General features: G+C 40.9%; 3 long non-coding RNA genes across 3 annotated transcripts; 1 reads left to right on the top strand and 2 right to left on the bottom strand.

The window, feature by feature from the left end:
* Positions 1–39801: 39801 nt before the first annotated feature.
* Positions 39802–54290, bottom strand: LOC112847807 (uncharacterized). Its single transcript, XR_003221594.1, has 3 exons — positions 53950–54290; positions 44282–44395; positions 39802–43356 (listed from the first exon to the last, which is right to left on the bottom strand). It is a non-coding gene; the product is annotated as an uncharacterized LOC112847807 (long non-coding RNA).
* Positions 54291–55785: 1495 nt separating this feature from the next.
* Positions 55786–57144, top strand: LOC112847808 (uncharacterized). The gene is made up of 3 exons (XR_003221595.1): positions 55786–55996; positions 56661–56743; positions 56897–57144. It is a non-coding gene; the product is annotated as an uncharacterized LOC112847808 (long non-coding RNA).
* Positions 57145–62323: 5179 nt separating this feature from the next.
* LOC102079617 (uncharacterized) lies at positions 62324–64728 on the bottom strand. The gene is made up of 3 exons (XR_266353.4): positions 64409–64728; positions 64124–64336; positions 62324–63115 (listed from the first exon to the last, which is right to left on the bottom strand). It is a non-coding gene; the product is annotated as an uncharacterized LOC102079617 (long non-coding RNA).
* Positions 64729–72089: the final 7361 nt, after the last annotated feature.

Raw genomic sequence — 72089 nt, 5'->3', positions numbered from 1 at the left:
GTGTTCAAGCTTAGAGTATGAACATCTGCAATAAATGTTTGCCTTTTTTTTATTTTTTGCACGCAACTCAATTCAGTGAAACCTTAATAGACTTAATAGCCTTGATTCCTCAGGCAGCTAGTAAAATGGCCTTTTTAGGCAGATATTTTTGTGTCCTCCAGCTGGACTGAAAGTTTCTCAAAGTTTCTTGGTGATCCATGTAAAAAGCAACTTGTTCCCTCAAACATCCGACCGTCAGAGCCAGACCTTAGCTGGATCCAGGTAAAAGATGTCAAAGGTGCAATGATCTTATGAGCCTACATCTGTAATCCCAGCTCGCTCAAAGTTTATTTCCCACACTCCTTTTTGTTTCCACTAAATCAGAAAATTGCAGAAAAAGCAGATTAGACTCATTACATATTGAAAAATAAAATCCTTTACATGTTAAACACAGCAGGAGATAATTAGCATCAGGCTCCAGAGAGGAGGCTGAGGAGGCCTAAATGACCACTCACTTACTGTGAATGTTATCAAGGAAAGAGGATATCAAGGATTTTGTACCAGGGTCCGACTGCTGTGGACATTTGTTGGTACAATTGGACCTTAACCTCCTCCTGGTGATATCTGTTCATTGTTTATCGGTGGTTATTGATTGATTGATACCTTTATCAATCCCACAAGGGGAAATTTCATGTTAAGGCTGCCGACCTATTGCACGCAATGGCGGCGCCATCTTACCCATCCGACCATACATACATTACACAAACATCACATGGGGAAGACAGGTCAGAGAGGTATAACATGGAAAAGCACCACATGAGGAAAGAGAAGGAGAAAAGAAATAACTCCTCCCAGACTGAGATCCAACAGGGAGATCAGTTTGAGAACAGAAAAAAAAACACCTCTGCACATAGCACATGAAAAAACTCTTAATACACAAAAGAACACATGACAAGCAACAGGGGTGGGTAAAGGGTGAGAGACATCCAATGTAGACAGTACATCTGGGCCTGCAGCCTATGCACTGGTCTCCATGATCCACCGTCAGCATCGGATGGGAATAAGCGTCGAAGGCGTTTGGAGGGGGAGGGGGGGATGAGTGTATGTCTGCATGTGTGTATATGTCTGTGTGCGTGTGTGTGTGTATGTCCAGAGTTCAGCTGAGACAGTGTCCTTCGCCCTGCCAGGCTAAGTAAACAGTCTTCCAGCCAACCCAGGTGGCCTTGCATAGAATGGGAAGGAACAGACTCAACACAGTCGTTACCAGGGAGTTTTTGTTCAGCTCCAGCCTTGCAACCGCAGCTGGCGCCGAAAGGGTAGCCGCATTATGATGGTGATTTTTCTTTTACAAACAACTCGTGAGAATTTCAAGCTGTTATGTTACTTTTCCAGTATTCTGACTTTTGCAGTGGTTCATTACAGTTCTCCAGGTTGTTCACCTTTAGTAATGCTTTGAACTGTATGAAAAATAAAAATGTTCCTTTCTCACCTTTCTTCAGTAAAAGCTCAACAAGGTCCGCTCACAAAGACCTGCTGGTTCGATACATATTGACCGATCTGCATGAGGAAATGAACTTACGCTTAAAAACTGAAACGAGTTAAAAGCTTTAGAAGATGTCGAGCCAAACTGGGCCCCGACTGGGATAACTACTTGCACAAACACAAACAAAAAGGAAAAAAAAATCTTCATCATTAGTCCGGAAACGAGGCTGAGGGGCTCTAATTTCAGTACGAATGCAGGGCACCCTGAGAGAATCATGTTTACCTCACTGCTTTGTATTTGACATCACAGTGGACAGCTTGTTGGGAGACTAACCATATCATGGCCGGAGCTCCGCCACTTTCTGCTGTGTCTGGCAGAAACAAATGTGGACCATAAATCTGGCATATGGCTCGCCTGGGGCCACCGGCAGGTTTACAGCTACTCTGGGGGCCGCGGGATGGTGGGGGTACCACTTTGTGGGCTGGTCCAGTCATTAAAATGGGCCGCATGCCATTAGAGTGGACACACTATGGCATAATGTTGTATAATTTCCCTCTACTTTACACCGATTAATTATTCATTTTTCCTCCCGCAGGAGAAGAGGAGGCAGAGTCCTGGCCACGTACGCCGGGGAGAACAGACAGGAAGAAGCCTAATCAGTGTGTGTGTGTGTGTGAGTGTGTGTGTGTGTGAGTGTGCACTAAACATACACTTATGCTTGAAAGTTGAAACAATATTTAAAACAGAATAATCAAAACACTGCACTTTCATAGGTCAGGAAACTTAAGACAAGAGCACCTGTGAGTTAAATCACAGTTTTTTTGCTGCTTAACTCAAACGTATGCTTTTACAAAATACAGTAAAAGTCATTTCACCACTTAAATAATTTTTTTTCCCAATATACACTTAACAACTTAGGAAATCGGTGTTATGTTCTGCAGGAAAACCAAGAACCAGACATGGAAATGGTTTTAGAGCAGAACTCACAATAATTCAGCACATGAAAGATGAAGGTGTTTTTAAGGATGCTAAAAATGGCTCGCTGTGTAATCAGACACCTTCAGTACTGCTGATCACACCAGTGAAGACCGTCAGTGTGCGCTGCTCTATGAATGCATGTATATTTCTTTATGTTTAGCTTCATTTTTTAAATAACAAATTGTCTTTTCGCCTTGTATGACTTTGTTTGTTTAGATGAGAAGCAGAACCAGAGCAGTCATATAAAACCACTGAAACTCATGGAGCTTAAAATGCTGTTTTAAAAATATGCAGATAAGTCTGTTACTGTTAGTTTGCTCTAGGACAATGAGGCGAGCTGTGGCCCGGTCCTCAGTGGTTTTATTAAATAGCGTGATGAGGCCCATCTTCAATGAAACATATCTAACAGAAAAGATATGTGTGGCAGAGGCGTGGTCTCTGGCCTTCTGCAGAGGAGGGGTGATGCAGTGAGCTCACAGGGCGGCACGGAGGCGGGGAAGAGCAGGTGTGCTGAACTGTCCTAATGAGGGAAACCTTTTTATGTCTTGCAGTGAGGGGGAGTGGGAGTGTGTGTCCTGGTGACAGCTGATGAGGAGTCCCTGCATCCTCGACATAAAAATCGCAAGCCTGTCTGTGTTGATCCTTGGGTCCTGTGCTACAATATGATCACTGATTTTATAAAATAAATGTACTCATACACAAAAGGCCACACCCATTATAAGGAACAATTTTTGATTTGAAACTGAGATTTGAGACAGAAAAAGGGCATCACTGTCATGTTTGAGTAAACTTTCTTATTTCCACACTGATAAAACCACGATGAGGCTCCTCGGCCCTTTGCCACTGCGGTGGTCCTCCTTGGCACCTAGGGGCCCTCTGGATGTCTGTGGCCCGGGTCTCCTCCATGCCTGCCTCATGACCTGGGGTCAGGGCTATGGCTTCCCCTACCCAATATTACACACTTACATGGAGAAATCTTATGAACATATGCGCGCTCACACACACACAGGTGTGAACACAGGTACTCACAAACACACACTATCTTGGTTGGCTGCTGCCTCTAAACATATAATGCATTATTAGCACTGTATGCTGCTCAGTAACATTCAATATTTATTACTGACTGTCACTGATGCTCATGTTGGTTGTTGCTGTGGTTTCCCTGCTGTGTTGTCTTCTTTTTTTTAATCTCTCAGCAGGTGATCAAGCAGATTTTCAGTGTTCCCTCTATCCCTCTTCTCCTCTATTTTTCTTCCCCTCTTCTTCTGTTAATTGTCTTCCCAGCCTCTCTTTCTTTCTCTTTCCTGGCCCCCGGTCCTGTCCGTTCTGACTGTAATAACTCGAAATGAAAAAAAAATTATAAATAAATAATAATAATAAAGGTTGAATAAAATATGACAGTTAAGTGGACCAGTATAGCAAAAGCTTTAATGGTCTACTTGGGAAAATAAATCTGATTGCTACAGTGCCGGACGGGACATCTGAACATTTGAGAGAAAAAAACAAAAAAACATGATGATTTTATTTTACAGAGTCTCTTTTATGCTTTTCTTCGTTGCTATGGCTCTAATATTTATAAGGAAATAACAGAAAGTCAATCAAATCCAGGCTGATCAGTGAGCAACAACAACAACCTTTGAGAGACTAGTCAATAGTTGGTTGCCAGATCTACTTACAAACCAGTGTAATCACCAAACAACTACTGATGACTTTTTGTCCTGTTCAGGAGGAGGTTGGGAAGCTATTTATATTGTAATGTGACTGAAAGGAGGAAATTAAAGTTAAACTGAAAGTGTAACTAAAACAATCAAAACTGATGCTGGTTTCTAGATCTGTGAGCTTAGTAACTCAAAAAAAGCACAAAGGTGTTGCTAATCGGAAAATTAAGGAGCACAGGCAGATTATCAAAAAGCACATGAAGGAAACACAAATCAATCTAACAAAGAAAAGCATCAACCGAAGCATCGAGAGTTTCTGATTTAAAATACATGCACATACTGCGAACAAGTTCAAACTAAAGCAAACATGCAACTCGTAATAAAGGTAAAACAGAGCAACATTTTCATCCTCATTCAGTGAGTCCTCTTACACAAAGGATGCAGATATTGTCATCCTCTAAGACAGCGGTCCCCAACTTTTTTGCGCCATGGACCAGTTTATTGTCAGACAATATTTTCACGGACCGGCCTTTAAGGTGTCACGGATAAATACAACAAAATAAAATGATACAACCAAGACAAAAACTGTGGTATTTTGTAAATATAATAATAAACACGAATTCCCTGTGTAATTGTGTAACTTTATTAGCAGCGTCCTCCTGAAATGCACCAACAACATTGAGAGTAACCTCCTCCTCTCTGCCCCTTAATGCTTTCTGGTCACTATAGTATATTTCTTTCAAAATAAGACACAGAACCACAACACAGGAAAAGACCCCCGGTACCAAACGACTCACGGACCAGTACCGGTCCCTGGCCCGGGGGTTGGGGTCCGCTGGTCTAAGAGACCACTGCCATTAGGACAGGTATTATTTATGTCAGGATATTTCTATGTTTCTGAAATATTTCACCTACAACACCTGAACTGACCCAAGGATCATATCTGTGGGATAATATTTGACAAAATATATATATTTTACCCATACTCTAGTCAGACATAGCAGGTTGTCTTTAATTGGGACAGATGATATGCTGCTTCTGCTAAATGTTATGCAGACATAAGTGCTGTATTGAGGTGTGTTTGAAACACCTGAGATTGCTGTTATTTGCTGTTAAACTGTGTGTATACAAATCAGTGTGTACCTCACTGCCACGTCAAGCCTTTGGTGAAAACTGTCATTTTCTTATCATCTAAAATACCAGTTTAGGGCTGTTTTATGTTTAAAGATTTGGATGTCCACTCAGCAAGCTCCAGCTTGTACAGAATGCAGCTGCTACACTTTCAGTGAAAACCGAGGAAAAGGAGCCAATTATGCAACTTTTAGTATCACTGCACTGCCAACCAAAGAATTTATTGATTACTTTTTAGGCCCTTCATGACCAAGCTCCAGACTGCATTTCAGAGTTGCTCTGCAACTGTCAAGCTGGGTGCAGCCTGATGTCCTCAGGCAAGAACTTGCTCACTGTTCCTGGGTCTGAATTAAAGGTGAGACTGGACCGGTTCTTTGCAGTCAGGGTACTGAAGCTCTGGAATAAGCTACATGGGGAGCACTGAATCAGCAAATCACAATTCTCCATTTAAACCACTTGTTAAAAATCAGTTTAGTTGTTTGACAAAGTCCTGTTGCAGTGTTATAATAGTTAAAACTTTTACCCAAAGAACGCCAAAGAATAAAATACTGAAGCCCAGAAGCGAACCAGAGACTAAGAGTTTGGTCTCCAAGGTTCCCTTTTAGTCCTTTTTTAACCGACGAGAATTAGCAAAGTCCACCAATAAAATTTAAATGAAGCCATGCAAAACTTTACTTTTATGCTGTGAAAACAGGCCAGATTTCAGCCTCTTTCCCTCATGTACATCGGTGTGAGATAGTATTTTTTGGCCAGTACGTTTCAACTCTCAAAAATTAATAAGTTCTGGTGATAGCACAGGAAAAATTCAGGAATGAAAAATGCATTTAAACTTTATTCAAAACTGCAGCTGCACCAGATTTACATCCATTTCATCACAAAGTCAAAATCTTTTTTTTTTTCTGTTCTTATTTTTAAGAATGGAACTTTTATTTAAATTTTTTACATTGTTCTTTTTGGTTAATGTATAAAGTATATATTATCCAGCATATTTAATGAACAGAGTCCATCCTGCAGCAACATGTGTCTGTGAGCCTACAAGAGGGCCTGTGATCAAATCCTATGTGTGGAATCTGTAGGTGTGGAAAGGCTCCCTCAACCTGACAGTCATGATAAATGATTCCTCTTGGCTGAAACCACTGTATTCATTTATGTGTTTGAAAGATACTACTGAAAGATGCAAATACACCTGTATTCTCCTTTTATTTGCTATTTTACATACTTTAATGTCAAGTACACTGAGTTTGTGTTAAATGGAAAAGGTTGCATACAATTGCCTACACACAGATACATAAAGACACACAACAGTACACAATATATCAAGAGACACTTGACAGTATCTCTGATACTTTCGAGTATTTCACTGGCATTGTACCAGTCTAACAGTCTTGGCATTGCAGCTATGATATCACTATTAAAGCTGAAGCAGCTAATAGGTATTAGTTGAAGTTGTGTGTGTGTGTGTGTGTGTGTGTGTGTGTGTGTGTGTGTGTGTGTGTGTGTGTGTGCGTGTGTGTGTGTGTGGCTAGAACCGTCTGGTGCTAAAGGATGAACAATATTTCAAAAAAGTGTAGAATGACATAATTAGGATGAAGTTAGGAAGAAAAGTAAAATGTTGACCTTTTTTGTGAATCTAAGGGCTAAGTGTGTTCCTTCACTTCCTTTCTAAATGCTTTCCTTTTCACTTGGGAGGTAAAATGAGAAAAAATAAGTCCTGAGAGGAGCGATTGTCTGTGGCCTCGCTATCCAATCTCCAGTACCGTCACGAGCAATCTGCCGCTATTTTAAACCTGTAAGACGTTAAACCTTTCTCCTTTTAATCCTCCTGAGAAACTGGCCAGAGAGGGGAGGAATGCACCTGATCAAACTACCCTCCAAACCCCCCAAAGTGGAAGAAAGAGAGCTCTGTTTTCAAGGGGAATTCACAGGTAACCGAAGCCTCCGCCCCCTCCACGGCTGCCCAGACACTTTCCCCCACGCTGGATCACTTCTCCCACTTGAAGCAGCACCTTGTCCCAAACTGAACGACCGCGATGTAATTAGCCTCAGGAACACAAAGACTTCAACAGCCCCTTTTCGGCACTGCACAAAGGGGACAGTCGTCTCTGTGGCTCATTAGGAGACAGAAGATAAGATAACGAGGTCTAGAATGTCCTCTGACCCGCCATCCACCTGTCGAAAGGTGAGCTGGACGCAAACTCCAATTCCCTCCCCGACTTCTCTACATTACCTGCTCAAAGCAGAGGTCGCAATCCCTCCCACAGGACCTGCTAATGGATGTAACGAGAGGGGCGGGTGGGTGTTCGGTGAAGTGTCAGGTTTCTGAGGTGAAGAAGTAGAGGAGGCTGGCGACCCCGGGAGTCATGCAAAGTATGAAGGACGGAAAGAGGAAATAAAGGGGAATAAACAAGCTCAGGATGAAAGAGGAGATGAGACGGGTAATTGGAAGGTGATGGATATAAACTTTCAACTTCCTTTGGAAATACATATGAAAGCCGATCCAGGTTCTGACATTCTGAATACGATTCCACTTTTAACTTTGTGGTGGGTGGTAATCCCGTGGGAGTGAGTGCTGAGTTCCATTTAGATCCTAAAAATCCCCGTTTTCACACCCGCAAACAGCCAATCATTTGCTGAATGAGCATATAAACGTGATGTCATACAGTGGTTATATTTCAATATGTAGGACAAAGTAAGAAGTGCTGTTAGATCAGACTCGTCTCTCACGGACAGACTTGACCCCACTTGTGTATTCCAGCACTCGAGTACTCCTCTGCTCCTGTTATGTTTACGTAACGTTTATATTCTAATGCTGGAGTATTTGCTTCAAATTGATTTGCTGCAAATGTAAATATGCTTTTGTCGTTTACATGCTGTTGTGCAGTGGGCATGTCTAGGGGTACGTATGTGTTCTTGTTTGTGCAAAAATAAATGAATATTAAGAATGATTTACGCTGAGCAGAGAGGAATGCATTTTCATTCACTTTCTCCTTTCCATCTAACTGGATGCTTTGGTCCAGTGTAAGGACAGTCTGAGTTGTTGGATATTCCCCAAAACCCACAGGGTTCATGTGATTTGGTCCAGGCCCACCATCAGGAGCTGTTTGGTTGGAGGACTATGCTATGAGGATCGGTGAAGCCTTTACCTGGAAGTTAAATTTGGATTGTTAGGAGTATGATGTGCCTGAAATCAGTGTCATTGTGTTTAACTTGCTCTCAGCTTTGTGTGTCCTTTCCCTTCAAAGGCCGCGCAAATAGCATCATTACAACCTGTGGTCACGATATTCTCCAGGGCATAGAAAGAATTACAAAGTCAATAGTTTAATGCAAAAATGGTTTATTAATTAAATTTAATGAACAACAGAAAGCTCTGAGTGTAATAAAGGTTAACAGGCCTTAAGTATGACTGACACCTACATGGCAGGAACCTTCAACGAGGTAAAATGCATGAAAAGACAAATTACACTCAGAGGCCCGTCGCTTTTACTGCTTTTCAAACCTTTTCCAAACGACTGAATTTAAAAGTAAAATCAAAAGTGAGTGCAGTTAACTTTTCGTTTCCTTAAATGACCCTCTCTCACCAACATTGGCACTTTAGACCACCGTAATGAATGCTAATGTATGTAAACAAAATCAATTTATTCCATCAGCATTAAAAAAAAAGTTTTTGGTGGCTTTTACCCTCCACTGCATCTGTGACACAAGAACCCGCTGATGGCTCTGTAGTTAAAATATGGAGTTTAATCCGTCTCCAAAACGCCGTCCAGGTCGACGAGCTCATTTAAAACTTCTTGACACTGACGGGAGTGACAGCTGATCTTCCGAATAAATGGAGCGGCTCGTCAGATAGACTGTCAGGGAGGGAGAAGACTCCAGCGGCCACAACTCCAAAACCCCTCTGTCTCTGGCTGCAGGCTGTGGAGCTCCAAGTGCTGGAATTGATGATGAAATGAGTTTTTGAATATGGAGTGAGTCCTTTTTAAACCTAATTCCTCCTGGTCTTGCCCCAGAAATACAGATCTGACATGTTGTAGAGAAAAAAAAAATCAAGGGCAATCCAATCAACTTTCTGTCAGAGAAGAAGAGGGGCGGGGCCGTGGCACAGAAGGGTATTTGAGCATTTGAGTATCGTGTGGTTTGCCCTTCATCTTCTGCGTTCTGTTTCATTTGTTAATTGGCATCGATGTATGTGTTGCAGTGTTAGCTTGATGCTGGTTGAGCATCTCTGATCGAGCCAGCAGGCGGCTCACTACGTGTTGACCACAGAGTGTTTGAGCTCTGGCAGAAGCTGTTTCATATCACACTGTTCACTTCAGTAAGAGATAGCTTCCGTTTCTTGAACACCCAACAAACGGAGAGTCTGTTGGGAATGAAATAGTCAAGGTTGAAAATGACAGAGCTTGTCTTACAATACCGGTGTACGAGTGTTGTGTAAATGTGTTTTCTACCTTCCAACTACATTTCTGGCTTCTTGTGAAAATAAATTGTGCGGGATCTGTAATTCGTGAGTGTCTGTCTTGGATTTGGCTGAACTTTACGGAGCAGTTTGATGTGTGACACAAGTTTAAACGATACAAACCCTGTTACAAACTAAAAATTGAAGGAATCTGAAGAATCAGCCTCTTTAACCTACCCAATCTCGAGAAAGCAAATTATGTCTGCAGTTGTTGTGAAATATACAATCAATTTATTCTGTGTCCACTCTGTTTATTGCAGCAGCGGTTTCTTGTTATTCCAAGAGAAAATTAAGTAATTTGTTCAAACCGAGTGTTAAGTGCCTGTTTAAACTGTTTTTGGCCATGTTGTTGACATGATATTGACCAACAGCTCCCAGAGCTATTACATGGACGGCCATTAAATCTGGTCACAGCTCCCTTAGGATATATCAGAATATTTATCTAGTTTTATCTCGCATCACAACCAGAATAAACTTTGAATACCGAGTTTAGTTCTACTGCTTATGTAAACATGCTTTTCACAGCGTTCTCAGAAATAAAATGCTGCATCACTCAGGCTCTGAATGGCAGCTATGCAATCTTCAAATACAAAGAGAAAAAAAACCTGGAACGTTTGCTGTGTGAGCCAGAAATCTCCCCTTAAAGACTTAGAGAGAAAAAGAAAAACATTTTCCTGAGAATACTGCCTTTAAATCGATGCTTTGAAAAACAAGATATAATCTAAATGAAAAACAATTTGGTAAAAATTGTAACCAGTTAAAAAATTCAATTAAATGCCCCAGCTGCTTACACGGAGACAATCAGTTTTATTTATTTATACGTTTTCTGAAATTTTGTGTGTAAACATGCAAAGTAGGTAATATCTTATTAAACGTGCTCTTATTTGCACAAATAAAAATCGCCAAAGAAAAATAAGCATTTAAATGTGTATTTTGGATATTTTCTTTCCCCTAGTCTGAATGAGAACATGTTATGGAAGCAAACAAGCCAAAAAGAAAAGGAAACAGCTAAAAGTGGCCCATGCATGAACGAAATTTATTATTTTTTTTTCCATTTCTATTCAATTCAGTTTTATTTGTATAGCATCGTTTTAAGACACAGTCATCTCAAAGTGATTCATATTTTAGGGTAAAAACAGGAATAATAGAGAGAAAACTCCAGTAATCAGATGGCTGACAGTGAGCAATATTTTGCAACAGTGGGGAAGAAGAACTCCCTTCTTCGGTGGGTCACACTGTGGTAGGGGGAGTGAAGGAGAAGTGCTCAGTGTATGGGAGTAGGATGCTTTAGGTTCACCTGATCAGCCCTTAATATGAGCTGTAGGTTCCTGCAGCATCTCTCTTTAATATGTCAACATGCTAACCTTGTGCAGTCAATCACAATAAGCTAATATATGTATTTATACACTACATATTTTAATATGTGTAATAAATATATATTTAGTTGGAGTGATAGGTATTTTGCTATAAAAAAGATGTTTTATGTTGTCATCAGTAATGATGTCAGATTTAACAGACAAGCTCACAGTCAACATCCCTTCAAGAGGAAAAAAAATGCACACTTCAGTGATGTCATATTTTTCCTACTTCCTTCAGGTTTAGCACTCGGAGCAATATTCAGACCCAGACAAGAATTTCACAGCTGCACCATTCAATCAAGTCTAGATGTATTCTACATGTCTTAGGGATCACTTCAGACCACAAAATTCAGTTTGACAGATCTGATATGGTTCGGAAAATTTGAGATCTCCACTAGACCTTAAAGCTTTGTCGATTTGCAGAAAGCTTTGCTGCACAGTGAATTACTAGCAGGTCATAGAGGTTTCTCTTAGCTTTAAGAAACTACAGAAAGTGCAGGTAAGTAACATGATGTAGACTGTGTGTTATAGAAAGAAAATGTGCCTTCATGATACAAAGCAATGAGAAATATGACCACTCATACATGAACACTTCAGTCAGTCAGTGCTTGCAGTTTTTGTGTTGGATGCTCGAGAGAACGGCAGGTGTTCTTTGCATCTGGGTCAGGCATCAACATTCATTTTTTCAACATTTTGCCTGCGTGCGTCAGCCTTCCTTTTTAACCTAAGCTCCAAAGACCTGAGCAGCCTGTCTGGAAAGAAAGGGGAAAAAAAGGAGTTCACTTATGTTTAATCCATGTTAAGCCAAACTAATACTACACTGGAATATGTTCTGAAGAAGCCACTGCAATAAGGCCAAGGTTTTTGTGCTATTCCGATCAGAAATTCAGCTGCTTGATACTTTAACGCTTTTCAAACAAAAGTAAACACGGCAGAGATATAAGTTTGTTTTGTCTGCTTATGTTTTCTGTTCCTAAAACACAGAATTGATGTCATTTTAGTTATTCCTCAATTTGAAATAAAAACTTTATTACAAATATCTTGACGTGAAAATCGAACAATCAGTTTTATGAGATGTTGTCAAGGTTGCAGTGGACCCAAACGCAGATGAACAAAACGTGGGAACGGAACTGGACTATAACAAGAGACGTGCCTTTTATTGAGGTGGAAAAACAGAACATGAACCAAACACACACACACAAAACAAACTGATGAATGAGAAACTAATCACAAAAACCTAAACTGGGAAAACTAAATACACGGAAATCAGGAACACTATGAAATACATGGATACCTGAGACATGGGAGGCTAGCAGCGAATGATAAGCAGACAATCCAGCAACAAACTGAGGAAGACAAAAGGCTTAAATACACAGAGGGATTATGAGGGAATGAGACACAGGAGGAGAGCACAGCTGTTAGTAATCACACACAGAGAGAGTGGGAGGAAGCAAAACTGAAAACACTAACACGGGACACGAGACCGTCAAAGTAAAATAGGAAACACGAGACACGCACAGAGACACGGGCTTGACACTGAAACGGGGAGAAGCACAGACATGAAAACATAACTTCACGTGACACAAGAAACAACAGGAAGGCACAGAGAAGGAACCTAAAGACCAGGAACTATATCTTATAAGCAGAAAACAATAATGAGAATCGAAACCACCACAAAACATTGTTTACCACCCACTAAATCCAGTGTATTTAACTGTAAAAGTAACAAGTGGTTTAGTAAAAGAAAAAAAAATCAGATTTATTTGGTTCTTTAATTCCTGCTCTTTGCATATAATCTACCCTCTTCTTTCTACCCCTCCTTCTCTATCCACTTTGCATTAAATCCACCATTAGATGCGCTTGGTACCACCAGAGATTGTAGGCAATAAAACACATTGTTAAAGTGACATGTAATTACCCAGCCTGTCTTTTGACTAATTAAGTCAGTGCTGCCTATTATGTGGAAATGTATAAGGAAGTCAGGTGATCAATAACAGTGAAAGAGAAAGACAAGCTAATTTCTCAATGCTCGGATCGCTGATTCCTGCAATATCCCGGCTACCGTGTTTATTATGGTTTCAGGCGGCCGCCGTTCGGTCCACTTTGACATCATCGAGCACGTTGGCGCTACGCTGTACGGTTCAGAGATGAGCTCACAGGCTGGAGAGTGATGTTCGGCTGCAATAAAACAAGATCCTTTTAATTTCATGCTGCCATAAACTGCCAGTCAAGTTGATGATCAGAGCAGGGTTGGTTCAATATACAGTGTTATCCAATATACAGTATTTCATGGTTTCATGGCTGACACAGGCGGATTTAGAGCAGGGCAATGGCTGCTTTAGATATTAACAGAAGCATATTCAAAGTTGATCGATGGACATGTCTGAGCAGAGGCAAAATGGAGCAACAGATTAAGAGCTTGGATTTTACTCAGGTGTGGAAAGAACCCATTAGTCGTCTGGCCTCTGATTAGGATGCCTCCTGGACAACTTTCCTTTTTACCCAGCTGGGAGGAGACCACGGAGCTGCCTCAAAACCCACTGGAGAGATTATATATATCTCATCTGGCGTCAGAATGCCATTAGATAAACAGAAGAGGACAGATGGATGGACGATGGACCTCACTGAGGTCACCAAGGGTCAATTTCTTTACTTTTTTACCGGAGACATACAACCAGTGTCACATTTCCAATCAAACATGATGAACAAATATAATGAGTCAAATACACTTAGGGTCCACTTTGCCAGGGACATCTATTTAAGTGCCAGTACATATAATTAATGATCCAATCATATGGCAGGAACTCATTTAAATGAGGCATTTAAATATGTAGCCAAGACAACCTGTTGATGGTCAACTCAAGTATCAGAATAGGGAAGAAAGATGGTTTATGTGACTTTAACAATGACACAGTTGTTAGTGTCAGATAGGCTAGTCTGAGTACTTTGAAAACTGTTGATCTGCCTGGATGTTCCCACTCAACCATCTCAAGGTTTATGGACAAAACATCCAATGAACAGCAGTTCTCTGGGTGTAAATGCCTTGTTGATGAGAGAGGTCAGAGGGGAATGGCCAGACTGCTTTGAGCTGACAGGAAGGTAACAGTAACTCAAATGACCACTCATTACAATGAAGGTCTGCAGAACAGCATCCCTGAATGCATTTCTTTTCAAACTGTTATGTAACTTATTTATCAATGCTATTTATTTTCTTGGTTAAGGATTTGATTATTCCTATGGGGGTAAAGGATAGGATAATTATAAGCCACAAGGCTTCAGCCTATTCCTTTTTCGGTTACTGTTTGATTGAGTACTTTTATGTACAGTAGAATGATAATCTGTTGTTGTTGTTGTTGTTGACCGAAATAAATTTCATTTCACATTGAACTTTGAAGCAGATGGGCTCTCGTGCCACTCCTGTCTGCTCAGAACAGGAAACTGAGACTATGAATTATACAGCCTCCCCAAATAAAGTCAATGGGACACTGGAAAAATTAAACACTGGAAAGACTCATCTCATTGGAATTCCAGTAACCTCTTCATATCTGACAAATTAAGTGCATTTTACTTAGAGGTGGGTTAGATGGCATTTTAGCAACATGTATGTAACGAACATAGTGTCTGGAACTAGAAGCTGTTACCTTTCATATCATCTCTCTTACATACATTTGGGTAGATATAAAAGGAATGCTACTATTAAGTTGCTGGATGCTAAGAGGTTAAACGGTTGCCTTAACTTTTTTAATACTGCACACCTGCTGCTTCAAGTGATTGTATGTAAAACACAAACAGGCTCATCAGGACTTATTGATTTGCACGTGAGGAAACCTGCAACATCCAAAAAAGACACAAATATCAATAACAAAGACTGTTTTGACTGCATTTCTTTTCTTTGAATTTTTGATTTCTTATATTGGAAATATGTTAAGTTCTTGTGTTGTTATTATTAGTTAGGATTTATTTGAGTTTTAGTCTAGTTTATGTTTCTCCTATGTCTCCTAGTTTATGAGTCTTTTTCTGTTTGCCAGGTGTTATCTCCTCATCTATGTAGCTTCCCCTTGTGTCTCTCTCCTCTGTCCCTCTCCCTCTCTTGCTCCCTCTCTCTGTCTCTTGTGTCAAGCTTGCGTGTCCCAGTTCATGTCTCTCCATGGTTCCTGTTTTATTTTGAAGGCCTTGCTTCCATGTTCAGTGTGTTTAGTTTTTCTTCCCCTGTGGCATCATGGCTGTATCCCAATTCAGGGTCTGCAGCCTTAAAGTACGGAGCCTCAACGGTCCTCAAGGGCCGCGTACTCAAAGACCGCTAAGGCCGGAAGTGTGAGGCTTGTGAAATGGGACGGTCTAGCCTCCGTCGCGCTGCCCAGGTTGCCTAGCAACCATGATAGCTGGGAACGTGTGGTTGACAGAAATGAAGGAGAACATATTTTGTTCATTTGTTTGTTTGTTTCTACACGAGCTTTGTGTGATTTAATAAGTATCTGAGGCTGAGACCACAGGACTGTAAAACATGATTGTTGGGCTTCATATCTGTACTGAACAGTCATTGTAAGATTAGCTAGTAAATAACAATTAGTTAATGTTGTTCATGAGACTAAAGTCAGTGTAAATATGATATGGCCAATATTAGAGTTATTATATCAATCATCATTAGTTATTACAGCAGTGAGTTTGAACTCTCAAATCAAATCACTTTTATTGTCACATCACATGTGCAGGTACACTGGTACAGCACATGTGAGTGAAATTCATGTGAGTGAACTCTGTGTCAAATACTGAGCTTCAGTAAAGATTCAAGTTGCAGTTATTTATATTTCCTATCACCTTAAATCTTCACTCAAAGACAAGTTTCTTTGACAGTGTATATATAGGTGTATCATATATAAGAGACAAATGTTGTTCCTTCAGTATAGATCAACTTACCTCAGAATATATAAAGCATATAAACAACTACAGCAATATGATGTAACAAACACAGCAGTGCTACTAATCCAAAATACTCAAAGCTTCATAGAACTGAAACAAACATTTATTTTTAGCTCCATTCTGCTGCTGATACATACTTTAGGTTTCTGAATATTAAACTTGTTTCTGCTTTTCATAGTGTGTAACTTGAAGGCCCTGAGTACTTTCTCCCACACTGAAAACACTGGAATGATAAAATTATTTGAACATTACCTAATAAGACTGATTCAGGACAGACAATTAGTTATTTTAAACTTTTCTAGCAGTCCTTCACAAACAGGAACAGTCTGTCTATTCTCTCCATCTGTCAGCTGCTGCTGGCTCTTCCTCCTCCTCTTCCTCATACACTGCTGAGTTTGTCCTGGTGGATCATCAGGGGTGCAAAGCCTCACAGATGATGTGCAGCAGTGGGTCCCTCAGTCTGTCCTCACTCTGGACACTTGCAGTTGTCACACATGGAAATCAAATGTGTGATAAGCTGCAGGATTCAAACACAAGTGTAACTTATAAATACATGTTCATACTTTTATTCCACAATCAGAGAGAAAGAAACAGAGAGAGAGTGCAGGACAGACAGACAGGTGACAGTCTCAGGTGTACACACTGCTACAAAACAGCACAAGAGAAGGAGGATTTAGTGTTTGTGTTATTATGAGTGCTAAACAAGAAGAGTTCCCAGATGGTCCAGTGGACACATGTGTGACTCCTGTGATTAAAGCATCTTTCTTTCAGCTTAACGAGTGAACCGTCAGCTCGTTCAAACACACGTTAAAGTCCGTTTGGCTCGACACCACCAAACAGAGGCAGCAATATAACATAGCTAACATTAACAGTGCAGTGAATCCTGCTTGTGCCGTCATATTCAGGACTGCAAACTGAGCAGCATCACTGACTTTCAGCTTGTTGTGTTTGTGGATATATGACTGACTTTAATTATCCATAAAATCATCACATTCTCTGTAAGATTAAGGTCAACTGTATATATATATTTTAAAGTAAAGGCTTTAAAACCAAGTTACCGCTGAAAGTACAAACATCACTAATGTCACATAACTTTGCCGACATGTGGCCAACAGTAATGTTTTAATGTTCCTCATTATTAAACATTTGCACATAAATAAGTGACATATTATTCAGTACTTACTTTTAACAGTTTACTCTTTGGCCGCTCCCGTCTGCCGTCTGCGGCAAAATTATCCACACCGACTATGAATTGTGGGATATGTTGGGCCACGAAGTCTCCACTGCCACGTCCTTAAAATTCAGGGAAATGAAGGACGCATTTGAGGGTCGCATTTCGAGCAACCTTTGAATTGGGACAGCCTTCGGCGCGTCGCTGTGACGTAATCAGCCTTAAAATGCGGCCTTTAAGGCTGCAGACCCTGAATTGGGATACAGCCCATGTTCATTTGTGTCAGCTAACCCTTTCTCCAGGTGTTTCCACTTCCCTCATTATCCTTCTGTGTATTTAAGTCCTCTGTCTCCCTCTGTTCAATGTTGGGTTGTCTGTTTGTCTGGTGTCCTGTACGTCAAGTCTCAGGATTGTTTTCAAGCTTCGGTTCATGTTCATGTCTCTCGTCATAGTTTTCAAGTTAGTGTTAGTGTATCCCAGTTTAGGTTTTAGTTTAGGTTCTATTCTCAGTTTGCCTTTGGCTTTGTTTTGTGTTTATGATATCATCCACAATAAATACTAGCTTTTTGTTATACTTTGTTTTTCTCCCGTGTCTGCATTTTGGTCCCCACCTCAAACACACCGGCCCACCCAGCCGTGACATATTTTTAAATTCATTGTCCAAATCTTCAGACTATTTAATGACTAAAGCTTTAAATGCATGTAGTGGAGGACACTGTGCTAGACTTCAGACATGCCCGTGAACCAAATGCGCTGGGATCTTCAAAAATAAAACCAGCGGTGAATGGGAAAGCTGAAAAGGTCACTCGTCTTCACATTTAAGCCTGTTGAAGAGGTGAATTGATAAGGGACATTTTACCTGGGTTCATTGCCTTGGTTTAGTTTGTTCCCTTTTCCACTGTTTGCTTTTTGTGATTTTTCAGTTTGATGATAAACTACTATCATGCTACATGGGCTAAATCAATTATCGTTTCTTTGGTATCTTGTTTTTCTATTACATCAAAGCCTTGATCATACTTGTGGACACGGACACACACAGCTAGAGACATCATTTGAAGTCTGGCACCTGGTGCACACAAAAAACAAGTAGGCGAGGAAGTTGATAACAAAAATTTAAACATTCAGACCCAAGTGGACCTGAAACGACTACAGCAGGCTTACAGATGGGGAAAGTATAATCGAGGCTTAAGAACAGCCTTTTTATTTCAGTCACCTTATATATGACACTACCTAAATTAATAAATTAATTTATATGTCTTTGAAGAAGTCTGTATCTCTTCCCTGAGTTCCTTTGGTTTAATGCAGTTAATGATGCAAATAGATTAACATGTTCATAAAAGATTAAACATCTGCTAAGCACTCGACCAGGTTTACAAGAAATCGATCCCAATCCACACAGTGTATCATCCGAAGGCTAAAAACTGAAAAGTCCCCAGTATCACTTTAACTGGCTGCCTGGTCAGGTGACACCCTTAGGTGTGTTTGAGTGGGTGTTTTCTCTTTTGCAGCCGGGATGGGGATTTGGAGCATAATGCACTTTATATTGACACGTTATGCTTTAGAAGCTTTTCAATAAATTAAATTTTTCTGACATAGTTTTGAGAGATATTTGTAGACAGTAAATTTAAAGTAAGAAACACTGGAACAGCTGTTCTTGGTTTGCGTCATTGCTTTGCAGTTTTTGGTCTGTTTTTTCATCTTAGTCCAGGATTCTTTGTCCGGCTTTTCACGCACCACGTCACATTCTTCCTTTGAGGTGAAAACAAGTTGACTTGTTAGGGAGGGTTTGCATCAGCCATTTGCTTCACAGATAAATTCATAACTGTGCAGTGGAAACATGGTCACTGGCCCAAATGGGCCAGCAGCTCGGCAACATATTTCTTTTTACGAGGCCTGGGCCATTGAGGCATCGGCTGTGTCAAGCCCTGCATTTAAACATGCACGAGCCTGCTCTCTCAGCATGTTGTGGTTGCACATTCATCTGTAATTTGTTATCTGTTCACCGAGGGGAACCAAGCTCATTACGCAGAAATGGGATAAAAATTAGGATACATTTTCCTGATTAAAACTGAATATTGGGGTCATGCTCAGTCAGAAATTTGTATTTTTCCAAATTCTTTAGTTTAACAGAGTATTGTTACCAGCTGTCAGACAAATTGAGTTCAACCAGGAAAAATGCAATAAACAGGCAAAATTCTAACATATTCTAACAAAGAGACTGTTTGGAGTGACTTCAGTGACGGTGTCGGCGTGCACCTACGTGGCGTTTTTCTTTCTTTTTATCTGATCGTTAAAGTCGAGTCTCGTTTTTGCAAAAACAGACTAAATAGTTTTTAATACAGTGCATGAAATAATTCAAGAGGGAAAACATATCAACATTATCAGATGTGACCTGATAGCATAAAAAGTTTTTATCTTTGTGCGTACAGAACATCTTGTACCTTCAGTCCACAGCTGACGGCAGAGAAAGAGGAACATTGTCTCCTTGATCAGGATCTTCTCAGCTTCTCTTTCCACCTGTTGAACAGCAGCACACTCCAAACTGCAGTGATTTTTTCTTCTTTTTTATATCCATCAGGAGGAAAATGGAGCTTCTGTCCAAGCCGGACTGAAAGGAGATAATTCACAGGAGGAGACAGAGGAGAGAATGGACTGAAATGAAGTGAGGAAAGGAGAAAGGAAAATTGATGGGAGGAAGGCGGCATAAACACGACGGGTACTCCTGGTCCATCTCGAATGAAAATCCAATTTCAAAAAGGGCTTGTGGAGTTTACGGTGGAAGAGAGAGAAGAAGAAGTAGAGGAGGAAGGTAGGGGGAAAAGCAAACAGAAAGAGAAGCGAAAAATTGTGTGTTGCAGATGAGCTGCAGTGAGAAGCATTGTAAATCCTGAGGGCCTGAGGAGAGACAATGATCTTCAATTACCAGCTGTTCTGTTCTCAATTTTAGACAAGAGCAAAGGGAGAAATGAAGGAAAGGAAGAAGGAGGTGTAGGAGGAGGAGGAGAGGAGGGGGAAACACAAATGGGAACAGAACGGGGTCTATTCACACCGGAGCTGTGAGGAAGGACGGAGAGATAAAGAGACAGAGAAAGGATGTAATAATTTTATTCATCGTATCCCGTTAGCGGGAATGCTCCTTCCTGGACTCGTTCTCGTCCTGAGAGCCTCGTCACAGACGCTCCATTTGCAGATCGGACGGTGTGTAAACAGCTTTCTCCTCGCCGTGTTACACCCATCTGGCAGAGCAGTTTTGTCACAAACGCCCAGCTCCCCCCCACCACTTCACCCCATTTGCTCCCTGTGTGTCGTTTGCAATTCAGAACATCTTTTCCCTGGCAGATTTGTGTACACAGGACTGAACAGAGACAGTAGCGGAGTAGAGTCGAGTCGGGGGAAACAAACACGAGGCCTGATTCAACATCCTGCTTCTCTGCGCCACGCGCTGACACGGCTGTCAGGAGAGCAAACAAGAAATGTCACACTCTGTTCCCACCTTCACTCGGCCTATCAGATCATTTTATGAATGTAAAGCGAGACGAGAGAAGATGAAATTTGAAGAACAATCCCATTATTTGTTTTTAGATCAAATTAGCCGATACTTCCCCGTTTCTTACTTCAAGTTAATCGTATGCCACATTTATCTCATTCAAACCACTTCAGCATTAATTCTGTCTGACCTTCAGACAGAGAAGGCCTGTCCTGGTGTGCGCCTGGTGTACTGATAAAAATACTGCAAAGGTACACAGATGGCGATGTAAATCTATGAATGTTAAACCTAAAACTTTGAGTCTGCACTGCTGACCTCTGATCGTTTTCTAGCCAGACTCTAAAGAAAGCAATAAAAAGCTAAATGTTACGTGATGATAGCCGGTGGCTTTGCATTTAAGAAACTGCAATCACTCTCCATAATAACTATTTACCTGCATGTCTGTTCAAACACGACTGCTCAGTGGATATCAGACTGTATGCTTACCAAAAATGAGGGACACACCCCGTATGGGTCACCCGTCCAAATCAGAGACACAGTCAACCGTTTACATTCACACTTAAAGCCACATTAGAATCACCAGTTAAACTAAACTAGCTGGAGATAACCTTTACAGGTGCAGGGAGAACACACAACTACCTTCATGCTGTGAGGCAACAGTGCTGCCCTCTTCCAATAAAAATATTAAATATTGATTAGTGGACATAAATGAACAAACACTGGACATTCTTTATTCCCTTCTTTTTTTCGCTCCGCATTTAAAACAGGTCAACAGGAGCAATACTCTAAGGAGACACTTTAACCCTCTTACTATGGAAAAAATCCCAATGCGCTCAGTCGGCATAGCCCACGTTCGTAATACACTGTTGGAACCCTGCAGATATGTGTGTATAGAATTATATCAATGAAGACTCAGAGTTTCGGTGGCCCTGAGAGGTCAAATGCACAAGCAACTAGAAAAATGCTGCAAAAACACACAAAACACAACAGAGCTTCAACATAAAAGAACAACAGGAAAAAATCGATTAAGTTTCTGTGCATTTGACCTTTCTGCGCCACCATAGAAGAAGATGATGATGATGCAACTTTAAAATAAATGCATGTGGTTGAGCTAACACTAAAAAGGGTTCCTTTTGCTGGGTTTCATCTCAGCCATAGCTGCGTTTTATTATTTTGTGTATTTTATTGTGTAAATGCAGAAATGTTTGGTAGTTATCATAAATGAACTCCTGCCTAATACATAATAAACTATCGTTTTCCCTTTGAATGGATGACACGAACCCACATGAACTATAGACATGGAAACATTACTCTTGTTTCAAACAGAGTTTCAATTAAAGTTCTGGCCTAAAAATAACCTCAATCAAAGCTTCGTGTGACACGTGGCTGCGCTAGCTTTCAGCGGTAGAATAAATATTTCTGTGCGGCTTCAAAATTTAGGTTAATGCTGTTCAGGAATGAGGATTACTTTCCAGCGCTGATGAGGACTCGATGCTGCCTTCTTTGTGTTTTAACGTGACGTACCTCGAGAGATTGTGCAGCGACTAATCATCCACACTGTGAGCGACGCTGCGTTGAGGATGATTAGCTTCTCGGCGTAAAACATCTTGTTTGTCTCTGAGCCGTTCTGCTTTGTGTTGTTACGTCAGTAGTTTGTTTTCTGCATTGCTTTTGCAGAATCGCGCTGAATGCAGGCCAGAGCCGTAGCGTTTGCCATGCTAATTGCTGGCAGATAAACAGCAACGGTGCCCTTCTACCAAAACAAGGAGGCCTTTTTTTTAACGGTTGAAGTGACTCCTGAGGTTCTGGCAGCTTCGCTACCTGAAAGAAGGTGCCTCTGCATCTAAACAACAACAAAAGGCAGGAGGCATGAAAGCGGCTGTTTACCCCTCTGAAAGCTCGCCGGGTCATCATTGGCCTAATTAAACCGCAGAGTATTTTTAGATTTCTGAGATCCTGACAGATTCAGTGCCTCGGTGTGTTTATCTGTGCAGGAACAAACAAAAGTGTTTTAAGATTTATTGCCAACTGTCATGTTAACTCTCCTCCTGTCCGCGGTGTGAAAGCGAGTCCTGCTGGGAAGCTTTACATCAAACGGCCCCTTTAGAAACACCTTTAATTACTCTCCTTCTCTCTCTCTCTCTGAAGTCCCGGCTGCGTTTGGCTGTCGGCTCGTCTCGCTTTCCACGTCTGGATCTGATTCAAGCTCCTTCTGCCTGCGCATCCTTGAGCACCTCATCCCTCTGTCTCTCAAATTCAAATGAGCTTTAACTGGCATGACTGTTAAAATTCCCTGAGTAAAGTTTATTTAAATAGAATCTTTTGTAGAGAATACATCACCCAGTGATTCATAAGTCAGTGAAACCAGAGAGTGTGAAGACCAGAGACAAAAACACGACATTAAGAAAAAGTCGTGTCCGTTTTTCAGAGACTGTTTGAACAGTTTCCCAGCTGTAAACGACGTGGCATCTCTACGTGCTCCTCCAGCACGTGCAGGCTGAAAAACTTGATGTTACCTTAGACTTTTGGTACAGGGGTGAAGCCCAGGATGGGTTTTAACTTGTTTTTGACTTCTAATTGACTGTACACATCAAAATAACAGCTAGTAAGGGCCTCACGTGTATTTGAGAACAAGAATTTTACCTCCCATTGCCCATGCCACTATACCTGTTGCCAGATGGCTAAAACTCTGTGATTCAGTTGTTTTGCATTGCTATTTAGCTGATAGCTCGTAGGTAGGTAGTGGACATTCCAGACACTGGTTGCTAGGTAACTCTCTAAAGGATTTATCCTCTCATGATAAATCACAGGTATCGTTTACTGGTGGTGGTAATCGCTTGGCTCACAGCTGAATTTCAGAGACTTTCCGTGGTCTCCGGTCCCCGCATTCCTGCTCGTCTCTTCCTGGGAGTGAACGCCTTACGATGGACTCTTTGATTGTTGATGTCTTTAACCACGATGAGTGCTCATTAAAAAGTCCTAGTAACTATTTCATCTCTTCAAAGATCTGCAGATAGCAGCTTTGTGTCTCAGTTAACATACAATAGCATACTATCCACACTAAGACCTGTGCAGCGTGTCAGTTTTGAAAGACTGCAGTTTTTAGCTAAATTACAATATATTATAAGACATCAGCTGCCAGACATTTTATGCCTGGACACAATAAAACAAGACTGACTGATTTAACTTGTTAAACTAAATTAACTGACCAGATTTTAAGCGAAACAACATTTATTTAAACTATAAAATGAGAGAACATAATGTAATGTTAGGATCTGATTTTCCTGTTTGTATTTGGTTGATTTTTTAAATTTTATTTGTTTATTTATTTTAAGATTTAAAGTTGAAGCCTATGAAAAGCATTCTGATAATTTTCCATCCTCATTTTCTACTTTTTTTTTTCTGGAGGTTGTCAAGCCATTTTCTTCTTGGTACCATTATCATAATCTTCAGAGCATTTGGGAATATTTTCAATTTTTTCTCCTCTTGGTTAAATGTCCTCCTCATTAAACTATTTTCACATTAAGCATTTGAGAATTTCTCCCACTCGTAGATTAATGTTAGAAATCATTTGAACAAATCAGAGACGGTGCTAATTAAGTATATTATGCAGATTTATTTTTTCTCTTAGTTCCCTGAAACATGGCAGTTTTTCCTATAATTATTTTTGCTCTGTTTCTTTGTCTCTCACTCTCTTGCTCTTTTGCTCTCTCTCTTTTTGTCATTTCCAGTGCTCGCTCAACCAGGTGACCCTGGGGACCCAGCTTCTTTAAATTGATTCTTTCTTTTTTATGTCAGGCCTTTAAATTGAAACCAATCCCCAAATGCTTAAAAGCTCAAACAGCAAACCGACTTCCTGCCCGTCGTGCCGCCAACCCCCTCGCCCCCCACTCCACTAAAATCTCTATCGAGAAAAAGAAAGAGAGAGAGAGAGAGAGGGGCCGTGTAGGAGGAGGGATGGTAGTGAGGTGGGGGGTGTTTCATGGCAGCTCTCACACAATGAAGCGACAGGGTTCGTTTCGTCTTCGGAGGATTTGGTAAATCCGGAACTGTGTCGAGCAGCTTTAGACAGAAAGGAAAGGCCCGCCGGAGCAGAACCGCAGAGCATGACAACCAGCTTTATTTTATGTCATTGTATTCAAATTTACTACATCCCCAACACTTATCACCCCACCGCCATCCTTCTCAGCACACACAGGCCCACTTTGAAGATGGATCGCCGTGGAGAAAGAACACATTTTCCCCTTTTTCCAAAGTCAGATTGGCACAAATTGAAGCAGAGAAACTTTTTATGCGTGTCAGCACTGCACAATGGAGAGCACACTGTAAAAAATGGACACCTTCAGTTATCAGAATCAAAACAGTTCAAGTTTTTTTTTAAAAAGCTTTAGACATACTCGTCACATTTCTGAAACAACCTCTGATTTCAAAGTTTCGCTTTTGCAAAGGTATGTAAAAATAAAATCTAAACAAAGTAAATGTGCATGAATGCATGCACACTGTTCACTAATATTTCTGCATATTAAAAATAATAATGTAGGCAAACAACATTTTATATTTAGAATTTTTGTATCAGTCTGTATCTGCTGAATGAGTAAATTCTATAGACAGCATATAAATGACAGGTTTAGCCTTTCAGTGGTTTGTAAAGTTACTGTACTGATGCATCAGTCTTAGACCTCAGTTTAAAATCTGATTGCCACCCTGCTGCTGGGGTAGATAAAGAAGTATATCCTCCTGTTTCTGTGTTTCAGTGTGCTCCTCCTCACTTTGTCATTGTACATGTGTAACTACATGTGGGGAAAGCTATTAGTATAATTATAAGATGGAAAACAATAAATCAGTCAGTCTTTACCCCTCACATCCCTGACACTGGTTTAGTCCACTGTCTGCCATTGCCTAACATCTTTAATTTGCAAACTTTAAACACAAGATATGTTTAAACACATATTTACTTTCAATAGTTGGTAAAATTAAAAACATTTGCTCTTATAATTGTACCATTCTGTTAGCTGTATTCTTACGGGGTCAATATATCTCATGTCTTATGGAAGCAGGAAGCCGGTGCACATTGAAATCAATAGAACCCACCACAATTTCAACCAGTTTTTCACATGCTTTTGTTTGATTTGTATTTCTGAATTAATTTTCTAATTTCCCAAGAGCTTCCCCTGACTGCTTGTTGGACTCCCCTGTGCCATTCACAAATGAGAAGGTGGAGTTATCAGCTGCAGATGGTATCCATGGACCGTATCCTGTAGATGCGCTGTACAGGCTCAGATACCTGCTAATTAGTGCTCACTAACATCCAAATACAATCTTTCACTCACCAAAACTGGAGCACAGACTTCTTGGACTGTCTGTTAGCATAATTATCGATATAGACCAAAACATCTTTTAATTCATTCGTTCACATTCATTTATTTATTTTCCATCCAGTGTTTTTTTCTACTGTAAAGTTTAACACATAATTTCTTTATCATTAATGATAAAAAAAAATGACATCACAGCCCATTGTCCATCACTGGTGCTAGTTTCAGTCATTGTGCAAATGCACAGTTTATAAGGTTGGGGAAACCTGCAGTCAGCTGAGACTGAAGACCAAAAGTCCAGATAAACTTTTTGGGATTTCCTTACCTGGATGATTGAGCATGCACCAAACCACTGTGTTCTCTGTTTAGCTGGTTTAAACAGCTTCTGTGAATCTAGCATTCATTTTTTTAAAGTGTATTCATCTATGCTTCTTTCTGCCCTCAGTGTGCTTCATGCATGTTCAGCACTTGTTCACCCCATGTACCAGGAAACCTGACTGTAGCTGCAGTTCACTAAGACAGAAAAGTCATATAGGCACACCTACCTCCCGAAAAAAGCCTTTGGGATGAAGTCTGGAACTTTTAATTAAAATATCCAGCATCTCTGTCCACCTCAGTGGGCCCAACAACAATAAAGGCACTCAATAAAATTCAGGTGGTCACAGACATGACCGCTGTGGTGGCGCTGGGATTCACAGACACTCAGAGTATCTTTGCAAACAAATGACCGATGAAGGAGAGTCTTGATTTTCAGGGAGAGTGAAGTGATGAGGACGAGTCTACAAGAATGCTTTTAGCTGCCATGCTGCTCTTCTTGTTGTCACTCTCTCTTACACAGCCGAGGACAATGAGGGAGATGGGGCAGACCTTGCAAGATACACTTAGCAAAGACATTTTTATCTCTTGCCAAAAAAAAAGAAAGAAAACAACTTCAGCAACACCTCTTGGTAAAAGTGTCCTGCATGCTTTCCGTTGGAGTGAGGACTGAAAAGCCTGTAATCTAAAAAAACGTCCCTCAAGATAACAGTACTTTAGTTGGAGGTGCATGGAACTTACCTGCTGAGCTCCACCTCTGCCTCATATTTAAGTCTAGAAGGGAGGGATCTGACCTGTCACCTCCACCTAAACTGAATGGGGAAAAAAAAACATCCTCGTAGTTGTCCTTGTCTTTTCAGAGGATGACCCCAGAAAATTCATAAACCTATAACAGGGTATTAAAGTCATACCTATGGTGCAGATCAAATAAGTTCACTTTAGCCAGTAAGTGATGCACATTTCTTTATCTTTAAACTATTAAGTCATTTTTTCATACAGACACAATGTATCGAGAAAATCTAGGAAATGTTTGTGTTGGGATAAAATAAGATATCCTGCAGGTAGCATATAAGAAAATAAGGATTTACGGCTGTGGAAATCAGCAACACACTCAAACAAGATGCAACCAAGGAAGGCCAAATTGTCTCCTCCATATTCAGCACATGAATTCCAAACAAAGCATGACTGATACACCAGGGTCTAATTCCACTGGCTGATGCTGGCCCAAACCTGGCGTGAGTGCCAACCATTGGGTGAGTGATTCCAGGTTGGCCTAAATTTTCACCCTCAAACATATATGAGCCAGAGCTGGCTCGCATTTAGACCTGTGGGACAACACAAAAATGAGAGCTGATCTGAAAATGACATGAAAAAGAATAATTAGGATAATTCAACGTGTTTCACAATGTGGCTCATTATTCGTCCCAAAAGGAGCCTCAGCACATAGGTCTTCCTAATTTGTCTGTTAAAGTCAGTCAAAACGAGCAGTGCTGGCCATCCATCCCTCCGTTTTCAGCCTTTCTCCTGGAGTTGAGTGCCGACTCCAGAATAGTCTTTGCAGACTTAGCAGGCCAGATCAGAGATACTAAGAGTTACACTATTATTGTACCAACTGATCTTTTATTTTTGCCGATCAGCATAATTAATGGTAGAAATAGACAGAAATCAGCCACTTTTGATAATTGCTAAATCTTATATAATTTACTGCCTCAGTTAAACTTCCCTTTTTAAAACTTTACTTTTAATAATGTACCATCCTGAACTTGTATCGATATCCACCTCTCCTCTTTATTGCCAACATCTATTCAGCAGCTCCATCAGGGCTCCCCGAGATGGTGAACAGGACCAGGAAATTTTCAAAGGTCTGACTTCACGGTTAGGTGTAGCTTTAATGATCCCCACGGGGAATTACAGAGGAGAGAGGAAGCTGCAGTGGGAGTCGATCCAGAGGTCGGGGATTTAACCCGCAGCTTCATTCTGGAAGAGCCAGCAGGGTGGCCAGCAGGCAGCCTGATCCGAACACTTAAAGCAGCAAGACTGTTCATTCAATACCAGACTGTGACAGGAGGAGGCACAGTGCCAGTGAGTCACAAACTGTAAGAATGTAGAGCTGTGTTAGACGTCTGAACACAACATCACATTCATAAGGAAAGTCCTTAACCTGTGCTGTTAGCTGTGATCACAGAGCTTGGGACTGTTGTCCTTCATGCACAAATAACTAAACGCTAATTACTCGAATGGACTTGGTCCATATTTATTATTTTTTAAATGAGGATTTATGCACAAACATAAAAAAAAATACATTTTCTTTCCTAATTTAGGTTAACAATATAAACAGCATTTTATTTTAAGTTTGATTCAGACCTTCTTGTTGTGGATCTCAGTCTTAGTATTTCCCTGAATTGTTATACTACTATAAATAAACTGTGCTTGACTGTAAGCTGATCAGCAGGCATGCACATTACTCTTAGTCATAATTATTAGTGTTAATGTTAGAAAGCATTTTTAGGAATCTTTACAAAAGTAAAACATTGGTAAAATTTGTAGTATTCTGTGATATTGTTACACATCACAAACCATTTATGTATTTTTTCATATCGTTTTATTAATATCATTGTGATTTTTTTAAACCTCCTAGGGCCTGGCGTCACATTTTGGGTTGTCTAGACCAGAATACTAAATTTTGCTCTACAAGGGCCTGATATCCACTTATGAGCACATTATACTGCCACTGCTCTATCGAAATTTAATGTCCTCATATGTGGATATCAGGCCCTTGTAGAGCAAAATCAGGTAAAAAGATAATTCTTTGTTTTTACATTCATCAGGTCCCAATCAGCCCAAATAGCAAAGAGAAATTAAAAATGCATGCTGTGAAAGAGTTCAGGTCTTAGGAGGTTAAATATCAAATCAATATTTATGGCTGACGATCTATCCAGGATGTACCCCACCTCTCGCACTGTGGTAACTGCTGAGCTTTCAAACTTCTCTGACGTTAACATCAGCAGAAAAGTGGTGCACTGGGAGCTTCATGGCATTGGCTTTCATAACCAAGCAGCTCCTGTAGGTGTAATATCAAAATAGTCCAGTACTTGCCTGCCAACATGCAGCTAAAGCCATCATGAACAACATGATTGGCTCATTCAGTCACTGATTGGTTCTTTGGAGGCAGGATGTCCACCATCTTTGCTTAGATTTCTCTTCAGGATACACTGAGTGCTATTTCTCTGATTCCTATAATGTCTTTGCCCTATATTTAGGTCTTGTACATAAACTAATCTCTAGACGACGCTGAACACGCATACAGCTGCGTTAGCTCCTGTTGCCTGAGTGTAATTGGTGTTTCAGAGGAAGTCCTCATAGATTCACAGTTTCCTTGTTTGAGTAGTCCAAATAAAGCCACGTTAATCTTCCACTGCAGAGTGTTGACTGATGTGTGAATCACAATGAAGCTTTCTAAGCCGTCCTGTCAGTACAAGTGAAAGTGAGGGAAGTCTTTTATTTCTGCAATACAAAGTGTGTGTGTGTGTGTGTGTGTGTGTGTGTGTTTGTGTGTGTGTGTGTGTGTGTGTTAGAGACAGTGCGTAACACCTCGAAATAAAGCTCCCTCTTCTCCATGATGGTGTGAAGATACACTCTGCTAAGCTCTAGCACTTTGTTTCCAAGAGTTCAGCAAACAGCACCCACATGCAGGGTGACAACACGCACACAAACGCATCAGTTGTAAATTGTGCATGCATGTGTCACACAGAATTATGCAAATGTGTCTGTGTAAACAAACAGGCATGAAGCACATGCACTGACACATGAACACATGACAACATGCAAAAATTCCCTCTCATGTTCATTTTGCTCCGTCTTTACTCTTTTGTCCTCTTCTGGTTATGGTGTGTTCAGGTGATGCTTGTTGACGTGTAAATTCCACTTTAACCGGTCAACAAACTTGAGAGTCGAATTTCACATGAACATTACTATCTGTGGCTTTTTCAGTCCAACTGACACATTGTAGTAGGGATGCTAATATCAAGGAGAGTATTAGTGTAGATGCACTCCTAATTTGTGGTAATTTTTAATATTCTGATGCAACAAACTTGATTCCACCTTGTGGTAATATCACAATAACCCCAGGAGGGTTGCTGTGATATTACTCTCTTCCAGACAGGAAACCTGGAATAATTTTAAGTTGTCAGTGAGTGGAGGAGTAGTGCCTCTTCTTGAGGAATTCTTGAGGAATTTCCTGCTCACATGATCTAAAAATAGTGATGGTTTCACACTCAGTTTTATAAAAGTATAATATAGGTCAACAGAGACGGCTGTGTCAGGAAATCATGGGATACATTTATGACAGATTCAAATGTGTAGTTTCAGCATTTGGGTGTTGTTTAGCTTGTATGGAGCTGATTCCAAAATTGGAATCAGACTTGGCTAATTTATTTATTTAATCTGGGGTGAGATGAACTAGGTACTGCAAAGTGTTCTGTTACTATCAACGGAAGAGGCGAGACACAATCTATTTCACCTGGTTCTAACTTTTCATTCCCCGTTCAACAGAAGTTTCTTACCGGTTCGACTTGTGTGTGCGTAATGGATGTGCAGGACAGTGGAATACCAGGACTTAAATCAAGCCCTCTAGTCTGTTGGTGTGACGACTCTAAAACGGATTGTGGATGTAACTGGTTGCTGTTTTATAACATTTAAGCTGTGTGAACTGACTGGGATAAAATCTTTTCATCAAGTTTATCCTAAAGCTTTGGAGTGGAAAATTAGCCACGGTGACTCTTAAAGACTCTTCTAAATTTCACTGAGGTGGTGAAGAAGCTGCTGATGAAGAGGGACTTACTGGGTTTATTGTTAGATAACAAGATGAATAAAGAACACCGTGGAACGTGTAACAATCGACGAGTGCTGTTTCAAAGTATTAAACAAATTTAAATGAAATAACAGAAGAGATGGAAATGGAGAGAAAAGCTCAGTGTCGTCATTGTAAAACCAGTCTATAAATTATAACTTTATACACATCCACAGGTGACTTACAGTTGCAGTAGTGATAGTTTAGGTGTGTCTAACTATTTACAATAACTGGAAGAAAAATGTGTGAGATAGAGGCTGTGCTCAGCTCTCTTGTCTAATTCAGTGTTAGCTGATTTTCAGTTTCACAGCTTAGTGGCTAGCATGCTCGAGTTTGTACGTCAGTGATGTTGATGATGAATGGATATTTTTAGGTGGTCTTGATTTCCCTCCACTTGTTCATGATGTTCCCTGTTTCTCAGGTTTTGTTTCTTTAATTTTCAGTCAGCCATACATGAACGACTGATATCCTGCACATTCACACTTCGCTACAGTTTTGGTTGATGAGAAACTGAATCCTTTGGTTTGTGGACTCAGCCAAGGCCAAGTTAGTCACACTCTGTATTTTATAGCTAGTTTCGCTGGTGATGCTTTTCTTCTTTTTAATTGTTAAAATGGTTATGTTAGAACTTCAAAATATGAGGTGCAGACAATAACCTCGGAGTGGATATGTTCATGTCTTTTATAATGAGGGAGGCAATTCTGAGTAAAGCTAACACGAGCACTGATGACCAGCCAGTGTCGGTCTTTGATTGCACAGAGTTTCTCGCTGGATTAATGGGCAGACTTGATGACCCAGAGCCTCTCCGACTCTGGATAAGAATGCAGCAGTTTCTAAACTTGCTACATTTTGTAGTCCTAAGTTGCACACGGTGGGAATATTGGTTGAGGTGAGATTAATTTCTTTTTACATTTTATGCAGAAGGAGAAACTGAGGCAATTTTTAGATCTCTTTGCAATCATCTGCAGTGCAGGAGACTGTCAGTATCTGTTTTTTAAAACCTTACTACGGCCCTGTTAAATCGTAATGCAAACAATTCAAAAGCTCCCTCCCCTGTCGAAACGTGCATAAGTGATGGTGAAAGCCTACATGAGGTGATTAAAGATATTTAACAGCTTTAATGTAAAAAGGTTGCTATCAGCCTCTGAAAACCTGTACTTGTAGAGCAATGACAGCATGAAGGAAAGCTCATAGTGCGTGTGGCGATACTGGTAATAGAGTCGGCGTGTCGGACAGGCAGGACAGGATAATGGTTCGATAAAGATTACAAAGAGGAGGGGAGTCAGAGGACACCCCTGTCTCGCCTCACAGCTGAGCACAAAAGGATATTTGGCTGAGAGTAATTACAGAAGCTCATGGAGAGTCACAGAGGGTTTGAATTCAGCAGGTGAAGCCTGGTCCGAACGCTGCCATCGAGTAAATCTTTATTATCTCTGAAGGGCAATTTGTTGTGCTGCCAGTGGTCAATTAGGATCAAAAAGCACATATGTAAGAAAGAGCGAGAAAAGAGAGCAGGGCAGTGCCATCGATGTGGTTTCAAAGGCATCAGACACTCGGAGGAGAAAATTCTTCTTTTCATGTGTAATTAAGGTTTATTCACACAAATTCAACCAATACGACGCGTTTTTGCATCAGAGAAACTCTGAATGTCAAACACACATCCCCCTGAAGTTTAAAATGTTCACATATGAGCAGCAGCTGTGGTCAGCCTGACGTCAGCTGCAGTGGCGTTTTCTGATGAAAAAGAAATAAAAAGAAAAACTTGCATATGTTCATTATCCAAAGGAAATAACTATTTCACCAATTTCCTCTTGAACTCTGGGGCCTCAAAGATGGATGATGGGCTGACGCAGAAGCACCTCTGTGTTCATCACAACTACCAGACGTGCTTTAGTGCCTAGCTGAGATCCATTTGCAGTGTTTGTTTCTCTTGTATTACTTCACGTACGACTCTTTTTTACTTCTTTACATTAACAAACAGACTGGTCACGTTTAAGGAAGATATGCCACTGAGCAAAATATGCTTATTGTCTTTCCTTCCTTGAATAAAAAGATTGATAATATTTTCATATTTGCCGATAAGGTGTGAGACGAGCTTTAAGTGTGCCAGGCAGAATGAACACAGCTAGCCTGCCTCTGACTACAGATAAAAAGGAAACAAATGCAAACACCTCACGTTCACTATAATATATTTTATATCTCATTTGTAAAATACAGAGTTTGAAAACACAGCACAGAAGCCTGAGAACTATTCCTGAAGACTACTTGAAGAAAGTACGTGGAAGCTGCCTAAGAGGGTTCAGCCGTTTTTGCTTTATATATTGTATTTCCATGTATGCTTGCACATATTTCCATAAATGTCTGTTCATATATCCCAACCAAAATTATACCTGACATTATGTTTATTAACGTAATAAACTACTAATACACTGATACACGGGACCTGAGACTGAAATTTAACCCTCCATGTTTTCTTTCTTTTTCTTTTAACTTGTGGTTAAGTGATAGCAGTTGTACCTGAAAGGGTAAACGGCAGGGTACTATTAACTCTGAAATTTAAAACCTAAAGTTAATTTATACTTTTGGACTGTGAGATAAGTCCCACAAGGGCCAACAAAAGAACGACCCAACATTTTTCTAAGTATGATACTTCACCAAATAATGACTCTGTCCATACTTGGCATATCTCTTGGGATATCAAAGCTAAACATTTCAACAAATAAAAGGATGAAACCTGGATATGTAATGCAGATATTGCACCTGTGCAGGCGATAACGGCATTTCTGGCATCGATTGCACAGCATTTTCCATTTTCCATAAGAATAACAACATAACGTGTCTTTATCTAGACCGAATGCTACATGAACATAGAAATCTGAATCTTTACCCAGCTGACGCTCTCTCTGGATTGGACCTAAGTAAAGAAATCACACCTTCGCCTCTCTTCCTGCCATCAGCAGTGCTCCTGGAATAATCTGTAATTAAAGATTTGGTTTGTTTCTGTACACACAATGTTATTCTTTGTAAATTAGTAATGCATACTTCTCGGGAGAATATATCCTCTGATGGGTTCTCCACGCTGCATCGTCTGGTGATGTTTCGCATTTTAGTTTTAGATTTTAGCTCTCCCATCACCTCAATAGATAAGAACAGCATCTGCATCACTGCATGCTTCATGCTAATCCATGAAGACCAAGACCCAGAGATACATGAATGCAAACATCATTTCCACAGTGAGAACCGTGGCCTCAGACCATGGCCCAGTAGAAGCTGCAAGTCATTGCTCAATGAAGTCAAGTGGACTCGATAGTCAAGCAACAAGTGTGATCTTGAGAACACCTTCTACCCTGGGTAGAAAAAGTTACAGCCAGAACACTCTGTACTTTTATTCCTTAAATCTGATTCCCATCATGTAGATGTCTTCCACACCTGTGTGTACTTTTGCATTCAGCTGGTTTGTGGCTGTAAGTTTAGAAGAACTTTGAGGTTTTAATGGACGCCAACAAAATCAAAAGGTTTCTCTTAGAAATCAACAAACTCACCTGCAGCTTCGGCTCCAACTGACAGATATGCAGTTACTGAGGCCGTAAAACATTTTATGTCTTCCCACAAATGTATTCAGCAGACATCGCTATATAGATAAAAGACTGTGGTGCATACAGTAGAACAATGCTTTGGTCAGAGTAAGAGACTCGCTTCTTTCCTCTGTTCTCTGTGTCTATTGTCCTGCTGATCAGTCGCGTCTTTCACCACACTGATTTCGTTTTTCTGCATCAAGGCTATTTTCATTTATGCCTTTGCTTTGTCATTTCCTGCGTGTCGTCGTCTCTTCCACGCTTCCACCATGCTGCGTTCTCTTGTCATTTAGCTTCCTTATCAGGCTGAGCACGGCTGTCGCTTGTCATCAGAGTTTTGAAGTTTCCTTGCTTTCATTTTAGTCCGAGGCATGGCGATTTTTCATATCTGTTCTGCGCAAATTTGTAATTTTCTTCTCTCAGTTTGTCATCACATTTTATCACTGTGGGTCTTTTTTTATCACTTTACAAATCAAGTCAACCGATTTCAAATGGATCAGTGAGATTTTTTTTTCTTTTTTTGTTCCTTCCCATCAGCGTATCTGAAAGCACCTGGCTGATAATGTTTCCTGTGTTGGACTAAAGTACTCACTCATTACTACAGTGAAGTTAAATGAGCTGATCACAGTAAAACATCACTAAATGTTATATCCAGTTTGTTGATGACAGCTTAGTTTGAAATGCCGCATAGACATGTTGAAAAAAATTAGGTGTCTGATTTTTCATGTCTGATGTAAGACTTAGAGGTAATTTTACTTTAGGGCTTTCTAATAGCCTGTAGGTTTAGGATTGATTCACAGATCTCAATAAGTTATTAGAAGACAGCTCGAGCTCATTGGTTTCTGGACTCTACAGTTTGAAGCATCTGGGATTCATTTTTGGATCCATAGGTTATCATAATTTTTAAAAATGATAAAACTATTCAAACTCTACTTACCAAAATTGACACAGACTTTTTTGAAAGTCTGCACGTCCAAGCATCCGATGAGATTTCTGAGATGAGAAAAATGCTGCAAGGCTTGGCAGACGATCGCTACAGCAGCTTCACAGTCTCGCCACACCTGTCAACGTGACCATGCCCCAACTTTAGGAATGAACAATAGAAAAACAATATAATACATAGATTTATTAGTAGAAGGGTAACTAACCATAGAAACAAACAAACAGAAGGACGTGTTTATTTCTGCTGTATAGTTGGGCCTTTGAATGAGTCTATGGGGACTGACTCACTTTGAGAGCAGGAATCAAGCGCCCACAAGAGGAACTGTAGTTGGCCCAACTTTCAGCTCTTGGAGTTATCATCTGGATTTAATGCACTGGTGTTTGACCTTTCTAAGCAAGGTAAAGTTTACATGCAGCTATTTTGTAATCCATCATTTGTCTCATGACACAGATATTTCAGTACACAGTTACAGTAAATGTAAAATCTGAGTCTCATAGCGGTTCTTGGTTTTGAATTAATTCCCAAAAGTATGTGGTCACCCCCTGACCATTTAGTATTGTGTGCTTTCGCTCTCCAGCAGCTTTATTTTTATATTTTCGCTTTGGGAAATCTTAAATTTTGTTGAGCTGACATTGGACCAACTCATATGAGACAGTTGTCACACATATCAAAGCCATTGCTTTGAAATGTACTGGCCAACAGAAGCAGTGAAGTTAATAGGGTTTAATGCCCCTGAGGCCGAATGGGAGCAAATCCCTGTAGTGTAGATGAAAAGTATTGCGGAAAGCCTGAAACCAGAGAAGCTGGTGTAGCAGCAGATTAATGCGCACAGTGACACACCGAGCAGCGATACAATGAAAGTTCACTTGTTCACATACAACTGTCCGAGAAGTGTTTCCATATCGCCAACATTTGTCAACACGATGGTATGTAAAATCAGTCCTGTGAGAGTGTGTGGATGGCAACATGTGAAATTAGGAAGGATTTCATGCAAAGGCGAGACCTGCGTGAAATGAAAAGACATGCATAGGAAATCTGGGAAAGAACAAAAGAGAGAAGCTGATTCATGAGACGAGATTTAAAGGGTAAGACGAAGCTTCTCGGCCTGACTGAGATACGGACGAGACGTTTGAATGTGTCGTAAATGAGAGCGGGTCCTCTCAAAGTGATCCAGCAGAGGTTGTCATGGTGAAGCCTTTGTTATAGTCGGGTCATTTCTGAATGAGTTTCTGACATAGTCCACTGGGTCAGATCTAAAAAATCATTTCATCCTTGTTTTATATCATGAGCACCAACTTTCTCTCTCAGTTCTAGACGTCACAGCGTGGAGTCGCCTTTGCTCTCGTGTTCGTGTGATACACTGTGAGCACAGCACAGCTTAGTGATGCTTAGATATTTTAAGGATGTGTGAGTACATTAGATTCCCTACAGGAAAACATTTTCAGAGGCGACCTCTCACAGTATAGCTGTCGATATATAGATGAGAGTAAAATGACAAAAATGGAAAAAGAATAAAATTTAGAAAGATGCTACTCATTCTGCATATTATCAGCTTAAAGCCTAGACTCTTAAAGTGTGGCTCAAAGCCCAGTGATGGTAATATTGATATTAGTTAAGTGGCTTTTGAGTTCAAAAAGTAAAGAATACATTAATAGTGCATTTCAATCAGATATGGCAGCAGAGAATGAAACCAAAAAAGCATGTTGAATATCTCCAATATTTCAGTTTTCTTTTATTGATAGCATGGCCCCCTCTCACACGTTCATGTCAACACACTTGATATTATAAGGTGAGTTTGACACCTCAAGGTGCTTTAAAGGTAGGCAAAAATCTCACAATATAGAGAGACCCTGCTCATCAGACAGTCCCTTATGTGGAAACAGAAACTCAATTTTAACAGGAAGTTGCATCCATCTACCAACCAACACGGGGGTGAGTGGAAGGAGAAGAGAGAACAGACAGAGACCACCTAATACATGCTACAGGAGAGAAAAGAGTAAAGCTAATGACGTGAAATAGTAAGCCAATGACAGGAGGGGAACTGGGCAGAAGTGTTCAATGCATTATAGCCTGTCCTCCAGCAGCCTGAGGCTATACCAGCATGACTAAGTGATGGATCAGGTTCATGGTCATCTGATCAGGCCCTAACTATAAGGTCTGGAGTCTAATCTTAAACCCACAGAGGGTTTCTGTATGCTAAACCTAAACTGGGAGCTGGCTCCACCGGAGAGGTAAGCCTGCAGAGACATAAAGTGCTGCTATATAATTTGAAGAAAACACTTGTTTTTAACAGGAAGAACTCTTTAAGGTGTGATGGGGCCGGAGCATTCAGGACTTTGTAAGTAAGGCGAAGGATTTGAAATTAAATTCTGGAGGCAATAAAAAGAAACCAATATACTATATATACACTGGTATTTCTTTATTTGAAACAATAAAGCTGTTGTTTGATGTGTGGGTTCTCCTAAGTGGTCTCTTCCTGAGGTTGGCACTCCATTATAAGGGCAACAGTGTTGGTACCGCAGATTTCTCTTTCTATTTGTTGTCACAGTCATACTGAGCTGTCATGTTTACATGCAGATATCTGTGAAAATGAAAGAAGTACTCAATCACAAGACAACCACACACACATTAGGTAGTCTAGTTTCAGACAATTTCCTCATAAAATGAGGAAAACACCAATAAATATATTACTCTAAAATAACAAAAACCAACAAAACAAACAAACAAACAAAAAAGAGGGAACAAAATGTTCCCAAAAGGGAGATAAAGTTGCAAACATTTTATTTTTACTGTTAAGTTACTTGTTATTATGTATTTTTAATATACATTGCTGCATTTATTTGTGCAGAGCTGCTAGTTTTGTTTTTCTTTATTCACTGTGTGTGTGTGTGTGTGTGTGTGTGTGCGCTTTCTCTCTATTTACCTTTTTAACATTCCCGTCTGGACAAAAGCCGTCTCGTGTGCATTCATGCCACTTTACAGCGGGAGAGGACTCCATCATCTGTGATGGCCTGACCAACTTTTAAATGTCTCTGTCTCGAGCTGATTCAGTCTGCTGTGGAAAGGTGTGAAAAAGCAACAGTAAAATGGATAATGACCACTTTTTTTCTACTTCTGTGGACTCTAAAGCAGTGCTCTGTATTTCCTATACGTCTTCATCAGAACGGATCTCTTCTGTAAGCTGGAACTCTGCCGCTGACCGGCTAACTAAACCCAGCAAATTCCTGGTAACCACACCTCCTTAAACCGAGCGAGGAATCCTCTACCCTCCCCACACCCTGCCTAGCTAATGTCTGTCCATGTTGATTTAGAATTTACAGCACTCGCCATCCTACACTGCAAAAACTACCGTAAGCCAAGAGAATTGAGGTATCCATTCTGACGACAGTTTTACGGCAGCTAAGTCCACTTAGCATTAAATCCTCCTCCTCCTGACTGAAGACTAACCTATTTTCAGACCAAAAGCAGGGCAGAGAGAAGGAAAAGCTTCGCTCAAATTTAGTGTTTAATTTAGTTAATATCACTGGTTCGCTCTGTAAATTTACAGCAGCCCTCAGTTTGAATTAGACTGCAGGGAGCAGTTGGAGAGAAGCTGCATCCGTATGAATAAAGTGTGTACCCTAATGCAAATTCACAGGCCAGGGTCGATACTGCTGTGTTTGCTTTTCTGCACTGGTCCCTGTTTACACAGTGTGTGTGTGTGTATTTGACGTGTTCCACATGCAGAAAACAGCTCAGTTAAAAAAGTAAGAAATGAGCACAACGCACAGGTCGTGTGGACGGGTGAACAAATATGTGAACGCTGAGCTGACGAAGTTACTTTTAGCCGACTGTTCAGAGCTTTACTGTGTAACACCTTCCAGCTAACACATTCCTGATCTGTACTCTCACACGCTGTGTGCTCGAGTGCGTCGTTGTTTTTATGATAAATCAGCTGACTGTAATGCAATTTTCTGTGCAGCTGAAGCCTTCCTCCAATGTGAATATCAGTGTGAATAAATGACTGTCAGGGTCACAGCTGCGGTGTTAAATATGAACAAAAATGGAGCCTAGACCGATGCCTTTTTTACATCCGTTTAATGGTTCATATGTAGAATATAAATACGCGACTGACTGTGAAATCAGTCTCTCTTGGAGCATCTGTGGCTGTTCATTTTCAGTTCTGAATGCCAAATTAAATGTTGCATATTAATCCCAAGAAAAGAAACATTTCAGTAAAAAAAATGAATGAATTTGTCATGTTTATTGTTAACTTGTTACCAACCGTCAGGTCATCAGTGACTGGTTTAGATAGCGGTCACCAGCAATTGTTGTGTTGTCAGACAGAATCACAGTCTGACAAATGTTTATTGTTATCATCAGTCACACTACAAAGGAACCAGCACACAGACCAGTCCCTTACAAGCAGGACACACAAAGCCCACAATGTACAAAAGACCAGCAAGCAACACAATTCAAGAAAACACTCAGCACCTTTACAACAGTGCAAACGTTTAGTTTTTCCTGTAACTCAGTTTTTCATATAAAGATTTGACACTTGGTCTATTTATTTGTGACACGCACACTTTATAATAAATAACATTAAATGTTAAGTTATATAAATTCTATTAGCTGCTGTAAATGCTCAGTTTCAAACAGTTTTATCTGCTTTTCAATTTAGATGCCTGCAGTAGGATGTGACAAAGAGATGTCCTTGTATGTGCGCGCCACAGCCCTGTTGTCCAAACCTTTTGTTTGCAAAGGGCAGCCATTTAGAAGGAAGTCTGATTAAAACAAGTATCTTAAAGGGAGAAGACCTAACAGCATGTTTCTGACAGAGGATGAATGGAGGACCAAAGCCCAGTATGAGAAGAAGAAAAAAATAAACAAGTGTAATAGATTCTCTGTAAATTGCTGCCTCTAAAACTGTTTATTTTTCTGAAATCATACAAACAATAAAAAAAGGATAAAAGGGTTTTTCTTCAAAATACTGTCTAATGCATTTTTTTTCTTCGATTAAGGGGTTTGGCAGTAATTAGGGAGAATAATGAACATGTGAGCTTACTATAAAGATGTGATTAAAGACTCTTTCACTTTCTGTTACGTGGGGGGGTCCTGAAAGATTAAAGTGTGTTTTTTACCTTCTGAACCTAATCAAAGATGTGATCAAGAGCTTAGAAACACAGAGAGGAGCAACACTAATTTCCCCGTGATTAGAAATGAATTGGAGTTTTGTGTCACAAACACCTGAAATCCGGAAAAATAAAGCCCTGATGAATCACCTCTCTGATTAAAGAAAGACATCATCAATCATCCACAAACCCTCTGATACTGAGCCCGGGAATCTGAAACCAATAAGCGGTCGACTGGGCGGATTCCTCTTTGATACGGAATCACTTTATTACAAATGTCCGTCCTCCTTCCACAGAGACGTTTTCTCCACTTGAGAGTTAAAGCGGCGTTTCTGAGTGAGCTCAGGATGCTTTTTCACATCCGGATTTGGTCAGAGATATTGGAGCCTTCATGGGCTCACCTGCTAGTTTCTTTGTTACATTTTAATAAAGAAACTAGCAGCTTGTGTTTTATTATTTCCTCCATCATGAAGGCACCCAGTCCTGAAAGTAAACACAGATTGTGCTACAGAGGATCTGTCTATCCCGCCTTTGTGGCAGAACAGATAGTCCATCGTTTATTTACATTCTTGGCCAGAAAAGAAGGTCACACTGTCTTAGCTTCATCAAACCATATCGAACACTGTAGGTCAGGCAAGTCATCAAAATCAGTCATCAGCTGCTGAATGTGTCCCTGCTCTATCACATCTGTAATCATCAATTCAGCTGAGGTGTTGGATGGCGTTGTACAGGCACGTCACTGTGATGTTGAAAAAGACAATGGCCAAACAAGCTACTGACTGTGACACTAAGTTGGAGCGACGCTGTTCTGAAGTCTTTCATGACGCTGATGATGTCCACCTCTAAAATGGCTAAAGGGGACATGAATATGGATATGTTGGCATAATTTTGGTCATTTAACATGAATCCATTTTCTTCTTATCTCGGTTGTGCAGTCTATGCAGAGATGCACCCAGTCAACAGCCAGAGCCTTCAGCTCTTCCTGTGGGGAACAGAGGGTTTCCAAAGCCAGCCAGGAAACCTAATCACTGCAGCCTGTCCTGGGCCATCCCCAGATTCTCCTTCTAATTGGACATACCTCACCTAGGTGACCCAAAACAAACCAGCTGGCTGCTTTCTGTGTGGAGGAGTAGTGGCTCTACTCGAGACAGTCCTTGAAGGAAGCCCATTTCCACCACTCCGTGATCTCAATCTTTCAGCCACTCCCTACGGCTCATGGCTATAGGTGAAGGTAGGAACATAGATCGACCAGGAAAGTGGAGAGCTTTGACTTCACCACAGCAGACCAGTACAGCATCCACATTACTGCAAACGCTGCACCAGTCCATCTGTCAGACCCTCGCTCCCCTCTTTCCCCACTCATGAACAAACTGCCCCACTGCAGGTTGGAGATCACCACATGTTGAAGCGAGCAGGACTACATCGGCAAAATAGCAGAGGTTCTATTCTGAGACCACTGAGCTCGACTCCCTTTCATCCCTTGACTGGATGTAAAAATTCTATCCATAAAAATTATGAACAGTATCGGTGTAAAGGAGGAGTCTGGGCTGAGTCCAATTTCAAGTGCAATAATGCAGGTGTCGTGCTGACTCAGGTGCTCTGATGTTTTATTTTATTGACGATCTATCTATTCTTAATAAATACTCTTAGCTGTGTCCACCTTAGTTTTAACAGTTTGTGCAGTTTTTCTAGAATCGATTCCACCTTTTCTATGAGAATTTCTTCCATTTCTAACTCTTAATTTGGTAAACAGTGCAAATTTGCATCTAAAAAGTTACCACATTTGTCCACTGTGCACAGTCTTTAACCTGAGTACAGCAGTCCACTAATTGCTGAGTGGCTGATTTGATTTGATTTGATTTTGAACCACGATTCAAACTTGGTTTAATACGGGTGTTTCTCTGTAGATAGATTTGCAGCTTCCTTTGTGAAAATAGCAGTAACATGAATAAAACTTAGTTTGATATCCACTGAACGTGATAAAGTGGAGTGTCTGTCGGTGATGGCTGCTGACAGGATGTTGCCTCGTCTCTGTTTCGCGCTCACAAAGAGAGTTCTTCAGAAACCTCAACTAATATATTTTTGGCTTTATACACATTTGGCTTCAGGGTCATCAATATTTTCATCAGAGCCCCCCCCCCACAACTCCCGGCCTCCTGCCACAGTAATATCCAGTATAATGAGTCTTTGCCAAGCAAACATGCCTGCAACAATATTGAGAGCTTCTTTCCTGTCCACTGACATTATTTCCCAGAGGAAAATGGAAATTACAAAAAGGAAAGAAATTCATCTATTCCATCCATCAACGCTGACCCACATCAGCAACAAACACAACAACAACAACTGCCCACCCCACCAACAATCTCACATCCAAGTCTCACGAACTTCCATTAAGTTCTTACAATCGGCCTTTAAGCCAGGACGCACTTCACAGACACTCGGATAAAGTCAGAGAAATAATCCAACGTGAACGCAGCAACTTCACATCTCTCTGTGGGGATGAACCATCTAGGCCGCGGGCTACGTGTCGTGTGGGATCTTGTCTTTGTCGGTTTGTCCCGATGTTGCCAGAAGCCTCTTTTGGCGTCTCGCTAATTAAGCGGCAATATGACCTTTGGCCTCCAGGCAGCAACCTAAAAGAGAGAGAAGGAGAAACACAGAGCTCATGTTCTTTGTCTTTTTGTCCTTTGACAAAGAGCGAGACTGAAATATTTCTCCCTATTTGAATCATTAAATCCAAAATTCTTCTTGATCCCAAACCGAAGGGGAAATTCTGCTGATTTCTACAGAAAATTTTTACATAAGCAAAACAAAGCACTGATTCCTTCCTGCTCTCAAGTATGACATGAACATGATTTAACTTTTTACCACTTGAATGTCTGCTAGGAATAACGTTTGAAGCGCTTTTCTGAATTGACTGGTTTCTGTCGTACTTTAGGTCTGCTTATAGAACACAATGACTTTAGATCAGAAGCTAGTGAGGGTAAAATAAATAATATAAACAAATACATAGGACATCGTACTTTTTTCAGTGATGGTAGTTTGTTAAAAGAGGCACCACGGTGGTGCAGTGGTTAGCACTGTCGCCTCACAGCAAGGACAGGCCTGAATTCATTAGCCAGCTGGGCCCTTTCTGTGGAGTGTGCATGTTCTCTCTGTGGGCTCTCTCCAGGTACTCTGGCTTCCTCCCACAGAAAAGTAACATTCATGTTAGGTTAATGAGTGATTCCGAACCATGAGGTGTGAATGTGAGAGTGAATAGTTCTGTCTCTGCAATAGACTGGTGTTGCCGGATGACACAGTGACTGTGAACTAGATAAGTGAATGCAAGAATGGATGGATGTTACTATAGGTGAGATCACAATATTGTAAGAACACCACAAAAATCAATTTGAAATTTGGTTATCTGTTAAAGGGACTGTGGACTCGTTTCTGCTCATTTTCACATCTCTCCATGGAACACCTTTTTTTTTTATTTTAGGGACATGAACAAAGTTAGAGAAAGCCACAAGGTACACAACCCAAAGAATGTTAAAAACAAAGGGTCTCCCTCCTTACCTGAGCATGGCCATCAAACTTGGAAACTGTGGCTTCTCAGCAGCTCAGCTCCGACCCCCACTGTCGATCTGACTCAAAAAACTGGGGTCAGTGTGAATGAGAGGTTGATGTTTGCTGTTGAAATGGCAGATCACACAATGAAAGAATGATGATAATTAAAAAAGCATACCACACGCTTGTTGGCAGGTTGTAGTGCAAGAACAACACTTGCATGCATCGTCTAACAACATGCTATAGAGTGACTAAGTGTGCTCATGACTCACGTGCATGCTTACACATGAAACACAAAGCTGTCACACAGAATAAACACACACTCAGGCTTCACGGGGAACACACATTCACACTTCAGCAAAATGAGAGTTAAACGTGAGGTGAAAGGAGACTGGCAAACATGGGAGGAAGAGCAGCAGCACCCACACTCAGTCTGACTCCGGTCTGGTGTGTAATGTTGGCAGATGTCTTGATTAGCAATGGCATAGCTGATTGTTTCGCAAAAGCTCAGTCAAGAACACTTTCTGCTACGTTTCGAGTCCTGTTTCGACCCCACTCTTTGTGTACACGCCTGAGAAAACTGTACTGCATGAAAAAAGTTGGAAGTCATCCATTTTTAACTTTTTTGTTTTAAGCACCTATTTAACAAACTCAAGGATTTGGCTGGACTGGAACATATCCCTGTTTTCAAAGGCAGGGTGCACTTTTGATAGGTTGTATGTCCATAACAGAGAATATTTCAACTATTACATCCATGTAAAGTCATATTTCCACATTCACGTGTTTGCTCATCTCAAAACTTGAGTGTAGTTGAGGCTAAAGTTGAATGAGATCTGCTGGTGTAACCAATCATGAAGCCTGCAGCTGAGGCTTCAGGCTGTTCTAAAAGCTCTGTGTCAGTCAAAGGATCTCCCTGATGCCGCCATATCAAATCCACAGCGTTAGCTGTTAGCACAGAAGCACCCCTCCCCCCCACCTGCTGTTTAGATCTTTTTTTTTTATGAAGGACAGCCAATCATAGTAGACTGTAGATATATTTGGTGAAAGAGTTTGAAGATGGATGCCAGGCAGGAGGAAAAGAGGAAGACCTCATAGAAGATTCATGGGTGTAGAGAAGAAGGTGTGACAGGGTCTGCGTTCTGTCCCTCGCACCAACCTTCTTACCTTTGAGGGCAGAGGTTCCACCCCCTGGAACTCTCTTCCATATGAGCTTCACCAAGCTCCATCACCAGAGTCCTTCAAACAACTTTTCTAAACTATCCTCTTCAACCAAACCCTGAAAATCTTTTTGTTACTCTTGTGTAAAACGTCCTTGGGTTCCTTGAAAGGTGCTATACAAATCAAAGTTTTTATTATTATTATTATTAGGGGAGGATGCTGGGATAGAGTGGGATGGAGGCCAGTGATCTACTGTGGTGAGCCCTAGAGGGAGCCGCCAAAAGGTGAAGACGATGACTCCAGTTTATTTCGGTGCTGTGGTGTAACTCAGCAATGTCACTTTGACAGGGACAGAATCTGTTGGCTGGAAGGGGATTTCTCTGGCTGCATGGAGATAAAATTTGTGTTTGGAGGAGTGAAGATTATGTATGCATCCCCACAGGTGCACCTATTCTTTCACAACATCAGGCCACAGGCATCTGTAACTTTGAGTAATTGTATAGATGTACCGAAGGCCTCATCTCATCCACCCACGACACTTGAAGGAAATCAATAGAAAGGTATAAAATCCTTGCATTCATTGAGCTCTTTCTCTGAGACCTTTGCTCCTCGTTTCCTTGGTACCAATGTCTGTGAAGCACTAAAAAATGATTGATATCACTAATGTTGGGGGCCCGAGCTCTTTAATGAAAACAACTGGAACATTGTTGGGATGTTCTTAGATGTAACATCATCAGTATACACGCACAATGAATGGCGACTTGTCAGTAAATGATTGAATAAATAAGAAAGATCAAAAGTTTTTGAATAATTTGCTTGCCTCACCTTTTTCCTGCCTTATCTTGTTCTTCCTCCTGCCTCTGCCTGCTACTTTCCTTATCTTCCTCCTCAGCTCCTTCCTCACTGTCTCCTCTTCCTCATCTCATCTCATCTATCCTTTACTCCGTCTCCTTTTATCTGTCTACAATCCATCATTTATTTACAGCTTAGAGAGCCCTTCCATTATGATGGAGTGATAAAATATCTTGTGGTCACCTGAATGAATTGAAGATTTTCTGGCAGCGAATCGAACATCCTCAGGTTTCCTCCCGATGAGAAGAAAAATATCTGGGAAGCCAAAACACTGAGCAGACAGTCCTGCTCGATCAAGCCCTGCAAGACTTGGCTAACTTTCAAACACCCATCAGAGATCGATTGAAGCAGTCTGTCGCTCTAATTGAACGCTCCCACAGGTCGAACCCCAAACCGTGGAAACCCAAACACTTGAACTGAGACGACTCAGCCTCGGAGGAGCACGGCTCCTGGACAAAGTCCAGTCAGAGCCTCTTTCTGCAGCTGCTTTCCATAGCAGAGAAAAGTGCTCTCTCCTACAGGAGCAGCAGCGTGTTCTTCTTTAATCCTCCTTTTAACTATTCAGGTTCTGTCTGCTCACATGTTCCAAAGGAGATCCCAGACTTCCCGCATCTGAAAAACGCTTCAGAGGATCCCAGGAAACTCGTACAGCCTCCAGGAAAGCAGACTGTCTGATAAACACTTTGTTCACTCTGCAGCAGCTCATCTGCAGCTCTCTTCATGCTGCCGCTGAGCCTCTGAATTCATTTTAAAATCCTGCTACTCACTTCCAGGTGTTACATGGTGGAGGCCTTGAATATATTCCTGAATTGCTGTCCCCTTATCGTAATGTGAGACCTACAAGGTCCTCTTACCCAGTGCAGGCCGCTGTCCCTGGTGAGAATGAATCCAAAGACGCTTTTCGAGGGGGGATATTTTCAGATTTTGTTACTAAATGGTTTGACTCCTGTACATCTGCGATGCCTCATAGTGACATTTTTTTAACCGGAGGCTATTTATTTGAAATCAAAATCTTCCCACAAACTTTAACTCCAACATAAATTTGAAGTTACTACTTCTATGGCAAAAAGTAAAACATGAGCAAGGTACACACTGAAATAAATACAGCACACTTTTGCTGGACAAAACCTCCAGTCTTGACAGAGATATTTGATTTTATTACACATACTGTACTGGATTTAATGGATTTGTCGTATTCTTAGGTAAGGCTCGGGTAAAGACTGATAGACATTTTTCTTTTTTCTTTTGTACACATATTGATTAATGAGAAAACTGCCAGATTAACCAGCCTTACTAAAACAGCATGCTTTACCCGGGGCCGGAGGCTCTCTAAATATACCATAACAGAAAAATAATATTAATAATATGCTAATAGTGGTTGCCCTATAGATGCTAATTCTTTATGTTTCACTACGTGAAATCTTTCTCCAAATGGTACACCTCTCTGTGGTCAGGGTTAGGGAGGGGACATGGCTGGATTAGGCCAGCAGCCTTTCTCCAGTTTTACTATAACAGCAATAAAAATCTGTTCAATTGTGTCAAGTAATGAGAAACTGACATTTGGGCTTCAACAACATGATGCTAAGGAGACACAGTGTGGTGTTATTCTTGCATTTCCTTAAAATCAGACCTTCTTTGATCTCATTTTGATTGTGTCTCATGAAAACACGTGACATTTTAAAAATTCTGTAGCTAAGACTCTCTTTTAATTAAAAAATACTATTATCATCTGTAACTTTAACAAGCTTGTTGAGCCCAGCAGTTTTGTTATGAACTAGACGAGCGGTACTTCGAGGAAAATACAGAGAAAGTACTGAGTCAGCCTCCTACAAACTACATTTATTTAAAAATGCATGAATTATGATTATAAAAGCAGGGTAATTTTCATATTGCTCTCTGTGGTGAGCAGATATGCTCATTCTGCCAGAGCCTCACAGCTGATAAAGCCTCGCAGTTGGGCGATAAGAGTTAGCAGAGATACCGTAGCTAAACACAGCTCACCCCCTCCGATTTATGACGCTCAGCTCTGTGGAATAATGTGTGTTTTTAATGTAAATGTGCATTATGTAAACTCACAGGGTTACGCTGAGGATTCATTAATCTTTCCATTAGTCAGACAGTTATTAATTTTCATTTAAAGGTGCACAAAGAGGGACTGTTGTGTGAAATCACAGCCTATTTATCAGCCGGGAACCAGGAGGGAAGACGACTGTTCAGACCCAAAAAAGGTGTGTGCATCCAGATTAAAGGAGCAGAGCGGGGATTTAGAAAAGAACAGGCATCCTATCAGTTTTTACATTTCCTCCATGTTGTCATTCCTTAAACCATGAAAATCGGTGAGTACTTAAATCATTTGACACATTAAGATCTGTCACATTGTGTTGATTAGTCCAACACACCCCATGTCAACAGCTGTATCATTTTTCACTCAAAGCATGTCATGAATGTGAGGCTTAGTGTCTGCATTCATTTTGTTACTAATTGTTTTTCCCCTTTTCATGAAGGTTTCCAAAGGAAACCCAGGATTGTGGGTTATACACTTACGTCCACAGTCATGCCATCTGGACCAACCACCTTCCCACTTTTCATCTGTGACATTCTCGTTGTTCAGGAAGACATTTTCTCGACACCCTCTTTCACTCTTTCACCACTTCTTCCACACTAAACTACAAGTTGGGCAAGCACACAGCCAAGGTATGGAAGATCTTGGTTGCGTTAAGAGATTTGATTGGGCAATACAGTGTCGTAATGAAAACGAACGACTGTGCTGCTGTTGTGGGCTGCTTGTAGGGACGGTGAACAGCTGCCCTTGAATTGACCCATCAGACCAAATATGCATCAGCCTACCGGGGTACCAGGCCAAGATGAGGTCCGTGATCTCCATCCATACATTTCTCCTTACTTAGTGTCCAGCCTCACAATAGCATTGTGGAGGACCCCACACACCCCTCACACACACACTTTTTGCACAATGCTCAGTCTTTTGCACATGTCTATTGCACTGTCTGGTGTTGCACTGTCTTTGTTTTGTTTTTATGCAATTTTAGCACATTGCACTTTATGTAGCCCTGTGTTAATTGTCTGTTGTATGTCATATGTAGCGCCATGGTCTTGTAGGAACATTGTCTCGTTTCGCTGTGTACTGTACTACTGCACGTGGTTGGAATGACAAAAAAGCCACTTGACTAGACCTGACTCCACATACAGCTCACTATAAGCCCTTTTCCTTCAACTTTGCCACCTCTCTCGCTGCCGTATGCCTAGCCTCCCAGTACTGATGAATACTTTCTACATCTACCTATCTCACTTTTTCTCTGCTATCTTCGCCCCTTGAATACTTTCCTGGCTTTTCTAATAACCATTGGTGATAAATGGTAAATGATTACTGAGTGAACTGAGTAATCACAAAAATGTGTCTCACTTCTTGTTCCATGGTTTTTTAACTATATGTCCAAAAGATGTATAATAAAAGAGAGATTTTGCTCTTTAACTTTCCACCTCGAAGTCTTTTTGGTCACATGGGCTCTTCTCCACAACTGTTGTTCAATAATATTTAGCCAGCCAGTTTTGACATCCATCAGGTTACCTGTAACCTATTTAGGGTTGTGGTTAGGTGCACAGTTATGGCTTTTAAATGAATTTTCACATACTTGAAGTCTTGTAACAGAAGAGCTGTGGGGCTAACAAGAGCATGTGGCTAAAGTGCAACCTAACCCCAACCCTTGGTGGTCGGGTGGTAATGTGGTCGGCTGGTAACGTGGTGTAAGAGGCTAAATCACTGGTTAAACTATCTTTGTGCAGTCCTCCACCTCCCCAACTCCACCTCATCCACTTTGTTTAGCATGTCTTATCCAAAGTTTCCACTGTCATCTTCTTGGGAGGTCCAGTCACCTTCTGTCTTCTTCTGGACTTTTCAATTGCATTCACATTTTTTTACCATGTAAGGTGGAAAATATTTTTCTTTTGTGAACATTTAGTCTCGAGAAATAGTTTGCTGCTTTATAAGAAAGCCCTACCCAAAGCCAGAACATCTTATTATTCGTCACTGATTGAAGAAAATAAGAACAACCCCAGGTTTCTCTTCAGCACTGTAGCCAGGCTGACAAACAGTCAGAGCTCTACTGAGCCAACAATCCCTTTAACGTTAACTAGTAATGACTTCATGAACTTCTTCACAAATAAAATTTTTATCATTAGAGAAAAAATTACCAATAATCATCCCACAGATATAATATCATCTACAGCTACTTTTAGTACCATCGATGTTAAGTTAGACTCTTTTTCTCCAATTGATCTTTCTGAGTTAACTTCAATAATTAATTCCTCCAAACCATCAACGTGTCTTTTAGACCCCATTCCTACAAAACTGCTCAAAGAAGTCCTGCCATTAATTAATTCTTCGATCTTAAGTATGATCAACCTATCTCTAATAATCGGCTATGTACCACAGGCCTTCAAGATGGCTGTAGTTAAACCTTTACTCAAAAAGCCATCTCTAGACCCAGCTGTCTTAGCTAATTATAGGCCAATCTCCAACCTTCCTTTCATATCAAAAATCCTTGAAAGAGTAGTTGTCAAACAGCTAACTGATCATCTGCAGAGGAATGGCTTATTTGAAGAGTTTCAGTCAGGTTTCAGAGCTCATCACAGCACAGAAACAGCTTTAGTGAAGGTTACAAATGATCTTCTTATGGCCTCTGACAGTGGACTCATCTCTGTGCTTGTCCTGCTAGACCTCAGTGCAGCGTTCGATACTGTCGACCATAATATCCTATTAGAGCAATTAGAACATGCTGTAGGTATTACAGGTACTGCACTGCAGTGGTTTGTATCATATCTGTCTAATAGACTCCAATTTCTATATGTAAATGGAGAGTCCTCTTCACCCACTAAGGTCAATTATGGTGTTCCACAGGGTTCAGTGCTAGGACCAATTCTGTTTACATTATACATGCTTCCCTTAGGCAGCATCATTAGAAGACATAGCATAAATTTTCACTGCTATGCAGATGACACGCAGCTCTATCTATCCATGAAGCCAGGTAACACACACCAATTAGTTAAACTGGAGGAATATCTTAAAGACATAAAGACCTGGATGGCCGCTAACTTTCTGCTTCTTAATTCAGATAAAACTGAGGTTATTGTACTCGGCCCTGAAAATCTTAGAAATATGGTATCTAACCAGATTCTTACTCTGGATGGCATTACCTTGGCCTCCAGTAATGCTGTGAGGAACCTTGGAGTCATTTTTGACCAGGACATGTCCTTCAACGCACATATTAAACAAATATGTAAGACTGCTTTCTTCCATTTGCGCAACATCTCTAAAATTAGAAATATCCTGTCTCAGAGTGACGCTGAAAAACTAGTTCATGCATTTATTACTTCCAGGCTGGACTACTGTAATTCATTATTATCAGGATGTCCTAAAAACTCGCTGAAAAGTCTTCAGCTAATCCAAAATGCTGCAGCAAGAGTCCTGACAGGGACTAGAAAGAGAGAGCATATTTCTCCTGTTTTGGCTTCCCTTCATTGGCTTCCTGTTAAATCCAGAATTGAATTCAAAATCCTGTTCCTCACATACAAGGTCTTAAATAATCAGGCTCCATCTTATCTTAATGACCTTGTAGTACCATATCACCCTATTAGAGCACTTCGCTCTCGCTCTGCAGGCCTGCTTGTTGTTCCTAGAGTATTTAAAAGTAGAATGGGAGGGAGAGCCTTCAGTTTTCAGGCCCCTCTTCTGTGGAACCAGCTTCCAGTTTGGATTCAGGAGACAGACACTAGCTCTACTTTCAAGATTAGGCTTAAAACTTTCCTTTTTGCTAAAGCATATAGTTAGGGCTGGACCCGATGACCCTGAATCCTCCCTTAGTTATGCTGCAATAGACGTAGGCTGCCGGGGGATTCCCATGACGCATTGAGTTTTTTCTTTCCAGTCACCTTTCTCACTCACTATGTGTTAATAGACCTCTCTGCATCGAATCATATCTGTTATTAATCTCTGTCTCTCTTCCACAGCATGTCTTTCATCCTGTTTTCCTTCTCTCACCCCAACCAGTCGCAGCAGATGGCCCCGCCCCTCCCTGAGCCTGGTTCTGCCGGAGGTTTCTTCCTGTTAAAAGGGAGTTTTTCCTTCCCACTGTCGCCAAAGTGCTTGCTCATAGGGGGTCATATGATCGTTGGGTTTTTCTCTGTATTTATTATTGTGCGATCTACTGTACAATATAAAGCGCCTTGAGGCGACTTTTGTTGTGATTTGGCGCTATATAAATAAAATAGAATTGAAAATTGAATTGAACATACTTGCATGCAAATTAGACAGTGATTGTGCTCTTAAAACCTTACCAGCCCCACTAGAGGTTAGAGGTTTTTTCATGTCACAGCTTGTAAAAGTTTCCACATCAAAGCAAAGAGACCACTTAAAAAACTGAGAGAACAGAACATACAAAGAACGAGATACAATAATAGATCATTTCAAAGTATGGAGCCCTGTACAGAAGCCATAGGTTCAAAACTTTTTTAAGGTCACACTACTATTTTTTTCTTTTAATTTTCAGAACTAAAGATCAAACATATCAGAGCTATTATCATAGGTCAATGCACATCAGACAGGTTGCGAACTTCAAAGGCTTTCCTCTCCCAACTTGGCATGGAGGACAAACTCTCACTGCCAATACTTTGTCTGGGGATGGGAGGGAGTGATGTCAGCGGTCGCTGTCTGCGCCTCGGCTCGCCGCCCAAATCTGCTCAGATCAGCGCCAGGGCTGGACCGTTTTCCATAACACCCCCTCACATATCAACATGGCTTAAGCGCTGGTTTGTGCTCTGGCTGCAGATGAGGTAAACCGCGGCCGCCGCGTCCTTTGTTTACATCATTAGAGCTGTGTGATGCGCTCTGAGCAGCAGACATGCGGGTCGCTCCCGACTGTCTGTGCTGAGGGAAAGCTGTGGAACATAATTCACCTCACTGCAAAAACACCTAAAGGAAGCTGCTTTTACGAAGCACGCATTTTCCCACCTTTAGTTCGAGCAGCTTCTAAGTTGACCCCTAATCTCCTCTGATGAGAAGTAAGAACATCAGTGACTGCTGTGGTTAAATGGTGACAGTAGTTTTGTGCTTAAACCTGACCTGAGCAAATGAAAGCTAAACTACAAAAGAAAGAAATAACTCAGAGAGTGGAAACCAAACCCAAACGTTCAGAAGACAAAGCCTGATAACTCTGGATAAACTCTTAGAAACACTGTTCCAACTACCTGATGCAGAATTTGCAGCTTGTTCACAGAAGACGTTATCGCTAAGTGTGTACATCAAAACATGCCAAAGGACACCTTTTACTAAATCTGTGAGCAGCTTAGTCTTAAATGACCTTGTACAGAAATCCAACATCAAAGATGAAAAATCAAAATCAAATCAAAGAACCTTTGCTCGGTGTTTGGCATTGGTTTATTCTCATAATTTTAACTGTTGTCATGTTTAATAACTATATATATATATATATATATATATATATATATATATATATATATATATATATATATATATATATATATATTTAGTTTAAATGCATAGGAAGAAAGAGACACTGCAATGCAATATTTCCTCTCTGAAATGGAGTGGGGGAAAAGAAAGTTTCCAAAAATGTGGAAAATAAATTACTCACAGGTTTCTACTGTTCGTTCCAGCATCTAATTCATTTTATTCACTTCTCTTCCTTCCCGTCTGTCCCTTCTGACTTTCGCTGTTGTCTGTGTGCTTTGGTCAGGCGTGCCGGTTGGCAGCGCAGCGTCGATCCTCACCTCTCCTTCCATTTGATTAAATCATAGCATTAGTACAGAGACAGGTCCCGCGGAGTCAGGTGCAGAATTATTAACCTTTGCTGTCGGAAGGACGGCTCTCTTTCTCTGCAGGCCTGCGGTGAGACGACCGGCCAAGATGGACGCTCGCTTCGCAGTGTGTGGCTGGTGTGTGTGTGTCAGTGAGAAAGATGAAGCTAGGTGAGGTGGTCAGCTTGTTGCGCAGAGTGAAGTCAGAGGATAGTTCAGCTGCTCAGTCCTCACTGAGGACGGGGAGTGACTGATCCTCTGAGGTCAAACACAAAAATAATCACGAATTTTTTTTCTTGATGTTTTCAATTCAATTCATTTTAATCTATTACAAGAACAGTCACCTCAAGGTGCTTTATATTGTAAGGTAGACCCTACAATAATAAGTAGTATTATTAGAATTATTAGAATTTAATTCCTCAAACTACAAAGTCAGCCTCTTCATTCTTCCCCAACGACGCCTTTATAGAATCAGCAATTTACTTTTTGCCATCATCTTCATTACCCTGCTGTAAAAGGTGACGCATCCATCTGGCAGAGAAACCGCATATTTTTATTTCTTTAAGTCATTTATTTTTAATGAAGATGATTTTGTAAAAGGTTTGCTGTTTATTCTCCTCTTAGCTTTTGCTGCTTAACATATTTCAATAATCTCCACAGGAAGAAAAGTTCATCTGCTGTGATCACGCTGCTGCACGCTGACCTCTCAACACTGACACTGTGGGGTGTGTGACGTGTAAACAAGTCCCACTCTCTGGCCCTGTGCAGCCGTAGATATGATCGCAGTAGTAATTTTAGTATTTGCATCACAGCATTATGAACAGCGAGCAGCAGCCGCCTGATAGCAGCTTCTGCTGCACACATGAAAGATTCTGCTGGGGTTTAAAAACACCTCTGACAGCATTTGGAAATCGGTACAAGAGTGTTTGTCCTGTTGTATAAAGCCTTAACTGACCAGTTAGCGTGTGTAAGCAGAGTCCTCGCTGATGGACAAAATTGGCTTCCATGTAGTAAATGTCTGTGTTAATTTGTTTACATTTGTACCTTTTATCAAAATTGAAATGAAAAAAAAAAGCATATAGGCATATTGTCTGGAGGCAGTTGTAAATAAATATTCCAGCTCGATTCACTGCAGTGATGCAACAAACATCATATCTTTCCATGTTTCTGTTCACGAGCTCAGAGATGCTCAGTGACAGCGACGTGTCGTGTTGTAACTTTTTAATGTTGATGATTTTTAAATTCTTTTTCACTCTGTCTCCAGTATCTTGTGTTAAATTTTCATTTTATGTTTAAATTGCATACAAAGGCTCACATTTGAATGATCTGAACATTTTGAATTTCCAGCTGTTTGGTTTATGTTGCTGTTATTAATGATTTATCAGGTATTTGCAGCTTTGTTTTGTCCGTCTAGTTTGTTGCCATGCCGCGTCCTGTTACACGGGAGCTTCCCTGTGCAGAGAATCTGCTTTAAAAGAATCCATTTAAACACAATAACTATTTTTTACCATCAAATTAACCGTGGCACTTTCCTGACTGATTTTCCTCACTGTGAGTGTACCTAGCAGCTCTGCCTCTAATACGGCTCAGCCCTGACTGGATGCAGAGTTGTAATTAGCCTATTAACAGTTAACAGGCAGGTTTTTTCCAGCAAAGGCCACATAGTAAAAACATTTAGACTGTAACTGCTGGAACAGACTGAAATAATCAGCTCTGGTTTACACAGATAATTGCCTGTTACACAATAAGAAGGACAGCGTTTGTGACATTGTTTGTGACACTTTGACACATCGAGGCGCGGATGAGCCGACAACCCACGCCGAAGACGAGGCTGTGGAGATCAGGTCCCTGCTGCAGGGATCCAGGTTACCAGCAACCAATTAGGTAATGAATGAAGCTCCGAACTCTGGGCTTAACGAGACCTCGAGCATGTTCCGACAGCCTGCTGACGGGTCGGCGGGTAATGCGTGGGGCTTGGCGATAACAAGGGCGTGCCGTGTTTGTGACAATACGATTTGTGGTGTAACCTCCTGAACCCGGACTTCTCGTTTAAATGCCTCCATCATAATAAACATACAAGGATATCAAGTACGAACATGTAGTTTCTCATTCAAAAAAATGTGCTCAAGCCACACAGATGCTCACACAAATACTGCACATATCACAGATTGTTAAATATTTCCTGAAACTTCAGCCTCACATATTTTAACCTTTTGAAACCTCTGTGTCTTCACTGCAACATATAAATAAAGAATTGCATGAGATGGAAACAAAGTTTGACCTTACAGCAGAAGGTTGCAAAACTTTTACCCCTGATGGATCCAGCAAGGCCGGAGAGGGTGAACCTGAGTTTTTAACTTTTTGATGTAGTGTCAAGTATATTCACAAAGTTTGCAGCATGGTGAAAAAAAAGAAACATTTCATTATGAAATATGTGCAACTTGTTTCTTAACACAGTGATTATATGTTTGTACTGTACAGTCACACAGCAGTGAGAGGTCTGTGCACAGGCTTGTGTGTGTACTTTACTTTCTTCCTGTTTTGACAGCTCGTTCAGATGAAGGGAGGCCTGCATGCTACAGCATACTGGGCTAATGACACTCCGGGTACTCTCCTCTGTGTCAGATTAAGGTATGTTGTAATCATTTGAGTTACTTATTAAAACAAAGTAGGCATCTTCTTTGGCCATGAAGGAGATTTAACGTGTTTGCACATGTGCAGTGTTTAGCACATTTAAACCAAACTCAGGTTTGTTGTCCTCCTCGGTGGGGTTCATTTGTGCAGGTGTGAACGCAGTAATGGCACTTAGGTGCAGATCAAAACAACCGTTTGGAGGAGGTGGACTTGGTACGGTTCCAGATGAACTCCAGAGTGATTCATTTATGGTGTGAATGTGATCCGACCCCAATACGAACCAAGTTTGAGATAAAAAATGTCCTATAGCAACTTTGAAAGTAAGTAGAACGTTACAAAGTTTTAAATGGTATGGCTTCCAGTCATTCAAGCAAACTCCTCAACATGTATAACCCCAAAAGAGCACTGAGATCGTCTAGCCAGATGCTCTTAGTACAGTCAAGGTCTCGACTGAAGCGTAGAGGAGATCGGGCCTTTGCAGTTGTAGTGCCTAGACTCTGGATTCATTTGCCATTTTTCATGTTGGCTTTTGATTCAAGTTCAGTTTGAATACAATCAGGTTTGTTTTCTGTTTGTTCTGTTTTATTTTTATGTTGAATATATTGTCATTACCTCATTATCGGCTTATTTTTTGTTGTATTTTTCTGTTTTTCTGTTGTTTTCTCTTGTTCATAAATAATTGTGAAGCATTTGGTCAACTTTGTTGCTTTTAAATGTGCTATAGAAATAAAATTGATATTGATACATTTGTATTCTCAGTGCAGGGTGGTACTATAGATGTACAGAGGCCTGTATGAGCTAGCAGCTATCCGTGAAATGATTGTAAATTCTCCATTTTCTCACACAGAACCTTCTTGCTGTATTTGCTTTTGTTGCTCCCACGCCAGACACATCTGACCAATGAGCGGACTGAACTTGATTGTAGTGACGCATTTTCTTTCGCTTGGAGTTCCCTTTGTATTTTTCTCTGTGTGAAAACAAACCAAACGACAGGAAAATGCTCCAAGTTTACAAACTCCTGAACTGGTTTGGACCAGAGAACTAAAGGTGTGAAAGCCACCTAAAACTGTGTTGCTGCTTCTCTGCAGACCAATTAAAACATTTTGAAAATGAATGTGATCTTAAAGAAACTATTGTTTGCTTGTTAAGAGCTTTACACACTGAGTTGTGAAAAATATTCTAACATATTCTAATATTGTTGTAGAAAAGTCGTGTTCCGAAAACAAATTTTGTGGTTAAATCCACTAGAGCTTTCTTACATATTTCAGGATGTCAGTGTGGCAGTTTGAGTTCTGGTTGGCAGAGTTGGGATCACATCTGAGGAGCTGGTTCTGCCACAAGTGTCTTTCTGCCAAAATAGAGTTTTTCTTCCCCACTGTCACCAAGTGCTTACCTCTGCATTAGTGTAGATCTTACTATTGGTCTTTACCTTACACATTATATTACACATTATATTTTATAAATACATATAAAGCACTATATTAATAAAACTGAACTACATTGAGTTGGTGTAATGACACAGGTATCTGTCCTGTGTCTATTGCTTATGCACATTCTCAAAATCCATGTGTGAGCTGAGCATCTAGTGGCCTCCTGCACAATGATGATGCACTATTGTATGTTGTTCAGCTCCTGAGAGAGCCACCTACACACTGCATAACCGAGCATCAGTATATGACCAAGCTGACTTGGATGTGACAGAGCTACCAGCGTCAGATAAAAATGCCGGTTATACGTCTTTGCTTTGTGCCACAACTTGATTTACCGAAGGGTAAAATCAATACAACTTGACATTCCACGTAGTGTCATGGATCATGCTGGCAGGTGAAGTAACTTGCCACGCTAGTCCTCCAGGATTTCCACTCAGATATGATTTTGCTATTGAACATGCTGGCAAGGAACATAAATTCAATCAGCAACTATAACGTAGCTACACTGCACAAACCTGGTGATATTTATAGCATCAGCTGATAAATGTGCAATCTGATACCAAATCAGCTCCCAGAGTTTGGACGAATTAGCCGACCTTATCTGACAGTATTTTGATATGTAAGAGAGCTTGGAACTCCTGCCTTGTTACTTGGCACACTGTTGTATTCTGTTTAGTGCAATTCAGTAGTATGGAGTAAGTTTAAAAACCAGCTGATCACCATGTGTAAGATGTAGAGCTGAGAGCTGAAACAGCAGTGAACACAGACTGTATACTGCTCTGTTCCAACTGCTTCTCTCTCACTTGTGCCAGCTTCTTTGAAAACTAATCCAGTCTCAGCAGAGACAGATGAACAAATTTAATCTGGTATCCTGCTCCCTGTTACCCTTGGCACTGTGGATCGGGGTCACAGCGGAGGGGTGCGTGTGTGCGCGTCGCTGTAAAGGCAAACAGCACGGAAGACGACTGATGATGCTCTAAGGTGAGTGTGAGAGTAAGGAGGACTCAGGTGGTGGGCTGATGCATGATGGGAGTGACGGCAGCTCAGGTGGGACTTAATTCAGTGTCAAATGAGACGGAGCGATGGGGGAGGGGTGATATAAAGTCCTGCATCAGTACTGCAGCTGAGCCCCTCTGATACCTCTGCACATAGATCACACTGACAGGTCAGACTGAGTCTCTGTACAGCTACCAGAGAAACAAAGACATCACACATACAACAGAGGAAAAGACTAATAGTGTAGAAGTAGTGCATAGAAATACACAGGTTTACTACACACTACCCATACACAAAGTAACAAAAGATGATGCTCATTACTGTAAGACAGTTCTGTATTTAACTAAAGACTTTTGGATTTTTCTCCCCACCGTGTGAGAAAGACAGCAGCTGCTCACTGATGACTTCCAACATGGCTGCCGGAGACAGGAGGGGTTACATCAGCTGAAAGGTTTCTATTCCTGAAACTGTGTCAAAGTGACGTTGTCTCGCAAAACAAACAGCACATTAAAAACAAGCAACATTTCACATAATCCCTAATCCACTCCTTTTATTTATTTCTGCATGCGTTTGCGTGTTCTTCTGCTTCTGAGGGACAATTTTAGTCCTATAGAGTGAAAACTGTCATCTAGTCATTACTTCTTCAAGGCTTCTTTAAGTTGACGGAGAATGTATGGTCCATTCAACAACGGAAATAAAAATAAGTAATTTAAAAGAACAATATGTACAAATGCCGAAATTCAATTCCATACCAGGATTTATCCAAAGTCTTTACTGTGATTGAAGGATTAAGAGAATAATAAGGATTTCTTTTATTGCTTTAATGGTTTCGTGTCTGTTTTTGTGTTTCTGGTTGCTTATTAAAATGTATCTAAGCTTCATGTCATGATTAAAATACAAAGTGTAGTTGGTCCATGCTGAGGTCATTTATGTAATTGTTTGCCTTTAGCACTGCTAAATGATTGTGGAGGTTCTTGTTGGTTTCTGAAATTCCCCAGAGTTGAATCAGGGGTCATGAGGGCTTAGCAAGCCCTCTGGATCATCAGCAAAAATGGACCACTCTGCTATTTTTTTATTTATCATAGCTTTGGGTGGTTATTTTACATAAATCTGGTTCATAAAGTCTTTGTATTTTAAAAATAAACTTCCACTACGGAAGCATCAACATTTATTTTCAAAAGGCCAAAACCAAAAGTTCACCATGTTCTTCTGTCCATGATTCACACGGCCTATTGTCTGAGGTTATTTTGTAGTTACGATTCCTTTTTGCTGCTTTTTGGAGATGTTTAAGTTCCAGTTTTTACATTTAGTATTGGTTTAGTCCTTTTATGTTTCTGAGTTTATTTTTCTGGTTTATGTTCTCTTGTCTATTTGGTTCCCTTCGTGTCTTCGTTGTTGTGACTTGTCTTCCTTTTCTGTTCCCATCTTCCCCTCGTGTTTCATTCCATGTCTCCCCTATCTGTCTCCTGCATCCACATGTCTTCTCCCCAACCCCAACCTCTCCTTCTCCCTTTGTCTCGCTGTGTGTCTCAGTCGCGTCACCGTGTTTCGTCTTCCTCACCTTTTTCCGTTGTTCCTCTCTTTGTGTTTCATCTTTCGCCCAACTGCTTGTTTATCCCCATTTTTATGTCAAGCTTGGGCATTTGTGTACTTCCTGTTACACAAATGCAGTTACTTTGACAGTCTCGCGTATGTGTTTAGTGTGTTCAGTTTTCCTTCCCCTGTGTCATTATGTCTATTCGCCCCAGCTGCCTTCCCCATGTGTTTCCACTTCCCTCGTCACCCTTATGTGTATTTTATGTGTATTTATTGTTTGAGTTTCTCTTTGTCCTTCGTCAGATTATCTGTTTATCCTTCCATGTCTCATCTCTCATTTCAATGTTTTAAGTATAATGTTGTTAGTGTTATTTTCTTTTCAGTTTAGTTAGCGTTTATGTTCACCCTTTGCCTTTGTTTCGTACCTGCTCTAAAGCCACAATAAACCGGCTCGCCTTTTGTTAAGATTTAGTTTTCTCTCCTCTGTTTATCTGCGTTTGAGTTTATGCAGAGAACCCACTGCTGGGGCAGCCAATAAAAATAAATGCTGTTCTTGTATGTTTGCTCTGCAAACTGTATGCATACAAGGCAGATTCAGCCTAGCCATTAAGTAATGTCTGAAGATTCTTGAAATAAGATAAGATAAGATAAGATAAGATAAGATAAGATAAGATAAGACTTTATTGATCCCACGACGGGGAAATTTTTCGTTACCTCAGCTCAGGCACAGATATGAGAAGGAAAAATATCGGACGGAAAAATACAAAAAATACAAATAAAGTACAAACAAATAAAAAGTAAGATAATACACTATATACAACGGTAGCATACATGAGGGTTCTTGACTCTTATATATTCTAAATGGTTTGTAAAGATTCTGATGTTCAGAAATAACTTGTAAAGACTTTTCACATTTCATCAGAATCCCTTTAAAAAACCTCTAAAACCCTTAAAAGGTTTGTGACCATACAAAAAGTCAATGTTGAAAGGTAAGTACTCACCAGTTAAGCAGAAATTTGTCTGAAACCTGCTGCTGAGCACTGAAAAGGAGCTGCAAGGTGAAGCTCATATTTTAGCATTCAAACATCTGATCACAGTCAACATATGGCAGCGGGCGCCTTGCATTGTCTGGGCTCACCTTGAAGCCCTCACACTATCCTTTAAGTTGAAAGCAATCACTTCAAGTAGTTCAATATCTGATCCTCCTGAATCCTCCTGTGCAGGTGTTCTGGGCATGAGCAGGAGTAGAGCGGTGTGGAAATGCAGAAGATGGACAATTTCTTAAGTGACTAATCTTTACATTTCATGGTTACATCCTCTTTATTTACTCTTAGTTTAAAATTATCTATACTGCCTAAAATTCACAGGTAAAAACATATTTTGGAAGCAGCCTTTCCTCCCAACAGCTTGCAGCTTTATTACAGTGAACAGTTGCCTTTTCATGCAGCAGGCCAGGAATTTGATTCAAGGACACGGCTTTTCAAGGTAACCGAAAACATCACTTTTTAGCTTTCCGGACAGAGAGAGATGTCTTTCTCATGAAGGAACAGATAGCAACACAACGGTGAGATTTATGTCTGCACTTTCTGAGCCCACAGTATCAGAGGGCCTTTCACTTCCACCTGATAAGAAAGACCCTTAGACCAAGTCTCACCCTGACCCACACACCAGGAGAAAGACAGTTAGATTTTCTTATTGTGATGAAGGAACACATCAGGGCCTTTCAGGTTTTGTGTTTGTATGAGTGCCAGCTTTCATTTGTTGTACGCTGACACTTATGTCAGGGACTCTTAGAGACACAAATACTTCCTGTTTAACATCTGTATTTTTCTCTCTCATCACACAGACGGTACACTTAAGGCCTTTACATCGAGCGCTTTGTGAAAGAAAATCCAGACTTTTTGGATGTGAACTTGTGTAACATTGTCTTTTGTCTAATAATTTGCCCTGAAAAAAGAATTCCATCTATCCATCCTCTTCTGCTTATCCTATCAGGGTCGCAGAAGGGCTGGAGCCTAACGCAGAGCACTCATAGGTCGAGAGGCGGGGTACACCTGATCACCTGTCGCAGAGAGACAGTCAACCCTTCTCACTCACATTCACACCTATGGGCAGTAATCGTTTCAGTAATCCCTTAGTGTCTTTGCATACACCTCACCAGTGTCACCGATACTTTGTAGATGGGCGCTGTTCTGGCAGCCTAGATCTCATACCAGCTTTTGATGTGTCCTGGTAGAACTTTGCAGAAGTTCATAAGAACTTGGTAAATGACATGTAAATCATGTTGTGCTTGAAGTAATCTGACAGAATTGAAAATGGTGTAAATTTCACTGGTGTTTGGGATGATTCCACTCTCCTCATGGGCAGGAATTACTGGGATGTCCTCAGGTGGACATCTAGGTATTTTCTGGTAAGGAGAAAGGAGAAAGGAAAGGAGATGCTTTACTTCACGCTTCTGCTTCAGTGCCGACCTCTGCCTGCCTCACCACCCCAACATTACACGGCCATGCACCTGTCTGACTCTGCTCCACCAACATTTGAAACATGACCGCCACCGGCTGAGACAACCTGCTGCTACTTGCCTCATCCTAGCAGTTCCAGCTCTCTAGGAAGCTGCACAACACCGACCGGTGACACAGCAGCGGAAGGTCCGACTAAAACCAACCACCCTGCCACAGTGAAGCACTGGGCAAACAAACGTAACCATCTTTGGATCGATGATATTGGCAGACTGAACTAATTCTAATTGAATCTTAGAGAAGATCCCTTTGTACTTGTTCATTTTCACCATTTTCATCCACAGGCTGGTATTGTAAATTCTGACCCTGTGCACCTGTCCCTCTCTCTGGAGAGCCTTTATAAAGTCCTCATGTGGTTTGCATTGCTTTCACCTACAGGATGGAGACCTCTGAATCAGTAAAAATAAGTACGGCACAACTGTGTAGTAATCACTGTGCTGCTGTAGCTTTTATGGGTGCTCATAATATTCTTACCATCTGATTAACCTCATATTCACTCCTCCCAGCTGCTTGGTTCCTTTCCAATCTCACACGGTTTTGTGAAGCCGGTACATGAGCTGAAAGTGAACTATAGAGTGATGTATGGAAAGAAAGAGAATGTGTGTGGCAGTCTGACTGATGGTGCAGTCATGCAGTAAATGATGTTGGTTTAAGGCATCATACCAGGGTAGATTGCCACCTCCTCAAGCCAACACACACACCCACACACACACAGTCAAACTTAATACACAGCCGCCTCTTAATGATAATGCTCTTTAAATGGCTTTATTGATTTTAATGTAGCCTACCACACATATATTTTATGAAAGTCAATACGATAAGAGGGCCACCTCCCTAATGTAAATAGCCGGTTGGAAGTCTATTAGAATGGTTATCGATGGAGGAGTGGTAATTACCTGCTGCTGCACCATACCCACTCGCTCTTTATCCAGCCATGTCTCAGCCTGACACTTTAAAGCCACAATGGAGCCGAATATCAGGGGGAAGCTGGTGAATATGCAATGCAAATCACTGCCCACAGAGTCCATGTGCTTTTGATCAATATGGTGACTTTGGACTGCAAGTAGTTGGACTGCAGTTTCTAATGGAGCGAGGCATCTTTCCAGTACCTGAAGGTAAGAAGAATATGTTTATGCAGTCACTTAAGCTGATTTTCCTCCCATTTAATTTTTCTGCTTCACCATCACGGCTGCTGAGAATGATTCTTTTACTGCCAGTATCGCTTAGAGCCAGATATTCATCCATTTAGAACCACATATCCAGATCCACGTCAGGCACCGTCTGTTTTTCTATGTTTCACAGTTCCCTCCTCTTCCTCATTTCCACTTCCCCTTATACTTTCATGAGTGCTTGCCCTTCCTGTCTTTGTTTTCCCTCTGATACTCTGATTGTCTTCACCTGTCTCGTCTTCACCTGAGTCTGCTTTAATTATCGCCTTGTTCCCACCTGTGCCTCGTCCTCCATGCAGTCCTCTGTGTATGTAGAGCATTGTCTTTTCCCTGGCCTGATCCATGCTCATTCTCCATGTGTTTCCTTCTCTATCAGATATATCTTGTGACCAGTTTTACAGTTTTATATTTGTGGACTCTTTAACAGCCAATAAAGGGCTCATCTCTATGTCCTGCTGGAGTCTCTTTCAGCTGGATGTCCCCAAAACTCCTCATCTAGGAGACGACGTGGTCACATACTGGCTCTGCTTTGAGCTCTTGCAGAATGACTAAACTACTCACCCCATCCCTAAAGTTAAGTCACTCCTCAGTCACTCCTTAAAGGAAGCCCAGTTCTGCCACTCATAAGCACATATGTCTTTTTTTATTTTGATCACTACTCACAATTCATGACCACGAGTGAGGGTGGGAACTTCACTTGTCAAAAATTAGTTCTTAAAAAAATGTCTTTTTCCCTGGAAGTTGTACGTCTAACTGCCACTTTGCTGTTTTGGACAATCCACAGATTTTAGGTCTTTTTCTCTCGTTCTCTTTTCTCTCTGCCATTTCTCTCGTATGTCTCTATGAAGCATCTCCATTACTCCTAAAGTGTTGGATGGTGGGTTTAAGGTACACCAGGTCATGATATTAGGAAGGCCAGGCTGTCAGGTGCAGCTTATGTTTACTTCGAAGGGTTTTGAGTGTGAAAGGGTGTATTTTAACTCAAACCAGGGCTTTCATCATATCAGATTTTCACTAAAAGCATGTAGCACATGTTTTATATTTGTCCTTTATTCCGACCGTCAAACACACTGCAGCAGAAAAGAACGAAATCCAGATCTATAGATAGAGGTGTGAAGTTTTTGCCTTCTTTCTTGCCTGTCTTCAAATGAGCTTTATTAATATAGTAGCACTTTTCCTGTTCAAAGTGCTTAAAGAACAGTATCTTTAATACTTTTACACTTACACATGGCTGATTTGTCTGCTCCATAGTGTCATCTGCCAGGAGACTAATCCCTAAACTGGGAAACCCTGGGTTAGGTTACTGAGTCGATGCCACTCTCAGGTGACTACTTTGTCTGATGATGGGTAAATGAAGCCAGATAAGGTGAAGATGTCATGAGCATTTTGATCTTGTGCAGACCTCTGCAGGCTGCTAAACCTGTGATTAAAGCAACCGCTTTAAAATATGTTGATTTATTTGGGAAAAATCATCATGCAAATTCTGACCCCGAGTCTGGATGCAATTCTTAATATGCTTAGGTTTAGCACTGCAACAGTTCTTCTCCTGCTGCTGCTTTTGTCTCTGCTGGTGTTCTACTATTCTGCAGTTGTGAGTACACTGGAGTGAAAGTTTCGACTTCAGATTTCTACGTGAGGAGCATCTCCATTTGCATGAAAAAGAAAAAAAAGACTTTCATGCATCCGATTCATTCATTCTCTCCCCCTTTTTTCAGTCCTCCCCCTCTTTTTTCCTCCCTCCCAGCTCCACGACTGGGTGACGCCGCTTAATTGGCGACGACACTGAAACATGTCATGTCCTGCTCTGCAGCCTCCTCTGCATAATTAAAACAAGAGCAACACTTCATCTCCACTGCAGCGGGAGGCAGATGAGAGCGAGGGCGAGAGATGCTGGCGGTGAGATTAGAGAGAGAAAGAGGGAGAGAGAAAGGGAGAGAGGTGAAAGAGTCTTCTGTTATTTCTCTTCTTAAAACCTATTTTTATAGACCGGCTTTTATGTGATGGCTTTTATCCCATTATTTTTACAAATATATTATTTTTACCCTCTGTGTCTGTCCTTTTATCTTCAGCTCCCTTTTTTACTTTTTAATTTATTTCCACTTTGATGTTTGAATTTATGTCATTGTTAAAGCGCTTTGACAACTGTCCTCATGCAGCGCTCCATAAATTACATTTAATATTAAAGGGGAGAAGGGCTGATGTATGGATGCACACCGAACGGCCGAGCTTGAGAGGGCTCGGCAGGAAACAGAGGGGTTGTCGTGGCAACAACAGAGGTGGAGTGGATGACCTTTTCTTCTGAGGATGCTCAAACCGAACCTGCCTCTGTCACTCCAACTGTTACCGGAGCATTCTGTGAAAATGAAGAAGGTGAAAAATTATTTAGACACGCTGTCGAGTGACTCTTTTGACTGAGGCTGGGATGGTATATTCAATTCAATTTCACTTACACAGAGCTGGTTCACAACAACAGTTCTCTGAAGGTGCTTTATATTTTAACCAAGCACTTGGCGCTAGTGTGGAGGAAGAAGTCCCTTTTAAGACCAGCACCAGGCTCAGGCAGGGGTACGGCCATCAGGGGTGAGGGTAAACAGAAAAAAAACACATGATTGTGAGCAGAGAAAAATGGACCTGGAAGAGAAGTCACCTTGTGAAAGGTCAAAATGATGGGTCAAGGTCACCTGGTTTGCTCTAACTGTAAGATGTTGTGTACAAAACATTTGTTTCTATAAGAAATGTTTCATTTGTTGTGTTGTCCCATAAAATGTGTTTAAATATTATAAAGGATGATATTTCCAGTATGAAAGCAAGAACCCCCAGGCAGCAGATACTCACATAGATGGATTACCACATGAGCAAAGTGGGCACGTTGCCTGAGGGGAGGGCCGTGATTGATTTTAACATATTGAAGTAAGGGAATTTGGAAAATATACTATTATTGTTGTAAAAGTGTTATTTACAATCTGCTGGTCAACATGGAGAAAGCATAGTCTGTGGAAGAAAGGCGAGCTGGTGGTTCTGTCATCATTGCTGCTGCAGCTCTGCCTTTGGTGCAGGGCCTGGATGCTAAAGCTGCTCAGCCAGTTTGAAGGTGATAGTGGTGGAGAAGCTGTGCAAACACTACCAGACCGAGCTCAGAGGAAAGTTGGATGCACAGGAAAAAAAATGTTTGATTATTAAATATATTCTGCATGTTTGTCACATACACTACCAGTCAAAGGTTTGGACACACCTTCTCGTTTAATGGTTCTTTATTTTCACAACTGTTTACATTGTAGATTCTGCTGGTTCAGTGTGCCTTCAGTTTTGAATAAATCCCCAACAGTGTCACCAGAAAGTTCACTCCTCCATGCTTCATGTAGAGACCATCTGTTCACCTTTTCTGCATTGCCATAATATAAATTTTAACAGCTGTCAGCTGTGTATCAACTTGACTTCTGCACAACACAACTGATGGTCCCAACCCCATTAAGAAGGCAAGAAATTTCACAAACAAACCCTGACAAAGCACACCTGTGACGTGAAACCATTCCAGGTGACGACGTCATGAAGCTCATTGAGAGAAGTCAACAAAGCAAAGGGAGGCCACTTTCAGAAATCTTAAATATAACTATTTTCTTTGGTACATAATCTCATATATCTTGCTTCATATATCTGATGTCTTCAGTTTGTATCTAAAATGTAGAAAATAGTAAAAATAAAGAAAAACCATTAAATGAGAAGGTGTGTCCAAACTGTTGACTGGTAGTATATATAGTTGAGACTTTCAGTACTGTTTTGCAAATGTTCTGGAAATGAGAATTTACTACCACAGGATACCTGAACTGCCTCTCAAATGCAAACCAGGGAATTGCATCTGCCTGAGAATTGGGCTTTTGAGTGATATTTTGCCAAAGAATTTAAGAGCAAAGTCAGTGCATAAGGTCAGAAACTTTAAACTGTGGACTTATTTAAATAAACTGTGTGTTGGAGTCCTTAGGATGTGTATATATGCAGTGCTGTACTTGTCAGGTAGCTAATGGAACAGAATCAGTCATTTAAAATGTCAACATGCTAAGTTGCTTTGTGTGAGAGCACATGCAGTGTGTTTCCAGGTAGGCCACTTGCAAGACTGTGTCCAGTATGGAGCCACAAAAGCAAAATGTTCCTGATGGTTTTCTGCTTCTGATTCTGCATTTGTTTTGGAACAATCACAAATAACGCACAAGTTTTATGGTAAAGTCTGTGAGGCAGGGTCTGTATCATCATCTGTCTTGTCTGCCCATTTTGGTTTCTTGAATTCTTAAACATAAGGTCATTATGAGCCCACAGCTCTACTTTTTTTTGTTGTTGTTACCTCAAGACTCCCCAGAAGGGTAATCCAGCTACGGATATAATTTATACTGTATAACACTATTGTTAATCACTATTAATAACACTGAACCCGAGGTAGTAAATCCATTTAAGCACAATAGAGGGAATAAACAAGTAAACAAACGAGCCTCAGCTGAGTAAATCAGTGACTAATGTGAAGCAGGGGTGGGGATTGTTTCTGCAGTCTTTCCATCACCACCTGAGCTCTCTCCTCGCAGCGTGGCAGCTCGGCGTGTAACACACACGCACACCTTAATGCTACACCTCAGTGTCTTCTGCAGCTGTTTGACCTGCAGCTGTAAAATGTAACTTTGGTGGGTTTTTTGTTCTTTTTCTTACTGCAGCTATCATGAGGCTCCGTGTCACCGCACTCATAATCCAAATATCACTTCTGCATCTGAGATTTCATTCTGTTTGTGTGACCGCAACTAAAAACTGTGTTGTGAGCAAAGTTGCCCCATTAAATCTGCAGGTAAACAAAACTGTTCTGCTGGCGAGGGGATTTTAAATGACAGGTGAGGTTACTCAGGTGGCTCCTTTTTGTTTTTTATTGTTTTTTCTGGTCACCTTCCTCCTGCAGGATAATTGTTTGTTCACTCATGATTCCCTCTAATTATTTTACTCTAATTATATATTTCCCAGTGTTGTTTTTTTATGTCATTAGAACTGAGGATGGTCTTTGATATTGGACACTTTTCTTTATGTTTTAATAATTGTAATTACAGCATGGTTACTGTTTGAGTTTTTCCTTGTTGTGTTTTGTCAAACACATTTTATCATTAATTAATTTCAAAAAGCTCAGAAACTTTCAGCAGGTTAAACAGTAAATGTTCATATTTTAGGCTTTGACAGCTGGATCTAGGGTGCATCATCACCCTGCAGCACGGCAGCTGAAACTGGAACTGGGACCAATACTGCTTCACCACAAACTGTCAAGAGAGGCAAAGAGGACAGGAAGAGAAGAAGGGAATCAATTCCCAGTGTGTTTGACTGACAGTGATTTAAACAGTGCTTAGTATTATTGATTGATTACAAGGCTGATAGTCACTGTTAAAGATGACAGCTCGCGATTGAAAACGAATTTGAGGAATGAAGGAAAAGCACTATCCCTTTTGATTTTGAGAAAGGCGGATGCTGATCTGAGAACATCAACACGGGACGTTTAACACGTGATCTTACGTTTTCGAACATTAACATGGCTTTGGTAGTTCGAAGGTGCTTCACAGCTCTTAGTTGAGGCTCATGTATACATGTTGCGTACGTCCTGTAGCTGTGTACAGAGGGCAGTGTCAAAGACGCAAGGAAGTCTTGTCCTACTCTTGTTTGTGTTGTGCTATTGTTGGTCTTGGAGTTTTTCCTATCTTGTAGAAAAGACAGAAGTTATAATACACCCAGAATTAAAAACTGACCACTACAGGTACACTACTTTTTTTCTTTTGTATAATCTTCCTCTTGTGGTGAACTCTGCTACTGCCACCATTCCCATTTAAGTTAGCTTTTCAACCATTTGATGTATGCATAACATATTTTCTTTCTTCATTGTCTTTGCGTAGGTTGAATTCCCATAATCCCCCTCTGTATGTAGCCAAAGAGCTACACAAGCAAACACCATCCCGGGAATACAAATCTTGCATAACACAGTTAAGCTCTGAAAAGGGTTTCACACTGTAGCAACAAACTCTACAAACTGAGTTATGTTAGTGCAGTCCATTTGTCATATGCCTTCTGAGATGATGCTCCTGCAGTTGTTTAAGGGTTTGATTAATCTCTATAAACAGATGTCTGCATCTGAATATGAAAGGAAAGGGAAAAGATTGATTTGATAACAGTGGATGCTGGCAGCAGCCTGCTCCACTTTCTGATCTGTGAAGATCAAAATGTATGGACTTAAACTTTCAGCCACTGACACTGTCTTGGTAGTCCATAGGTGCCTCATAGGTATCATGTTTCCTTTAGCAGTTCACTTGTAGTGCGACTTCTAATGACACATCATGTTTGAACAAACTCTGGTTGTGGGTAACGCTACAGCAGAGATCCAAAAGTTTCTGGCACAACTTCACCTACTTCCAAGGTCCGTGGAGAGATGTGGTGCAACACTTGAAACACTGGGAAACAACTTTATTAGGAGACCAACGTGTTTCGACTTGTGGCCTTAATGTTACAGCCACACTAAGAAAATCAGTAGTTGAGGACCGGGGATTCACCCAAATTATTGTGCAATTAACTTGTGATCTTGTTGCTTTTGAAACAGTTGTTTCAAAGACATGGACCAGGTCTACAACAATGGCACTCAAAGTCAGTTCCTGTCTTCAAAGCTACTTAGGAGCATCGAAACTGAATGGGGTCCCCTTGTTGAATTGAGGGTCACATCCAATCCCAGCTGCTGTGGGGGGAGAGGTGAGGTAACACAGAGACAGACAACCATTCACACTCACACTGACACGTATGGGCAATTTATAACCACAAATCGGCCTAACCCCACTAACTACATGTTGTTGGACTGTGGAAGCCAGAGTACCAAACGAGTCGTGTTCATCGGCTCAGACTGACTCAGACTGATCACGATAAATTGACAGTCTTTCTGGGTTTATCAATTAGATTACAATTATTCACAAACCTTCACCAATCTGTCTGAAAATGATAGCAGTCACGCTTGATCACCTTACGACTGAAAGAGGTTGAGTCTATGACCAGCTGGTTGCTGCAACTACTTCCAATCATGTGGGACAATAAAAAAAAAAAATCAATGCAACCGCTGATTGTTTTGGTTTGTTTGCTTTAGCTTGTTTGTTTTTTTAATATTCACCATCATATTTTTAATCCAGTAAACATAAACAGCTGTGCAGAGAACCAAAAAGGAAGTGCAGAGTAGGAGATGGTGATTTTGTTTTTCTGCATTAATTCCAGCAGTGAGTCGCTAGGAGAACAGGAAGTCTTGGCCCAGATATTCACTGGCTACACTGGAAGAACAGAAAAATTGTACCCCCAGAGGTTATGTCAGCAGACTAAGTGATGGTGGTAATGCTGCAGGGCACCAGCAGCTCTGGTACAGTAGCTGTGAAGGTTTTCATAGATTCCAAATTGAATCGGAGACGATTCATTTGAATAAACTGATCTCTTAGGTTATCTTTTTCTTAAACTTCTTAAGCGTCTGGTTCAGCACAAATATTTTGTTCAAATTTGTTTCACTCGAGTGTATGTTGCATCTCTTTACTACTACTCTTCATTGGCTCCAGTCCTCTTCTTGTTCATTTACAGATATTGTACTAGAGACTGTTATTTAAAGGACACCTGGGTCGCACAGGATACAGTTTATAATCCTTCAAATGCAAACAAGTAG

Source organism: Oreochromis niloticus, linkage group LG2 (genome assembly GCF_001858045.2).
Source record: "Oreochromis niloticus isolate F11D_XX linkage group LG2, O_niloticus_UMD_NMBU, whole genome shotgun sequence".
Taxonomy (NCBI): domain Eukaryota; kingdom Metazoa; phylum Chordata; class Actinopteri; order Cichliformes; family Cichlidae; genus Oreochromis; species Oreochromis niloticus.
The sequence above is the reverse complement of the archived record's forward strand: the minus strand, read 5'-3'. Positions and strand labels throughout refer to the sequence as shown.